The sequence below is a fragment of the Microtus pennsylvanicus genome, chromosome 9 (assembly GCF_037038515.1).
Source record: "Microtus pennsylvanicus isolate mMicPen1 chromosome 9, mMicPen1.hap1, whole genome shotgun sequence".
In the NCBI taxonomy this organism is placed as follows: Eukaryota; Metazoa; Chordata; class Mammalia; order Rodentia; family Cricetidae; genus Microtus; species Microtus pennsylvanicus.
The window spans coordinates 92,035,567-92,107,655 of record NC_134587.1 but is presented as its reverse complement, the minus strand read 5'-3'; the positions used below and the strand labels follow the sequence as shown (position 1 = coordinate 92,107,655).

General features: G+C 38.6%; 1 protein-coding gene across 1 annotated transcript; it reads right to left on the bottom strand.

Annotated features, from left to right (window-relative positions):
• Positions 1-33,915: 33,915 nt before the first annotated feature.
• Positions 33,916-71,194, bottom strand: LOC142856691 (ubiquitin carboxyl-terminal hydrolase CYLD-like). Its single transcript, XM_075984363.1, has 18 exons — positions 71,153-71,194; positions 70,487-70,619; positions 65,593-65,804; positions 64,250-64,474; positions 61,953-62,058; positions 52,887-52,979; positions 50,216-50,332; positions 48,490-48,869; positions 47,514-47,679; positions 46,552-46,693; positions 45,263-45,385; positions 43,335-43,426; positions 42,440-42,506; positions 37,729-37,861; positions 36,834-36,942; positions 35,974-36,092; positions 35,537-35,753; positions 33,916-34,207 (listed from the first exon to the last, which is right to left on the bottom strand). The coding sequence occupies exons 1-18, from the start codon at positions 71,192-71,194 to the stop codon at positions 34,023-34,025; spliced, it is 2,661 nt and encodes an 886-aa protein (XP_075840478.1). The 3' UTR covers positions 33,916-34,022.
• Between the last annotated feature and the right edge of the window lie 895 nt (positions 71,195-72,089).

The following is a 72,089-nucleotide window of genomic DNA, read 5'->3' as shown; positions in this document are numbered from 1 at the left end:
ACATCAAGAAAATACTTGACACTGCAGAACACTACAGAACACTGGTTCAAATGATGATAACATTGCAATTTATTAAGGAACATTTTATCATGATAAGACACATCTTACATGATTTGTCTAACATCTAATTCCAAGATGTAAAATGGAAAATTACTTTTATAAAAATGGCATTTAAACATAAATCAAATCTATTATCTATAAAGATTGATTAAAACATGTTAACATATTAATTAAAATCTCATTTTTATTCCTTTTAACATTTGCAATCATAAACTCACAAAAGTATTTCAAAACATTATTTTAATGATTTTAACATTTTATCCCATTTCTCATCTTATGTCGTATGCTAAATAAACATACTGTTATATTTAACTGTTATAGTTAAAGCTGTCTCTTTATATAAATGCATATATATATAAATTTATATCTAAGGCCTGGCGGTGGTGGCGCACGCCTTTAATCCCAGCACTTGGGAGGCAGAGGCAGGCGGATCTCTGTGAGTTCGAGACCAGCCTGGTCTACAGAGCTAGTTCCAGGACAGGCTCCAAAGCCACAGAGAAACCCTGTCTCGAAAAACCAAAAAAAAAAAAAAATTATATCTAAGTGCCCATGTATCCTCATCCACATATATTATTTGGAAAATATGCAAGTTTTCACCTATAAATTTATATATGGCTGGAAGTCACATAGAAATAAATATAATTAAATGTGAATGTTGATATTAATCAAGATAGTCTGACCTACGCTGCAGCAACAAATCATCCACGCGGTCAAGGTGCCTATTTAAACAAAATATTAACTTGAAGTCCACTTTCATTCAGATCAGCAACTACAGAGTTCTGTTCCTTTTGCCCTTTGCATCTCAACATGAGGCCTCTTTAGTGATTAACACTGAGGTCTACCTGTTTTAACAGATTGCTGCTGCCAAGGTACCTTAGGACAAAAAGTTTGTTTCCTCACAGTTCTGGAGAGCAGAAGCCCCAAATCTAGCTATTGTGTAAAGCCTCAAGGCTCTAGGAAACATCTTTCCCATGATTTTCAAGTCATGTCTCATGACTCTGATGGTCCATGGCTTATGGCTCTGTGATTCTAGTCTCTGCCTTCACGTCTCCTGGGGATTTTTCCTATAAACCCTTTGCTTCATGTGCTTATAAGGACATCAGTCATACTTTACAACTGCTCATCCAACCTTAATTATTTGCATCTTAGACCTTATTTTCATTGAGGTGACAAAAAGTAAGAACTTTTTGTCCTTTTGGAGTACACACCGTTATGTTTTGAATATGTAATCGCTCCCAAAACTCCTGTCTGAAGCTTGTTCCCCAGCCATCGAGCTATGTGGATCCTTTACAAGATAGTGCCCCATTGCAGAAGCTACCCTACTATGCGGTTCAACTCTTGAAGTTATATGAACCCTTCGCTTCCATCTGTACTCTCTGTTTCCCACCTGCCTATCTGCCATGAAAACAAGGTTTTGCATCTCTCTCTACCGTGGACAGAACCGAATTTACCTCTGAGTCCTCCAAGCCATGGCAAACTGAAATTATGAACCGAGCAGACCCTTCCTCTTGAAGTGGATTAGCTATGCATTTTAGCCACAGTGGTGTCGAAGGAATAATCCAGCTGACAACAAGCAAGACAGCAAGGTAGAAGGCCACTGTGTCTCCAGAGCGTGTTGGTAAGATATCACCTTGGTCCTATTCACAAAACAGGGTTTGAAACTGGCCACATGGGTCGTACTTACTACCAATGGACAGACGATTTCCTGACAAATTCGCAAGAGAAGCAGAAATCTGGCTACAGGAAAAGTCTGCATGCCTTTATGATATTCATTTAAGATTATATAAGGAAGAATATATAAACAGCCTAAATCTTTTAAATCTTGATATCTTTACATGTCCTGTTCCATGAGGTTCCTCAAGCCATAAATGCATAAACTGTGGTACAGATGTATCCATTGGCCTCCTAAGCATCGATTGATCTCTGCATTGTGTTCAGTTGTTTTCTTTGGTGATTTCCATTAGCAGGAAGAAGAAAAGGAGGAGGAGGAGGAGGAGGAGGAGAAGAAGAAGAAGAAGAAGAAGAAGAAGAAGAGGAAGAGGAAGAGGAAGAGGAAGAGGAAGAGGAAGAGGAAGAGGAAGAGGAAGAGGAAGAGGAAGAGGAAGAAGAAGAAGAAGAAGAAGAAGAAGAAGAAGAAGAAGAAGAAGAAGAAGAAGAAGAAGAAGAAGAAGAAGAAGAAGAAGAAGAAGAAGAAGAAGAAGAAGAAGAAGAAACTACTTCAATGATGGGCATGGTAGCTACACTCACCTGTGTGTGTAAAGATAAGATTCAGAATGAAGTAAGAAATGCATGTGTAGCAAGATGCTAATAGTAGGCTCTTTTCTATGGTCCAACTTTACTAGATGCCAGATTTCCAGTACTAGGTCAGATTTTACTGCTGTTGAGTGAGCCCTAAAGCCAATTAGACAGGCAGTTGGTTGCCAGTGACACATGAATGCCAATTATTGCATCTCTATGCTTACCTTGCCATGCTGCGTGTTGTCGTGGTTCATAAGCGTTGCTGCTGGGTAGACTATTTATTTTCTCCTCTCCCTTGTCAGATTGCATACCATTTCCTGGAAATAATAACTACAAGAATTTGTTGACAACTAGGAGAAGAAGAATTAGCTTCTCTCGGGGATGAGCTCCATTATTGGCTGTCCAATGCAGAGTGGTCAGCCTTAACAGCATACATGTGCAAAAATAAAAATATATTCAACAGATTGAATCTATATATTTTTACACACACACACATATACATATATATGTTTATAAAGGCACGTGTTTATGAATACATGTCTGTATATATGTATGTAGCAAATACGATCAAAGTGAAACAGAAAAAAATACTTGAGAGGAAGTGGAGTGAGAAGTGTCTCAGCGAGGGCAGTGGGTTGGTGTTGATGTAACTCTATCCCAGTTAAAAACATTTTTAAAACTTTTAGTTTTGATATTTATTCGGAAAAAAGAACTACAAATAAATTGTTCAGGGTGCATTTCTTGTGCTATATGCATTACCAGATATTCTGAATGAAATGTATATGGGGCAAAAGTATTGCTTTCTTCTTCTACTGGGGATCCCTTTAACCTTTCATTGTAACTGAGAAAATTTGTTCTTTTGAGACAGAGACTCTGGAGTGGTCCATTCTGGACTCATGATTTGCTGGATTAAGTAGTGATGAGATTACATGTGTGGGCTGCTTTGCGTGGTCCTAGGAGAACTATTAAAACATTTACACCGTGTTCTGTACCTATGTTGTATTATTATAAACCAGTGTTGAATATTATAGCTCTTCCTGGTTTGGGGGCATGATTATTTTTCTTGAATTATTTATAATGCATGCTATGTAACAAGGTGAATGTGGAAACAAAAAAGCAAATTTAGAAAAGACTGGGAAAGAACATGCCAATTGCATTGGACCAGTTAGTTTTTCATACATATTCATTTAAAAATCAGAACCAGTGTCTATTTAAAGTGAATATCAGAGACCATGGATGCACAGATGTAGTTTTATGTATAAAGATTCCCATGCTCTTCTTCAACAGGGGCCTCTTCATTACTGAAATTTATGGCATGCTTGTGATACACATGTGGAAACGGTCCCGCGCAGTCAAGTCGAGTCTTTGATGTTGTGCACATCCCACGCCCCTTCTGTCATATGGATCACTTTAAAAATATTATGAAAATTTATTTTAGAGAAAGTTTTTCCCCCTCTGGGACCATCTCCTGTTCTAATTCTGATTCAATTTATTTTAACATATATTTTATCCATAGGCTTCTCTGATTCAACTTATTGTGAAAGGTATTAATTTATTTATATGATAATATCTATATGTGCAATTCAATATATTGTTTGGGAAAGTTTCTTATGGGAAACAATATAATATAGAATTTAAAGTCATGTGAATATCACTGAAATTGTCTTTATTCTGAGGGCTATAAATAGACACAAGCTGCCTAGCCAGAAGAAATGACTGACTATAGGTTCTTCCCTCTGCCTTTCACACCCAGTATCAGGTGTTGAAGGCGTAAGTCATAAACAATGCCACACCAGTTTGGAATTATGATTAATAGGGTGGTATTTATTTAAAGGGGAAAAAACTTACAGATCACAGTCAGCCCTCTGCGCAACCAGGAAGGGAGTCTAGTTGCCGGCGGAGCAGGAAGTGAAGAGAGAGAGGAGAGGGAAGTGGCCGCGTTTTTAAAGAGAGAGAGACCACGCCCCAATAGGCTGGTATCTCAGCAGCTATAGGCTGGAGGAACGGGAGAACCTCCTGCAACAGGTGTGATGTAAATTACAAAGATGGGTAGTCTGCCATTTTAGAAAACTAATAATGGATTGAGATATGAATGGATATTCATTGGCATATCTATAATATACTAGTTAGGAAAAATAAAGCTCATGAAATATTACATAGCATGTCATATCTTTTTGAAAAATCTGCAGCAATAGTGTATCTCAACATTAATAGTGGTTATCCCTTGATATAATCAAATTGAATTTATGATTCTCCTCTTGTGTTCACTTTTCTACTAAATATTTCATAAGGATTATCCTTATAATCTAGCTTGAAATGAAAACACAGTAAGGAGATCACACAAGAAGATCAAGGTCATTGAAAGTACAAGGAAGAACAGCACTGGGAAAAGAAGAGAGAAATTCAGAACACAATTCTCTCTAATTTCCCAGAATCCAGGTAGTGTAAACCTATGCTTTGAAACTTAAGGTAAGATTTTGATATGACATTCATGAAGACATTATAAATATATAGACATTATATATTTATACAGATAGAAAATATAATGAGAATCATATACCTTTACTGTATTTTAATGCTGCTTAGTTGAAAATATAAAAAAGAGAGAAGATAATGATAAAAATGATAAATATATGTACATTTATACAGTTAATACATATGCAAATAAATGAATATGTATAGTTCTTTGCCTTTTATTTACTAGAACAAAAGCTATTTGAAAATGAATTTGAACTCACACGAGAATCAAACTAGCTATTTAGAAGGCAACAAGAAATGTAATATAATAAGTGGAACTACATTTATAGAAAAATAAAGCGTATGTTCCTTATAAATCTTATGATGTAATTTTATTTAGAAAGGAACTGGCTTCTGCATACTAGACCTTCATTTCCTAAAGGCTTCACAGTAGAAACTCACTTCCAGAACTAGTCAAATTATATGTACTTTAAAAAATTATTTCATTTTTTGAGATTATGATAAAATTGCACCATTTCTCCTTCTTTTTGTCCCTTCTGAGCCCTCTCATATACCCCTTCTTGTTCTCTTTCAAATTCATAAAGTCTTTTTTTATTAACTGCTGCTACGTGCATATTTGTACATGCATATAAAAATACATAAATACAACCTGTTCAGTCTGTGTAATGCTACTTCAATGTAAGTTTTCATGGCTGGCTATTTGGTAATGGATAGACAATAGGTGTTTTCTTCCATGGGAAAGATTGTTTTTCTCAGTCTCTATATTTCTTAGCTGGAAGATTGCTACGAGTCAAGAGTCACGGAGTTTGTTGTGAGATTGTGTCTCTTAGAACTGTCAGAAACTACACCAATAAAGTCTTGCCGAAATGGCCGTTTCAAAATGAACTGAAGACAAACTAACATGAACAGGGGTAAGCCAAGGAGGCCTCAACCCTAAACCGAGTACAATAGATCCACAGTTACTTTTTAATAGACAAGTCCTTTGATTTGTTGGTGGTGTCATGATGGGCTTATGGCTCTCAGCTGAGAAGTGTAACGCAGCATTGAGTACTTTATCTGGAAGTGCTCTGACCAGCACATCAAAGGAATAAACATAACCTTGATTTACCTATCAGCAGCTAGTTTTAAATTGATCATAGTAAGTGTGACCCCTTGAATTTTTGAATAAGACCTTCACAGGTTTTTAGTCATTAGTCTTGTAAACCATAGTCACCTCCAAAAATCTTAGGAAGATGTTGTCTAATTATAGAATGACATCTTCAAGTTCTCTGCCGTGCATTTCCAAAAGCCCTTCAGTTTTTTCCCCCCTCTTTCTAAAGTTTATGGATAGAAAACAGTTCTGTGTTTCCAAATGTCTGGAGTAGCTGCACCGACCTGCTGTCAAGGCCAGCTCTCTAGTTGGTTCTGTCTATTGGCTTTGTAGGAATTTTTGATACTCGCTGCCTTTCAATCATTTTATGAGAGGAATGTGGGTTTTTTCCCTCTTTTGTTTTTATGGATACAATGTACTCAAGCAAGACATGTTTTTCTAAGATGTTTCCCCTTGTATTAGAGAAAAGAGAAAATAAAAACACAAACCCAGAAACATCTGTTTATCTTCAAGTTTCTGAGACTTTCCATGTCCGTTCCTTAGTTTTTATCACCAGTTAATTGTAAAGTAGGTGATTTTTCTAGGTTGATCTTAAAAAGGAATTGGAATAAATAAGCTTTGGAATGCTGTTTTCTGAGCTCATAAGATAAGCCTTTCGGATGGGCAAGCAGTTCTCAGTGTTTACCAAACACAACTGTGACCTGGATTAACTTGTTCTTAGAATCTGATTTTTGCTAGTGTCCTTCCATCACGCTGTCTCCATGCATCTGATGGGAGAAATGTTTGAACACGGATGTGACCCTCGAGGCAGCATTAAGACCCATCAATTTGTGTAAAACTTAGACATGTCTGCAATAGAAAGCTAGTGTTCTAAAATCTTCATGGTCTTGACATTAACTTATGGAAGAGATCCTTGAATTGTTTTCAAAATGTTCAGTGAAATGAATTCTTAGAAGTAGTTAGATAAGCCATTTACTTTATAAATTAATAGAAAGAAATATGATGAATTCTAGACGCTAAATCCAAAATAATGCTATAACTAAATGAGCAGACATTTCAGAACAGACAAGCATTACATTTAAATCAAATTTTCCATATATTTCTTTTTTCATAACTATACTAATATTGACTGGCATAGCCCAACTTTGCAACTGTTGGTGCACTGATGATTCATTTTAAGTATACATCTAGTCATGGTTTATGTTTGTGCCTTTATGTAGTGTTTCAGATATGAAAGTCGATGCACAGTGAACACATATTTTAAAAGACATGTATGAAAGAAAATGCACGAGTACCTGGTGATGGGGTTGAAATAAAATCTCATACTTTGCTTATAGTCAGTGTACCATTGTATAGAAGATGGGCCATCAGAGACAAGGGATTCCTGTTGAGAGTCCCCCATATACAAAGAACACTAAATACATTGAGATTTAGCTACTTATATGGTTCTAGTAGAACCAAAAGGAATTTGCATTGCATCCTCTCTTCTGTTTAGTTTGATGTAGTTAGAAATGGAACTCAAATCAGTCTCCTCCCCCTTCCCTCTCTCTCCTCACACACCCTCACTCAGATAGAATCTTGATAATTGACTAGTTTGCCCTGATATTCACTAGGTAGTTCAGATTAATATCAAACTCGACAAGCCTCCCACCTCAGAATCTCAAGTGCTGGGATCATAGGTATGTCCTACCATCACACAGATACAAAATCCTTTTCTGACTCTAAAACTCAGAGTTAATAGACTATTTTCAGGGGCTAAACACTGAAATTGCCCTCTCCCTGGAAAAAATGAAAGTAAATTAGAGGATTAAAACAAAGTGTTAATAGTGTGTTCCTAGTGATAAAAATGAGCAAGACATATTGCATTGTAAGATGGTTCCATGACCTTCCACCAGTAATGTTTATTATGTTACAAGACAGCAAGGAGTCTGCAAATGTTAGGATTAATAATCAGTTTTGGTCAACAAAAAGAGGTTATTAGCTATGTGGGCCTAACTGTATTGCAGGAGCCTTGCAAAACTGTCTTCAACTTGTTGCAGAAGAGGAACTCAGACTTTCTGAGCCGGCAAAGAATTCCACACCAGGAAAGTTGATGACTGGTCAGAAGTAGGTCCCTCGGGTAAGACCTGAGAGTGGCCTCTGGTTGCTGTAAGTGACCCGTGGCCAAGAAGCAGCCAGAAAGCAGGCAATTTGTTTTACTTCCGTCAGGAACAGTAAGTCTGCCAACTGTGGGAATAAGCTTTGGAAGCAGATTCTCCTTTGGGAACTTCCAGCGTGTCTGTGACATAAGACACAGAAGGACCAACATTCTAATCTGGAGGAATATCAGCTAATAAACAAGTGCAGTTGAATATGTTAAATTTCTATAATTTATTATGCAGCTCTCAAGAGCAGACACATACAGCTTATGGTCAAATGAACCTTGCACACAGTTACAGGTGAAACTTTATTCCTATAGTTGCTTGCTGACTCATATACCTGAATACTGTTCTTATTGTTCTTATCCTGAGGCTTTGTCTTCACCTGGATGGCCTTTATTAAAACATCCTCATCCATGCCAAAATAGGAATAGGGAATCAATTGTCTCCTTGTAATTTCTAAGGCATTATTTCTCTTAAAAGAGAATTGAAGGTCATCTAAACTATATTTCCTATATGCAGAAACATTGTCATGTGCTGTGTGGATATGTGTGTGTTTCACGCACATGTGTCTGTTGTGAGTGGTAACATATGCCTGCATATGCACATGGAATCCAGAGTAGTGGATTTCATCCTGTTATTCTAGTTCCTATTCTCTTGAAACACGGGTTTCTCACTGAACTTAACTAGACTGGTGGCCGGCAAGCGCCAGTGATTGATTGCCCTGCCTTTGCTTCCTCCAGTGCTGAAATTACAGACACATATAACACATCCAGATTTCTTTTTAATAACATGGGTGCTGAGGATCTGAATGCAGATCCTCTGACCGGTACAGCCAGATATATTGGCCAGTGAATCATCTCTCAACCCCAAGACCAGCGGTTCTCATTCTATGGGTTGCAACTGTCCCAGGGGTCACATATCAGATATCCTGCATATCAGATACTTGCATTATAATTCATAACACTAGCAAATTATAGCTATGAAGTAGCATTGTAAATAATTTTATGGTTGGGGGTCACCAGAATATGAGGAACTGTATTAAAGGGTCGCAGCATTATGAAGATTGAGAACCTCTATCTTAGACTGTGTTCTTAATAAAAGATATAAATTACCTGATAGCAATATGCCATCTGCAAAATGTCATTTGTGATGAAAATAGGTCGCCACACAAGAGTATCTTGTGCACTGTTAGGAATTAAAAATGCTTTCAATGTTCTGGAGTGTCTGGCAACTTTGTTTAAAAGTCTTGTTTTCATTAGAATGGCGTGGGCTGAACCTTTCTTTGATAGTTTAAAATTCCTTTCCACTCTCCCTCCTCCTTCCTGCCTCCAGTCTCCATGCTTAAAACATCACTGGTATTTTGGCAAATGAGGAAAGATTAAAAACAAAGTGCTTGCTGAGATTTCTTCAAGCATCTGCCTAACAATAACACAGAATGTGTCGATGGCCATACTGCCTTTTTCCTGCTCCTGTGCATGAATTTTATTCTCCTTTATTCCTCAAGAGCTGCTTATATTGCACATTGCTCTAGCTGGTCTCACTGTCCCTTTCCTGGAGCTTTATGTCCGGTGAATAATCTAACTGTTGAGATGCCCTAGACAGTCAACATCAGCACCTGTAGCACCCTGCCTCCACTTCTCCACAATTTCCTTATTCAGTTCCTGCATCACTGTGGTACGCTTTCATCTCTCCTTGCTGGCTACTGATGCTGCATAATAAAGCTCCCCACACTTAGTGCTATAGAGCTGCAGCAACTGTGACCCATGCCACACATGGGTCAGGAATTTGGACAGTGCAGAGCAGGGATGGTTTATGTCTGATCCATAATGCCTCGGGCCTCAAGTGAGGGTGACTCAGATATCTGAGGCCTGAATCATTTGTAGGTTTCAAATTTCTGGTGAGCCAGTATGACTCAAAGGCTGGGTATGGCTGGGGCTATTTCCTGGAGAACCTACTCAGTTTCTGCCTTTGAGGCTTAGGATATTCCCCACAGAATCCCCATGCCTTTTAAGAGCACATACCAAAAGAATGTCCAAAGAGGTATTTCAAATGACCATCACATTGGTACTTATGACCATAAGAAACATAAAATTAAACATCCATAGCAGCATATCTGCTATGCAGTGTCCAGTCATAGGTCCACTAGGATCATCAGTTACTGTTCTTGGTGGGAGAGTAGCAAGACACATTTTAGAAAAATACTTCACATAATCTTATCTGCCCTCTGCCCACAGTTTACAACACTGCTGAATTGTCATTAACAGCACCCTACCCTGCCTCAAAGTCTCACGCCGTTGTGAATTTCAGACTCAAAGCCAAGATTTTGTCCAATAAAGCTGATGTGTTGGAGAGACTCTCTGAGGACAATGCCTCTAGTCTGATTTCTCTCATTATGACTTGTGAATAATAAGAAACTATTTGTTCCCCAAACATTAACTGTACAAATAACAACACAAATGCAAAATAACAATTCCAATTTTAAAAATGGGATAATGGTCATAATAATTAAGAAATCCAGCAGAAAACATGTTTTAATTTCTTTGATTCAGTTATATCTGCAACCTATGAGATTAACTGTGTGACTGTTGGGGTCATCGCAGATTCTTTGAGATATTCTCTTCATGGTCTTTCTTGACTTAAGTAATAGTTTAGTCTACAACTGAACAAAAATTCCCATTTGTTAGCTTCTTTTAACAACTTAATTGTGCATGATCCTGGGTTTTATAAAACTCTTCCAAATACATTATGTACATCGGCCATATTCATCCTTCCATGTCATTCATTTATAATCTATACCCACAAAGAAGAGCAAACATGTGTTTCTGAGTCTGGCTTTTTCTACTTAATATGATGATCACCAGACTCAACTATTTTCCAGCAAACGACATAATTTGATTCTTCTCTGTGGCTGAATAAAATTTCTTTGCGGGCATGAATGTGCATGGCTGCACGAGCAAATGCTTACACACACACACACACACACACACACACACACACACACAGGTGCATATGCATACATTTATATACATGTCCCATTATCTTTATTTTATCATCTTTGATAGACACCTTAGCTGGTTCCATAGCAAGGCTATTTGAATTGTATTGGAATGAATATACATATAGAGATATCTATAAATACTCATATGCGAGTATCTAAATGATATGACTTAGAGTCTTCTGAGGATATACTCATGAGGGTTATAGCTGGATAGTACAGTAATTCTATTGTTCAGTTTTTGAGGAATCTCCCTATTAATTTTCAGGTTGACCACACCTCACAATCCACTGTTAGTTTCTCATTAGCATGTTTTTCTTTGTTTTCTTTATGACAGTCATTCTGACCAGGATGCCTGGAATCTCAGCATAGTTTCAATTTGTATTTCCTTGATTGATAATAATGGTAAAGAACATTTTAATGTCTATTGGCCTGTCTTACTTCATGTCTGGAGAGCAGTGTGTTAATTTCATTGCCCTATTATTGATCACGTTGTTTAGAGTTTTTAGTAGTTAGGGTTTTTTTTCAAAAATATTTATATATTTTAAAAAGTAATCTTTTGTGTAATATTTAGCTGCAAAAGTTTTTCTACAACTGATGATTGAAATGATCATATGATATATGCCTTTGAGTCTACCAATGTATTATACTTTATTTATTAATTTGCTTATTCTGAACTATCCCTATACCCCTGGAATGAAGTTCACTTTTAATGGTGAATGCTCATTGGTGTTGGAAGTCCTTCTGTCTATGTGTTGCTTTCTTTGGTAAATAAAGGAACTGTTTGGGGCCTATAGCAGAGCTGTAGGGGAACCAAGCTAGGCAGGGAAAACTAAAAAGAATGCTTGGAGAAGGAAGGCAGACAGAGACGCCGCCATGGAGCCACTGGAGACAGATGCTGGGAATTTTACCTGGTAAGCCACTGCCATGTGGCGATACACAGATTACTAAAACTGGTTTAAATTAATATAAGAGTTAGCTAATAAGAAGCTAGAGCTAATGGGACAAGCAGTGATTTAATTAATACAGTTTCTGTGTGATTATTTCAGTTCTGGCAGCCAGGACTAACAAGCAGCCTCCTCCTACAGCTCATGATTTAAAACAAATTCAGTTTTTAAGAATTTAATTGAGATCTTCTGTATGCATGTTCAACTGGAAGATAGTCCATTTGTGTGTGTTTTTGTATCTATATTCATCCTATGAGTTAAGTAGCATAAATCCCTTCTCTATTTTATGCCCCAGTTGTGAGTGTTGTTTCATTTTAGTCTTTGGCTTTTTGGGGAAGCCTACCACCAAACTCCTAAATAAAACACACAGAGTCTTATTATTATTTATTATTATAAATATCCAGTTTTAGCTTGCCTTATTTGTATTCAGTTTTCCTTATCTTAAACTACCCAATCTAATTTTGCCTCTGGGTTTTTTCCTTTTCTTACTTCTGTATATCTTGCATTGTCTCTTATTCTGTGGCTGGCTGTGTGGCTGGTTGACTGCCCTCTCTTTTTGTTCTCTTGTTCCTTCCTCTTTGATCCTCCTTTTTTCCTTCTATTCATTCGTTCTGCTTTCCAGTCCCGCCTATATTTTCTCCTGCCTTGCTATTGGCTGTTCAGTTCTTCATTAGACCAATCAGGTTTTTTAAAGAGGTAAAGTAACACGTAACAAAACTTCATAGATTAAGACAAATGCAATATAAATGAATGCAGCACATCTTTGCATCATGAAACAAATATTTCACAACATAACCAAATGTGACCCATCTTAAAATCCTACAAAACACAATGGTCCCATGAATTTCATTTATGTCTGTTTTAATGCGTCATTTTCATCTAATTTTATAACGTTGAGTCTGTCCCTCCTCTCTGCTTAGTTTAAGAGTTTGTCTGCATTGCTTATCTTTTTAAAGAATCAACACTTTGGCCCTTGTATTGTCCCCTATTTTTTGTTTCCATTTCATTTATTCCTGCATTGATTTTTCTTTTATTGATGTGGGCCTTCCTCCATTTATTCTTATTTTTCTAAAATTTTAGTTGCATCACTAACGTAGTCATTTGTGGGTTCTCTGATTTTTAAATGTAGACATTTGTTGCTACCAAACTTTCTCTTAGAATTGCTTGCTTTTTACTCTATCTCTCATGGTTCTAGTACATTCTGTTTTAGGATTTTTTTTAAAAAAAATCCTTCCTTTTATCTTTGATGAGCCACTCATCACTTTACTAAGTATTTACTAATTACTATGTATTATTCTGCCTTCCCCAATTTTATGGATTCTGAAGTTTCTCTTGCTCTTAATTTGTAATTTTTTCTGTTATGCTCAAATAGAATAAAAACCTAATTTGTATCACAAAATGTTGTCATTTTAGAGAAGGGTGGGTCACTGAGATGAATGGATAGTTTGCAGTGTTTGGAAGGAGTTATCTGTAGATGTCTAGTGAGACTATTTGATCTATCATTGCACTTGTTAACACCAAAACACACTCGGTATCCTTATATCCTCTGGTCTTTGGTATATGAAACTGGGTGTGGCAATGTAGAGTAGATATGAGCTGAGAATGATAACATTTCCTTCCTAGGTGATACTCTTAATAAATATGGAGTTGCCTTCTTTATCTACCCTGACTTTCTCATTTGGTTTTTATTTTATTCGATATAGTTAGATACACACCTGCTTGTTTTCTAGTTCTCTTTGTTTGCAATATCTTTTCTCCCCTTTCTCACTGAGGCTCTGTTTATCTTGGTTAGTTAAACATCTTTTCTTCTGTCAATACATGGATCTGCTTTTTTAATCCATCCCTCTAGCCTATGTCTTTTGCTTGAAGAAGTGGGATTGTTAACTTTCTAAATTATTACTTAATGTCTACATCTACTCCTGTCATTTTGTTCTTTTATTGGTGTTTAATGCTTTTTTGGAACTCATTTGCTTGCTCACTGCTCTAGTATAGTTTATTCTTCCCCCTGGCTTCATGGTTACGTTCCTCTTTCTCTTCAACCATCTTCTGAAGTGCTGAGAATGAACATGTGCTATTTAGTTTGTATTTATCATGTAAACCTTTTATTATCTTAATTTTGAAGTAGAGCTTTGTTGAATATATAGCTTTGGTTGAATTAGTGTCTTCCTAGTTTTTAATACATAGTACTTCCATGGCTTCCTGGCATTTAGAGTTTTTCTTGAAAAAAAAAATATCCCATTATTCTTCTGGCTTTGTCTTTATATATGAGCTGTTGGTTCTCTGGTTATTTTCTATATTATCTCTTTGTTTTGTGTGCTTAATGTTGTTATACTAGTATGATGAAAAGAGTTTCTTTTCTTTTCTTTTTGCTTGTTGTTTATCATTCTAAGTACCTTATGTTTCTGAATGGCCATCTCCTACCGTAAATATGCCTATTTTTATTTTCTGTGATTTTATTCTACACATTTTCTTTGTTTTTATTGTCTTCTCCCTTTTCTATATCCATGATTCATAAATTTGATCTTTTAATAGTATCCCATAGATTGTGTAAGTTCTGTCCATATATTTTGTACTTATTATGGTCTAAATACCAAGTCTTCAACCCTGATATACTTACTCTCTTTACTTGATCTATTCTATTGGTGAAGCTTTCCACTGATATTTTTTAAATTTAACTTATTTAGCTGTCAATTTCAGAACTTTGTATTCATTTTATAAGCATTTTTATCTTTTTGTTGAAGTTTTTTATACTTTGTACTTACCTCTTTATTTAGGAGTTGCCTGGATCAGATGGGTGCTTGTGTACAACTTCAGGAATTGTCTTGATTATTAATTGATGGAAGTGGGCCCACTCCACTATGGAAGATAACATTCCCTTGGAGGTGGTTCTAGGACATATAAGCAAACTAGCTGAGGAGGAGTCCAAGCAAGCAGGACAGCACGCCAGAGAGTAAGCCAGAAGATGACATTTCTCCATGGAATCTGCTTCATGTCTCTGTTTGGTTTCCTGCCCTAATTTCATTCCTGATAAATTGTGACCTAGAACTGGAAGCCAAGTAAACCCCCTTTCTTCTGCAAGTTTCTTACTGTCAGTGTTTACCACTGCGACATGTACCTAACTAGAACAATTGCTGACTAGTTTTTTAAAAATCACATGTATCATTTAGGATTGTCTGGAGAGCTCCTACACCACTATCTTTCTTGATGTGAGAGTCTGCTCAGCTGTCAAAAGATGGGACCTATACTTAAATTTCATGTTATTATTCCTCTCAGTGTGTGTGTGTGTGTGTGTGTGTGTGTGTGTGTATACTCATGGTGCACATGTGGATTTCAGAGGACAACTTACATGACTTGATATTCCACTTCTAACATGGGAGTCCCGGGGATTGAACTTACATTGCTAGGCTGGGTCTCTTAAAGAGGAAACAGTAAAGCATCCCACACTGCAGAAGGTTAGATAAGCAGTACATTTCCTTTTTAAAAGGTGGGCCGTCCCCAGCTCCCTTTTCTTCCTTTCTCTCTTTCTCTCTCTGCTTCTCTGCCTCTCTTCTGTGTCTCTCCCTCCCATGAACTCTCTCACATGACATCTTTCTCTCCTGTGCTGCTCTTTAAAATTAAAACATTGGCTCCCTGACTGGGAAAGGCTCTCCTTTTTGCTTCTTTCTGCCCACTGCAGTCTGAGGCCCACCAGGACCCTGGAACTCAATCCACATACAACAGCTTCACTTCTCTAACTAACAGATCTCTGGATCTCTCCACCTCACACTGCAGGACTGGGGAGCCCCTTTTATCTGAGCATTTCCCATGAGTAAGGCCTTGTTTCTTCTCTCAGACATAAGCAGCCTTCTTGCCTAGCTCCTCAGTGCCCCCCCCCCCCCCCCCTTACAAGGGCAGCTTGTGCCTTTCTTGTCTCATAGACTCAAGCACCCTTTGGGCTCAGACTTTAAGACTCCTGTCTCCACAAGGCAGCTTGCTCCTTTCTTATCTAAGACCTAAGCCTAAGTGTTTCTCAGGCTCAGCCATTTGGCCTTTGTGCCTTCTCATCTTGCAGACTCACACCCTTCTTTTGGGCTTTGTGCCAGCTTGAGCCATTATCGTTCTATCCTTGCTTGATAAACGCTATTGAATCTCATCCTACCTTACTCGTGGGAATTGCAAGGTGGCTGCTTACCAGTACTCCACGTCTCAATATTTCATAGGACCCTGCTTCCTTAAGTTCAGAGGACACAAAGATTAACCGCCTTGTCTCCAAGGCAGTCTCATTCAGAAGAATGAGGCCTCTTGCTGGATTGGGAACCCTATATGCTTTCCTTGCTGATCCCTCTCCCTCCCTTCCTGGCTGCTCTGTGTTTTGCTGTTTTGTACTAATCACACCCTGCTTCATCAATTCTCTCTCTTTGCATCCCCAATAACATGTTGAAAACCTCTAATCAGACCAATCAGCTGTTGTTGTAGGACTACCAGCCATGGGCTATAGAGCTGGAGGTGCAAGACTACTAAACATGTCTTGGTGGTGAGAACCAGCAGCAACCAAGGGGTACTACAATGGCTGCTCTCAATACTTAACTGGCTGAGTTTCCTAGTGGATTGGATGGAAAGAGAGTTTCCAGGTAATGCTGAGTTCCTGGGGTTGGGGGAGGAGAAGAGAGAGAGAACGAGAAAGTGGAAGCAACAGGATGTGGGCAAGGCACATCTTTTGGTCCGTGGACTTCCCACAGGGCAGGGAACCCTGATTGCTCTTCTGGCTGATGAGGGAGGGGGACTTGATTGGGGGAGAGGGAGGGATATGGGAGGCAGTGGCGGGGAGGAGGAAGAAATCTTTAATAAATAAATAAATATAAATAAAAAATAAAAGGGATTGCAGGGAACGTGCACATTGCACAGAAGGTGCTCTTAGTGGCTGCAGCTGAGGATATATCCTATCAGGCCGTCCAAAGCAGACTAGTTAATATGCCTGAATACTTATATTCCTCTCTTTTTATTTATTATGAAAAGGTAAGGAATCAGAAAGGGGTGTGAGGCAGGGATAAGGACACCATGTTCTTAAGACTACTTCCTACTGACCTGGGAGGGGAGTGTTGTTCATTTTTGCGGACCTGGGAAAACTGGACTGCTGGCCATGTCCTGAAGTATCTGGCTATTTCACGTCACTGTCCAGGCTCTACAGAACCATCAGGCACCACCTGGACATGGCAAAATGCTGTTTGAGTTGGATGTAAGTCAACTGCCTTCGGCTTAAAGCACCCGATCCTTTCCCATCACCAGAGCCTCACCCGGACACACTCCTTCCATCCAATCCACCAGGAAACTCAGGTGGTTGATTACTGAGAGAAGCACCTTTGGGGTGCTGCTAATTCTCGCCACTGGGACATGTTTGGAAGTCTTGCACCTCCTGCTCTATAGCCCATGGCTGGCAGTCCTACAACAACAGCTGATTGGTTTGATTAGAGGTTTTAAACATGTTACTCGGGATACATAGAGAGGGAACTGATGAAGCAGGGTGTGATTAGTGAAAACAGAAGAAAAAATAACGTGAAGCAACCTGGAAGGGAGGAAGAGGGGTCAGGAAAGAAAGCGTGTGGGGTTTCCAATCCAACAATTAATCTCTGTGTCCTCTGAAATTTAAGGAAATAGGGTCCTGTGAAATATTGGGAAATGTAGTATTGATAAGTGGCCACCTTGCAGTTCCCACGAGTAAGGTAGACATGAGATCCGATAGCTTTTATCAAACAAGGAGAGAGCAATAATGGCTCAAGCCATTTAATTGCTCATCAGCAAAAAACGGGGTCCAGGGCACAAAGCCCAAAGGAAGGGCATGAGTGCTAAAGATGAGAAGGCACAAAGATGGAAGGGCTGAGCCATCGCAGGGGTGGGACTTGGGGTAGGTTTAAGGTCTGAGCCTGAAGTATACTTGTGTCAGACAGACAAGAAAGGAGGCATTACTCATGGAAAATGGGCAGAGAAAAGGGACTCACCAATCTTGCTGATGTTAGATGGACAGGTCCAGAGATTTATTGGTTGGAGAAGAGAGATTTTTGTATGTGGACTGAATTCCTGGCTGGCAGGAGGATGCGCCAGGAGAGCCTTTCCCGGTTACGGAACCAATATTATAATTTTCAAATGCAGCGTGATAGAGAAAGACACCATGTGACAAAGCTCATGTGGAGAGGTTTTTTACTGGGGGAAAGTAAATGGGAAAAGAGGGGAGGGAAGAGGAGAGACCAACATCTGGGGACAGGAGTAACAGAAGAGAAGAGAGAGGGAGAGAGACAGAGAGAGATGGAGAGACAGAGAGATAGGCAGAGAAGCAGAGAGAGGAGAGAGGGGAAAGGAGAGAGAGAGAAACAGGAGATAGGCAATGCCCACCTTTTAAAAAAGAATGTAGTAGATGTGTACACCTGAGGGCATATTCTGTCAGGAACCCCAAGGCCAGGCCAGTACAGATGCCTGAATAGAAACAAGAAACATGCCGCAGACTACAGTCTCATTTCAATGTATGTATATACACTAAGTGTATGCTTTCCTTATTTATTTACTCATGCTTCAAAGCCTTTAAAGTACATGGTCTTTCTCTAGGATAAAAGACAAGGAAACTGATAAGATTCCCCACCCAGAGCAAGTGAATTTCTATAGAAAACCTATCTTTTCTATAGTAAACTTATCTTTAAATAGCTGGAAAGACACAATGTGTAGTGTTTACACCATATATTCAGAAAGATAAAGGGAAGAACTCTGACCCAGTAGTACCGCTCTGTTCTATTACCCCACATAGAATTTGGTATCTGTGTAATTTAGGATTTTTTAAAGCTTTTTTGAGCTTTAAATTCCTTACTTGTAAAGTGGAAAAAATACTATCTACCTCCTATGATATAATAAAAACCAAAGCAAAAGCCACATGTAAATAACAAAAGCAATAAAAATATCAAGTAATTAATATGTAATTTATATAACATGTCTACTTTTCAGCCCACTTTTTCTACTACATAGCTAACATACACACACTTACATGCATACATGTGTCCACAGCTACCCTGATGCTCCTACCCTCATACCACCTCATTGTATGAAGCATAAAGCTTTGGTATTAACATGAGTATCTGAGGGCTTAGAGCTGTTTGAAGAATTATTTGATACAAAATGTTAACTTCACTGAGGAGAATTAACATTTTAATCCCCACATTCCATATTTTTGTCTTGACAGTTGTCAAAAGTTGGATGTTAGGAACTTATAAATAATTTCTCAAGAAGTTAGGAAAAAATTTTCCTCTATCATTTATTTTGAGTCTATTGTGTTTTCATGTTGATCCATAGAATCGATCTTAGCAGCATTTTTTAACAATTATATTAAAGATACATTTATGATGTGCTAAATATCTTCTCAGTTTATGCCTATAGAAAATATGTTGAGAAAGAGAAGAGTGGATTTTTTTTTCTTGAGTAGATGACAGTTATTTTCTGATCTGACTTGTTTTAGCTGCATATGTTTTTATGTACTCAAAGAACAACTACTTTAAGAACTTTATAACCATTTTGAAAATGATGATGATATGATTTTAACAGAAACAAGAGAAAGAATGAAGAGCCAGAAGTATTGGAACGATAAGTTGCAGAATATCTAAATACAAGAGCCACCTCTGAGAAACTAGTCTGACGTGCTGATGAGATGCTTCAGTAGGTAAGCGTAGACACTATGTAGACCTAGTAGCCTGAGCTTGGTCCACGGAGCCCATGTAAAGAAAGAAGGAGAGGGAAATAACTCCATAATTGTACCCTAACCTCCATATATATGCTGAGGCATATACACACCCCACACATATCATGTATATTCGTACACAGTAATAATAAAAAAGAATTTTGACCTTTTTATCAGAGGTTACACTTAAACTTTTGTGAGTGTAGTTTTGAAACTACTGAGCCTGGATAAGTAATTTCTATTTTTTATTCATGACTTTTGACCTGAAGCAGCCTACCTTTTCTGATACTCTGGCTGGCATCTCTTCATTTGTATATTAGTGTCATCTACAGCCTTTCATGGATGAGTAATTCTCCTTTCGCCATCTATTCTCTGTCACTGGTTTTAGTAATGGGAGGATTCCCCCCTTTGGAAGTCTCCTGATAACCCCCAGACACCAACTGGTCTCCCTCTCCCCTGGTAAAAGTATGACTGACACAGAGGGAAATAGCTGAATTTTGCAGCCAGAAGTGATCTGGAGACTTTATCGTTCCTGTCCAGTGATGACCGGGCACATGTGCAGCAGAAGAAAGCCCTAAGCCTTCACAGCAGGTGCGGTGACTTTCCTAGGGAGGCTCTCTGCAGGCACTCACCTTTGTGTGTTCTTGATTTGTAGGGCATCTCTCTATAAACATCTTGGTTCTATTTTCCTTTGTTGACATGCATGAGCACTATTCTAGTCGGAATTTTATTTGATGGTACGTGACCTTTGAAGTGTTCTTTGTGTGTTTTGCAGCTCAAACTCTGTAGGGCTGAAACCAAGCATTGTTTCCTGTGATTTATAATGACGGGGGAAGACGATTAGATCTTTCACATAATTATTCAGGGTTTGGCAGATTCTTGAGCTGGATTTTAAGCGATTAGAAGAAAAAAGGCCCTTTGAGCAAAAAACTGCTTTATCATACTGATTTTAAAGAACTTTTGCATTCAGGGCAGCTATAAATATACACATGAGTATAACAATGTGCTCACACTTTCTGAGGTGCTAGGCCTTCGATTTATTTCTCATAAACTTCTAAAGAAGAGTGTTTTAGAGTTTGATGTGTGGCTCAACACCACCCTACTCTAATTCTGAACATACTCTTTACCTCTTCACAGCAATGTTTCCCTGAGTTCACACCTATTCTTTATGCCTTAATTTATTTTCTTTGGAGGCAACAAAAAATGTGCTCTCCAATAACATCCTCCCTTTTAATTCGGATAAATTTGATCTGTAAGTGTGCTAAGAACTGAACAGACACTTGTCAAAAGAAGAGATACAAATCATCACTAAATCTTTGAAAGAGAATTCAACAACCATATCCATGGGAAAAAACAAGTAAAAACTACATTAAGACTCTGTCTTATCCCAGTCAGAATGCAGATCATTGAGATAATATGTGACAAAAAATGTTATTAAGGACACAGAAAAAGATACACACACACATACTGAAATTTTATAGTCATGGAAAAGAGAAGGATGAAATTATGACGATTTTTTTAAAAATGAAAGCAAATGAATATATCAACATAATAAATAAAATAAGACAGACTTGGAATAATTAATGTGTTTTCTTCTAATTAATCTGGGTTCAAATATACATAAAAGCATATGCATATACACATATATACGTAGGCCATAAGTTAATGTAGAAAGGCACCTATGCGTGGGGATAAAGAAAACTAAAGTGTGGGCAAAAGCAACTAAGAATCTATGTGTGACATGAAAGCAGACCAATGAACAACTTGAGAGGAGAAAGAGGACCAACAAAAGGGAGGGATGGTGATGGAGGAGGGTAGTTCAGGATAAATATAGTTTTAAAAGTGTAAAGTTAATATGTATAAAAATTATAATTAAACTTATCATTCTGAATGCTAAACTTTGAAGAAATATTTATTTTATTTCAAGGAAAATATAATTACTTTCTTTCCACACTCCTTTATTCCTTTAAATTCTCTTATATACCACTCTTTTCTCTCTTTCAAAATCATGAATTTTTTTTTTAAAAAAACCTATTGTTGTATACACATACACACACACACAAACACACACATATACTTCCATACACACAGGATTATATTTCTAAATATAACTTGCTTGGTCTGCACAATGTACTTGTCAGTATGTTTTGGGGGCTGACCATTTGGAATTGGAAGACCTGTTGGTGAGCTTTTCCAGGGGAAGTTCATTTCTTTTTGGCATTCTTGGTGGCCAGTAGTTCTTTGTGTAGTGTTGAAGTGTCCTAGTCCTTTCCTTGTCCTCTTTACTATGTCTATTGTTCCTCTTTTTTGGAAGTCTGTCGTTTTGGTGAGACTTGGTGGGTATATATTTTAACACTAGGAGACACAGCAAACTCCCTGCTGTGGGTCAATGATCCTGTACTTTGTAAAGATTTATTAGTTGTATGGTTTTAATAAAACACTGATTGTCCAGTAGCCAGGCAGGAATTATAGGCAGGAAGTAGAGGTGGGACAATAAAAACAGAAGAATTCTGGGAAGAGGAAAAACTAATCTACAGTCATAACCCAGACACAGAGGAAGCAAAATGAGAATGCCTTGCGGATAAAAGGTACCAAGCAACATGGCTGACACAGACAACAATTATGGGTTAATATAGGATGTAAGCATTAATAAGACGCCTGAGCTAAGAGGCCAACCAGTTTTTAGTTAATGTAGACCTCTGTGTGTTTTTGTGGGACTAAAAAGCTGTGGGACTGGGCCGGACAAAAATCTTGGTCAACAACTCCCTGATGTGTTGGCTCTAGCAATCTTTCTGCCCCGTCTTATGATATGTTCCCTGAGTCTTATGTGCAGCATTTTTTTGAAGTTATATCCACAACGCTGCATTTTGACTAATTGTGGGGTTTTATTTTGTATTCTTTTTTTCTTTTGTTTTTTAGTGGTCTCTTTTGTTGAAAAGAGAAGGTTCTTTGATGAGGCAAAGAACTGCACTTATCTGTGTGTCTAAGGACAAATATCAAATATTTAGAATGTAGTTAGGGATTAGGCTAATTTAGTAAAGTTGTGGTTTTAGATTCTTATCCAAGATCCATCATTTCAACAAGTCCTGGGTAGTTAGCTAGGATATCAGCATAAGGCATGCTTTCCCTCTGGTAGAACCATTTCTAAGTCCACATAGAGAACTGTTGGTTACCACTAAAGTATACATATGTTGCACCCTCTGGTTTATCAATCCATGTGGTCATTTTTATACTCCATAGCCTGGTTGAAGCTTGGAGTGTGGAGGCAGATCTGGATGGGTGGACACACATTGGGCACGGGTTAATAGAGGCCTGTGAACTGGGAGGTAAGCATGCTGGGCATAGGCAGAAGCTTGGAGATCGGTTATAAAGTAGGCAGGGGTGTCTAGACCAGACCTAGGTGCAAGATGTAGGACCCAGGCTACATCTGGTAGATTAGGGAGCTCATGTGGACAGGACAATCAAGCAGACACACAGGACTAGACTCTACAGAAGGATATGGCGGAGATCTGGCTAGGTTGATGTGGGACGAGAGGGACTTCACTAGCTAAAATTTCTTTTTATTAAAAATTAGAAAAAATTAGCTGGGCAGTAGTGGCACATGCCTTTATTCCCAGCCCTGAAGAGGCAGAGGCAGAAGGATCTCTGAGTTCGAGGCTAACCTGTTGTACAGAGTGAGTTCCAGGACAAGATCCAAAGCTACAGAAAAACCCTAATAAATAAATAAATAAATAAATAAATATTATGGCTTATCATCCTTCATTACTTCGGGTGGGTTTGGTTTTTCACTTTAAAATTTACCAAAAGCTCAGTGAGACACAAAATTAGTGCTTCCACCTTACTTTTCACAAAACCTAGACTCCAGGTTAAATAACCAATATTTTTCAAGTTTTCAGATGCAGAAAATTATGAAAAAATTGCTGTAAATGCCTAGCATAATTTCTTTTCTTCTTTTTTTCTTTTGTTGGATTTTCGAGACAGGGTTTCTCTGTAGCTTTTTTGGTTCCTGTCCTGGAACTAGCTCTTGTAGACCAGGCTGGCCTTGAACTCACAGAGATCCGCCTGCCTCTGCATCCCGATTGCTGGGATTAAAGGCGTGCACCACCACCCGGCCCTAGCATAATTTCTAAGCTATCAAGAGAACTTAATTTTAAAAAATCTCAAAGGAAAGCTAATAGAGATAAAATCTCCCTGAACTGTGTAGATACATACTAGGTTAAATGAATTTTCCTGATATGTTGGCCTTTGAAAAGCCAACAACATTTTGGTTTGATTCTTAACTTTAAGTTATTTTTAGCAGCAATAATAGCCCATTATTTTCTATACTTCTCTTTTATGCTACCAAGAAACCAATTTTTTTTTTTACTGAACTTATTTTGCTATAATGACAGCTTTCTACTTTCAAGACAGAATACTTGATAGACAAAGCTATTTTTATTTTTGCTAAAAGTTGGCTGAGTATTTTTTTTCTTTAAAATTTGTAAAAATGGTAATTGGATCACTTCTTTCTGCCTCCATCTGTTGTTAATGTTTTTTACTCTGCAGGGATAAAAGATATCATTTTGCACATTAAATAGAGTAAAAGAGAGTTTGGATTTTTGGAGGCCTACTTTTCAAGGTGAGGTGTTATTATATGCTGGTTACACAAGACGCTAAATTGGTTGGTTGTGTAGCTTAGTGATAAATCATTTACTGAACCATCCTGGGTTCCTGGGTTTGATCTCTCGCATCCTTGAGAAAAAAGCAAGGGAGGGAGGGAGGGAGGGTGGAGAAGACATAACAGTACCATCTGAGTTCAGTACAAATATTGAAAAAGATCTTTTGAGAAAGGCCTGGCTTTCTAAAATGTGGAGGCACCTGTTAGGATGCCCATGTCCAACTTGTATTATTGATCTACCTCTCAAATCTGGAAAGGTTCCCATGTGCAGAATGAATTCTCTCTTACCTGGGAAGATTCAGTTCCTACAAGTATTTCCACTGGAGAAGATAACTTTATATATGTCAGCAATGACTCATGGGAATTCAAACACACATAACTTTCCAATTAAACAATTAGGAAATAACTCCAGAAGAATCACTCCTTGGAAACTTAAATAATATGAACTATTAAGGAGAAACGTAGCTCAAGTGCCCTGAGGACAAATTGTGGGAAGGCTAAAAATCATAAGAACCAGCTGGGTGGTCATGGCAAAGGCCTTTAATCCCAGCTCGGGAGGCAGAGGTGGGCAAATCTCTGAGTTAGAGGCCAGCCTGTCTACAAGTTAGTTCCAGGAGTACTAGAGCTAAAATAGAAAAACACTGATTCAAAATACAAAAATAAATCATAAGAGAAAGACAACAAATTTAGTATAATGTATTTAAGAAAGCAAATGTCACAAATAGAATTCTAGAAGAAGTGTAAACAATGACAGATGTAATAAATATGGCATTATAGAAATAGAAAATATATCTATTTTTCTATTACAAATTACTCTAAAACTAAAAGTGTTAAGACAGTGCACTGTTATTATTTTATGGTCACCATGGGTCAGAAAGCCTGGTTCTCACTGGTTCTCCCATGAAATTGCAGCCAGAATGCTGCAGGAGGCTTTGGTCATTCACTATTGGTGAAGCACCATGTTCAAGACAAATCTTTGAAGCTTTTGACAAGAAGCTTCAGTTTCTTACCTGATATTCTCCACTGAAGTAAGTATATACAGCATAGCCTTCCCTTGAGCAAGTATTCTAAGAGGGAAAAATGAAATTGTGCATTATCAAGACAGAATCCAGTGATTCATAATCCAATATCAAGAGAGACTTCTGGTTTTGTCTTGTTTTTTTGTTATTATTTTTTGTTTGTTTGTTTGTTTGTTTTCCCAATGCTTTCTCTGTACGTTATATAATCTCAAAAATAAAGGCAGTAATAAAAATTGTTGTCTTAAAGAAGGCGAAACAGTGTCTCAACGCTAATGAAATTAAAGGATACCATGTGAAGAATTCTATATCAAGGTGATAGCATAAACATAAATAATGAATAAGAACTCTATAAAAATAATTGAGAAAAGATATTAGCCAATTATGTAAACTGGTACTCAGGAATTTATCAGGAAATATAAGAAATGGACACTGGCAGAATTATACTATATATATTTATGAGAATACACAATTCAAATGATAATAATTTTTCTTTCCATTTTTTTAATTAAATCACTGCTTGACCTGCTAGGTCTAGCTTCTTATTACCCAACTCTTATATTAAGTTATCCATTTCTATTAATCTATGTATCAACAAGTGGCAGTGTCTTACCAGCAAAGTCTCGGCATGTCTGACTCTGGTGGTGGCTCTATGGTGGTTCCCTGACTCAACCATTCTTTCTCCCAGGATTCAAATCTGTCTTCCCTGACTATCTAAGTTCTACCCTGCTAAAGGTTCAAAGCACGTTTTTATTTTATTCATTAATGATAGTCAAGCATACAGGAAAAAATCCAAAATCAGTTTGGAGAGATAAGGGATACAAGGAACAAATCTGAACATAATAAAAGCAATATACAGAAAGCTGACGGTCGACATCAAGTTAAATGGAGAGAAAAATTAAAGTGATTACACTAATGTCAGAAACAAGAGAACACTATCCTGAGTGAGGTAACCCAGACCCAAAAAGATGAACATGGGATGTACTCACTCATAATTGGTTTCTAGCCATAAATAAAGGGCATTGAGCCTATAATTCATGATCCTAGAGAAGCTAAATCAGAAGGTGAACCCGAAGAAAAACATATAGTTATCCTCCTGGATATTGGAAGTAGACAAGATTGCTGGGCAAAAATTGGGAACTGGGGGGTGGAGTGGGATGGGGGAAATGGGAGATGGGGAGAGAAAAGTGAGAAGGGGAGGATGGGGAGAGCTTGGGGGAATGGGATGGTTGGGATAAAGGAAGGGTGAATATGGGAGCAGGGAAGTATATATCTTAATAATTTTTCTTTAAAAGAGAAAGATACTTGTTGAAAACCAGCTTCAACAAAACTTGTATGTTCCAGTATAGGAGCATGAGGATTAGAAGTATTAGATAAAAGGAACAGAGATTTAAACACAAGACAGCATGGGGAAGGAAATTCACTGAATACCGAATTTGCCTCATTTATTCTTCCACATGTTTATTACATATTTTACTCCAAAAGAGGAGGTGGAGGCAACAGTCTTCATTAGCATGAGACAAGGGATAGACTTGAATTCTCTGACCTTTGGTCCAAGTGGAGCAGATCTATTTCGACACTCAAAATACTAATTAACCACATTCTAGGCTAGAATCTCTCGCTTGTAGCCACACCTGTTGTTAACAATTTGAGAGAACAAGATAAGCTCAAACTCTCTAACTTTCAGACAAGGTGGAACGGGCTCACATATGTGTGTGCTCCAGCAGGACAGATACTACAGAAAGGAAAAGATGGGACTTGATTTTTTTTGAACAAACAGCCCCAAACCAAAGTGTATGTGGTGTTCTGTAATAAAAACTTCCTTCTCACTTTTCATAGTAATCTTCTTTACTTTTGGCAACTCTCCCTTATAGATGACTTTCACAAAGCCTCTTCAACTTGAAGTTAGTTAAATCTGTGACTCGCCCATTTTAAGACAATAACTTCTTGGAGTGCCCTCTTAGAAATGAAGAGAAAGACTGTATCACTGTACACAGGCTTTTTCCCACTGCCTCACCCTGGAAATCACCCACCTGACTTCCATTTACAAGGCAGTTTCTGTGATCCATTACCTGCTTCCAACTGAATGCTGGAGAGCTCTGGAGTAAAATGTAGAAAATAAAAGAGAATTCGACTAGATAAAAAGTAGGCCTTTTATATTGAAAACACAGAATCCAGCAAAGGGGAAATCATAGAGACTATTTCCTTTCTGGATTAACTTATGTATTACCCTAATTGACTGAAGCGTTCATCAACTTATGAGTCCTTCATTAAGATGTATGCTACCTGTGGGTACAAAATGATGTTGTTGGGACCCTATCCCTTAGGAGATGCTCTGATTCGGAGCACTCAACTATTTCTGCATGATGTCTTTCATCTTGGTAGATGGTCCTGGGTGCAATATTTTCAATGCAGAAGAGATCATCATCTACAATAAAGATTTAAATAGATATAACGAAGGATGATACATTCAACAAATTTCTCAATGAATAAATTTATAACTATAACCAACTTGCTAATTTTTCTGTTGTTTATATGTGCTTTCTGATCATTTATTAGTCCAAGGACAAAAGTCCCATAAATCATGGCAAAATGGAACCTTCTAGTTTTTTCCCCTCTTCTTTTATTTTTTATTTTATTTGTTTGTTTATTTATTTATATTTTTAAATTTTTTTCCATTGTACTGAGCCAGACGATTGATGGAGGAAGGTCATTGTTTAAATAAAAAGAAACTGCTTGGTCCTCATTGGTTAGAAGATAGGTGGGAGGAGTAAACAGAACAGAATGCTAGAAGGAAGAGGAAGTGAGCTCAGACTCGACAGCTCTGCTCTCTGGAGCAGAGGTGCCATGCTTCGCTCTCCCGGGCAGACACACACAATGAAGCAAGCCGCCAGGTCAGACATGCTGAATCTTTCCCGGTAAGACCGGAGCTACACAGTTTATTAGAGATGGGTTGATCGGGATATCAGAATTAGCAAGTGAGGGCTAGAGCTAATGGTCCAAACAGTGTTTAAATGAATACAGTTTGTGTGTTGTTATTTCGGGCATAAGCTAGCCAGGCAGCCGGGTTGCTGGGGACGCAGCCCCACTGCCGCCCTTATCACTACAAATGGTGCCCACGTGGACAACTGCTTCCACGTGAAAGCCTGAGACAGCTTGGGAAGTAATTCTAGAACAAAATGACAGCTTTGTGCATGGTTTCTTGGTAGCAGCACTCTCTCGGGTCTACTCTGCTTGCTAGAGGCAAGCAAGCACTCTCATCTAAGAAAGGCTTCCTGACTCAGCTTTAGCTGCAAAACCATACAGCTCATTAAGAGGTCCTGCCACGAAACACTTAAACGGTGTTGACGAAAAGCTGAAGGCATGCTTTTCGGTTTTCAGCCATAGCAGGAAAAATGCTGTGCTGTTTAAAAATGCCGGCTTTCTGGGCCATCCTGCCAGGGCAAACTCTGACTGTTTGAGGCAGGAGGGCCGGCTACCAAGAGAGGACTTGAGTGTTGTCTGTTGTAGCTCGCTTGCTGGCAGGGACCTTGAAATGCCATAGAGTTGTGTCAGTAAACATGGCTACAGCCAGTACCTCAGCCATGAGGCTGTAAAGCTAAGGAATGGAGTGGATCTAGCTGGCAAAGCCACGGCTTTAGTCCTACTGATATTGCTTGGTAAATTGAAGGCTCGTGTGGTCAAAAAAAAAAAAAAAAGAGAGATATACAGTAAAGAGAGATTCAAAGACAGAGAAAATTTCTAAATGGTTTAAAGTGTGTTAAAAATATATGCAGACTAAAAGTTGAAGTTCTTAAAGTAAAAAACAAAACAAAAAAAGCAAGAGAGTTGTTGTGTGTGGTAGTACACACCTTTAATCTCAACACTTGGAAGGCAGAGGGAAATTGACCTCTGTGACTTCAAGGCATGGTAGCACATGCCTTTAATCCCAGTGCCTAAAAGGCAGAGACAAACAGATCTCTGTGAGTTCAAGGTGTAGTAGCAAACACCTTTAATCCCAATGCCTGGGAGGCAGAGACAGGCAGATCTCTGAGAGTTCAAAGACAGCCTGGTCTACAGAGTTATTCCAGGTCAAAGATATGTGCTCAAAAAGCAAAAAGTTAACCTAGGAATGTCACAGCTTAGATTCTTAAGCGCCTAGTGATTTAAAGGTGCAAATCAAAAGTGCTCCTGGATAGTAAAAAATTGCAGATTCACAATAGAACAGATTCAGACCACTAAATGAGTCACACTGTTGGATGAATGTACGTAGGCTTGGGAGAGAGAAGAAAAAGAATATAGAAAATAAAGTTAATGTTAAAAAAAAAGGTAAAGTCTTTAAAGAGACAGAATAAAGTAAAGTGATAGAGTAAAAATAAGCCACGTAAAATTGGAAAATTCACAGAGAGTCTGGATTATGTACATTGTGTTTTCTTTAAAACTTTTGACTGTGAAGGAGCTAAGTACAGAGAGACATTTCATTATATGGGCTGCCAAGTGGAACCAGTACGGATATCATGAGGGTATGATTTCAGAATTTGGATCTAAGGATATGATACTTTGGAAAAGAGATTCTTCTTTTGTTTTCACAGAGGATCAGACCTTGTTGATTGCATTTATTCCGATATGGTATGATAGACCATGACCTCCCGAAAGGTTCCTGTGAAAACCCTCAAAAAATTACTTCACTCAACTGCCAACTGAGATAAACTTGGCACACAGGTTACACCCTAAATGATCTGATTAACGATGCCCCCATTTAGCAGGAAGCAGTTTGGAGAGAAAAAACTGCGCCCATGTTCCCAAATAGAGCTTATAAATGTTCTTTTACATTTAAAGGGGGATATGATATAGATATAAATAATTTGCATTAGTATAGATTTTGCTTTATTTATAGAGATTTAAGGTCAATTTTGTTATATGTATAAGTGTTTCTGATTTTGATTAAGGTATTGTGATTGTGTAGTTCATTTAAATATGTACTGTATAATTAAGAAATATAGGTTGTTAATGGATAATCATCGATAATAGTAAAGCTTGTAGTCATGTTAGTTAGATTTTCTAGATATATAGAGATATATTTTAGATAGACATCCTTCATGTCTTTCAAAGATTACAGAATAGGACATTTAATGTCTTAAAAACTGAGGACTTTTCATGACAATGAGACACTCTGCTCCTGGCAGCACCAATCTACTTCAAGAGGAAGATGGGCATCGAAGAGGCTCATTATGGAGTTTGATAGCCATTTGGGCAAGAAACTGCTCTTGCCTGGACTATTGCATAAACTGGACACAGAGAACCCACAGAGAGAGGACTACTGAACTTGCCTAAGGTGAGATGATCTTTCGGGGTTCCTGATTTATGAAAGAGTCTGCGAGACATTCTGCAGGACACAACAGATAGTGACTGAACTGACTTTGAATTTTCCTGCTATATGGAAATGTCTGCTGGATACCATGGGCCTGAAGGCTGAAGATGGATGCCCCAACGGTACAGAGGAACTTTGGGTGACTGTCCAGGCAGCGAGATGTCTATGTCATTTCTAGAGTTTTAAAAGTTGCTTTTTTCTTGTTTGCTTATGTAGTATTGTATCTTTCTGGAGTCTTTGATGGAGTTAAGAATAGTTAGTTATAGTTATAGTTTTCCTTAGTTATGATAAAGATTATTGTAACTTTTACTTGATAACTGTTTTGTTATATGTAATTTTGCTATGTTAAAGTTAAAGCTTTTTTTTTTGTTTAAACCAAAAAAGGGGAAATGATGGAGGAAGGTCATTGGTTAAATAAAAAGAAACTGCTTGTTCCTCATTGGTTAGAAGATAGGTGGGAGGAGTAAACAGAACGGAGTGTTGGGAGGAAGAGGAAGTGAGCTCAGACTCCACAGCTCTCCTCTCCGGAGCAGACGCCTCAGAAAGACACCATGCCTCACTCCCGGGCAGACACATGCGATGAAGCAAGCCACCAGGTTAGACATGCTGAATCTTTCCCGGTAAGACCGGTGCTCACAGATTATTAGAGATGGGTTGATTGGGATGTGAGAATTAGCCTGTAAGGGCTAGAGCTAAAGGGCCAAGCAGTGTTTAAATGAATACAGTTTGTGTATTGTTATTTCGGGCATAAGCTAGCCAGGCGGCTGGGGTGTTGGGGACGCAGCCCCGCTGCTCCTATTACTACATAATCTGTGTTGAAAATATTATTTATTATCTCCTCATTTTTGAACAAAGCAACAAGAGAGAGAGCCTTCATCTGGGACAGGGAAGCGTGGTCAAGGGACAACCTCAGCCCACTCTCTATGTTTCTCTTGCCTGCCCTGTGGCCCTGCGCCTTCTCCATCACATTATCAGACTCTGGTTCTTTCTTTGTTCGGTTTTTGAGCCTTTGGAAACTTGTTGGGTCTTCATCTGTGTGTGGGCATTCTTACATGTCAGCCGACCTGCCTTCTTGCTTTCCTCCTTACCTCTTATTTGTTATTTTAGATCTTTATTTTCTCTTCCAATATTTTGCTTGTTTAATTTCGGTGGTGTTATAACTCTTTAATTGAATTTTATTTTTCTCTATATTCTTTAAAAAATAAAGCATTTAAGGCTCTGAGTTCCCAATAGGGATAATTTAAGGCTATGAATTTCTAATAAGGATAAAGCATCGCATATGTTTTGTATGGAGTTTCCTCCATTATTGCTTTCTGTGAGGTTGGTAATTTTAGGTTCATTTAAATTTTAGTAAAAGACTGCTTTGTATCATTCCTTGTAATTTCCAAATAATTGAATGGAGTCTCTTTTTACTGTTTGTTTCTCCCATCCCCCCTTCTTCTATCATAAGCTGCGATCAGGAAATATGCCCTAGAAAATTTCCACTTTTATAAATTGTCCTAGAATGTCCTTTGAAAACACAGACTGGATTAATTTTTTGAATATGTTCTACTAAAAAGCAAAAGAAATCTAGAACTTGGGGCAAATGTAATCACAGCACCAGGAAGACTAAAAAGCAGGCAGTTTCTTCAAGTTCAAGGCTAGCCTGGGCTACATAGACCTGTCTCAGGGAAGGAAAGGCGGGCAGTATAAGATGGACTATTCCATGTATGTTTTAGATCAAATTTGTAAATTTCATGTGTATTTCTTCTCTATTTCTATCTATACATTTTATCTGTTGGGTTTTCTAAGTGTAAGCAATGTGTACATCCTATTATAACTGTATTTTTACTTCCTCCTCCTCCTAGATTCTGCTTTGTACAGCTAGGTCCTTCTGAAAACGATGCACACGACCAGTGTCTGTTGTACCCACATTTCCCCCTTCTCCTTCTGACATAATAGTTTTCACCCTGTTTTGGGAGCTCACCAAGGCCAGCTGGACTGTGACTGAAAAAGCATGGGATAAAACCGGACTCTCTGAATATGGCGGATAATGAGGGCTGCTGAGAAGCCAAGGACAATGGCACTGGGTTTTGATCCTACTTCATGTTCTGGCTTTGTGAGAGCCTAGCCAGTTTGGATGTTCACCTTCTTAGACCAGGATGGAGGGGGGAGGACTTTGGACTTTCCACAGGGCAGGGAACCCTGACTGCTCTTTGGACTGGAGAGGGAGGGGGAGAGGAATGGGAGGAGGGGTAGGGAAATGGGAGGCTGGGAGGAGGCGGAAATTTTTTTTCAAAGAGAAAGAACCATAAAAACTGCGTTTTATTGATACAGAAATAGTACATGCTACATTTATTTCCATAGCAGCACTTCAATCGTCTCTAACAAAATTAAGGCTACATTGGAGCATTCTGACAGAAAAGGACTGTTTTATACAATGTTATTCATGTTTTCATAAACAAAACAATATTCTTCAGGCAAAAATTTTTTAACAAGATACCAGTAAAGGAAATGGAATACAAAATGTGTTCCTTTGGGTCAGCCTGATAATAGCCACACACCCCCTAGGGAGTATCAGGGGATTTTTTTTAATGAATACTTTGAGTATGAGGGCGACTCTCCAGAGTTAACATCCCACAATACAAGGCTATTTCATAATATAAAAGCAAAGACAGTTGCATCTCCTGCATAATCCCTTTAGAATGAAGAACTAGTGAACATCAGCAGTATTTAAAAGCACAAGAGAACTGTGCAGAGGCCTACGGTGCCTGGAAGAACCATCCCTACATCCACAGCCCTTCTCCCTCAAATCCGTGGGGAAGAAAATGAGAACTCAAATCTGACGACACTAAACTGTCAGCACTGCCAGGAGAGTGGCCAGGACCCTGCGTACTCCTGAGGATAAAGTAATGCCATTTAAGGCCACCCACCAGCAGACTCAGTAAAACCATATTATTTCTTCCTCAAGGCACTCAAAAAAGAAAAACGATTTAATATCCTTGGGCCATAAGAAGAAATATTTACTTACATCCTCAATGGACTAAAAGATTTTAGACGTCACAATTAAAATTGTATCTTTCCAAAAATATTATATTATCAATGCAATAAACTCAATAAACTTAAAGAAAACAAAACTTAACTTCATTTAAACTAAACTTCATTTAAACTTTCAAAAAACCAACAAAACATACTTCCTAGAGTGCAAAATGCTTATTAAATACTACAAGAACACAAAAGAAATTTGTTTAAAAACACAAGAATCCTTTGCTAAAGGGCCATCAACACAAAAGACACCCATTGCCCGCAATGGGTGCCAGTTGGAAGAAACATGGTGTTAAGCTTTGTGCTTGGCCTCTGCCCCTTTCAGATGACATGTTATTTGTACAAGCTCATGGTTGGACTCTGGTACATGCACATGTACGCATCACAAAGAAGTCTGCGTGCACAGCCTTGAATCCTTCTGGAATCCAAGGAGTGCAGCTCCTCCAGAGACATCTTCAGGTACTCTCCCACTTCAGGGCAGGGTGTCACTTGTGGAATGTTGAAGCCATTCTGACCCCCTAGGGAGAGAGAGAGAGCTCTCATTAGAGCAGCAAACTTCTAAGTCCTCTTGGCAGCCTGTCCCACCAGAACAATTTTACTATCCTAGAATTTAGTGAAGACTGACTCCCAGAATCAAAAACAAAACAAAACAAACAACAAAACTTTGACTTTCAGTTTCTAGAATTACGGTCTCATTTTATTGTCTTCTGAGAGGGTTCAAGCAGAGAAAAGTGAAAAAAAAAACCTGGTAAAAGGACATGCACTTAGGAAAAGCTGCAGTCCCGATTTGCAGGCTGCTACTCTAGGCCCCTCAGACTTTTCTGTCCTTCCCAGACACTAGCAGCCTGACACTTTTCCACAAGAAGCCAATTGTGAGCGCTACTGTTTAAGAACATACTTGCATACCTCTAGCACGGCTGATTTAGATACTAATAATCAGAACGCGCATGTGCTCTGATGATCAGATTTGCTCTCCCAGGTGTGTTCCCAAAAGTTATGCTGCTAATGCTGAGTGAAGCACACACAGGGGTGGGCTGTGCCCTCAGGCATCAGAGCTATGCAGAAATGAAGAACTGTTGGTCTACAGCTTGGGCCTCTGGTCAAGAAGCCGTCACTCGGTGCCTCTGGTTATTAAAGTGTCACACCTGAAGACCTAGGGAACTAGGGCTTGGAAGAAGAGCTGTAGAGTAAATGGGGTATGGACAGGTACTGTGACAAGTACCTTACTACCAAGACCCCTGTCACTCAAGTGTGTACTAAGTAATGACTAAGTTTCCTAAAAACATCTCAATGAGTAAAGGTTTCTTCCTGAAATAAAATGCATGAGATCAGGAAGACTGAGGTAAATACAAACCATGCAACCTTCACCACCTTTAATGTTAGCTTAGACAATAGAAAAACAGGCATGATTTCCATGACCAAAGTATTCCCACAGAGTTTGGCATTTATGTCCTCAATAAATGGCTACTCTACTGTATATAAAAATGCAAGGAAGAAGACGGTAAAATCAGCTCTAAATAAATTTTAGGATCTTTTTTTTTTCTTTTGAGGTGGGACAAATTGAAACAGGTTCTCACTATGCAATACAAACTGACCTCTGATTCACAATCCTCTACTTCCCAAGTCTGGGATTATGGCTAGGATTCTTTAACAAATCCACGTAAGGACCAAGATGGCACAACATTATTGCTCCTTAGTTTGAGGATCAGAATTAGTAATACCCTTTGAAGATTGAAGTCCGTCACACTGTGGTATCCTTTCAAGAATCTGCTCACAAAATACCCTATTACCACAAACACATGCTCTCACTAGAAAGCATCTCCCTCCAAAAGACAAGTTTTAAATACCATCTCGATCAGCCATGCTGTCAAAGAAGAGCCAGGCTGAATCATCCTTCCCATACTTCACAAAAGCAACATAGTGGCTCGTTTCTATGCAGAGAACAGCAAATAACTCCATCTTCTGGCAGGGGATGCAGCCGTGTCTCCAGTCCCAGTCAGGCAAGTCTTTGGGAAGTGATACTGGGTGATAGGTATGATTCATTCTCTTAGGATGAAGGTGAACCTAAAATGGACCATGAAGAAAATACCACAAGTGAGCTAAATGCCATGTTTCAAGGGCAGACTCTAATCACTTTCATTGACCACCACAGCCAAGTTCTACACACACACACACACACACACACACACACACACACACCGGCTGAAGAGACATGAGCAATAACATTTACTGTGAATGTTTAAAATGCCCTTTGACTCTGACTGGTGCAGTGAGTGTGGATTACCTGAGTGCAGCAGGTCTTACAGAACTGCTTGATCTTCCCTGCTGTGATGTCGGGGTCTTCATAGCAGTCTCTACACTCGAATATTGCCAGTCCTCCACAGATGCGACACTCCCTGGGAGCTAAGCAAAGAGGGAAGGAAGAAGCCTTTTTAAAAAAGACATTCTGTCATTAAAAATAAAAGCTATACTTTGAAAACAAGAATGCTTGGGAGTTGGGGAGAAGAAAGGCCTAGTCCTCTCTGACCCTCTTAAAATTTTATTTGGATTTTTTTTTTGTATCTGTAGTATTTTTAAGGACTTTTTTTTCATATAACCATTTTTGTTAACCTATTTTAGAATTGATCTTCTGGTCATGAAATGTTCAAATATATAAAGTAAGTATTGAAGACTAATAGCACATATGATCTTAAGTCAGTAAGTAACAATCACTACCATTATGAACTTTCTGTAACAATTTTACGTCTGAATATTTATATAAGTATGTGCACCCAGGTACACATGTGTCTCAAGCTTCTCTCATCTAGCCTCTCGATGCTTTCCCTTCCACTATAACTACCACACACTGTTTTCACATAGGTCTATTGTTTAGACATATAATCCAGTTAACCACTTCCCTCTTATTAACATTTCTTGTCTCTAATTTCTTGTCAGATAGTAAGTAAATTTGCATTTAAATTATTTATTTTTACCTCTTTTTTTAAGAATAAATTCTAGCAGTCAAATTAATGAGTTAGTATGTCTAAGCTCTTCAAATACTGAATTACCTGTCAGAAGTACTATACCCATAACTAATGAAAAGTCCAGGCCAACTATTTCTAAAACAAAACAAAACAAAAAACAAAGAAAGGACTATATACTTACTGTCTTCAACCAAATCTGTTATATTTAATTCTAGAGAAGGGAAAATTTTTTTGAACATTTTGAAGTCTTTTCCAAACCGAGGCATCTGAATAATCAAGCATGATGGTGCCTAAAAAAAGACACATAGTTTTAGAAACCAAAGTCCTTAGGAGCTGGGGACTTACTCAATATAGCGCTTACTTAGCATGTCCAAAGCCTTGAGTCCTAACCTCTGTACTAACGAGTTTCCCTATGAAACTGAAATAGTCATAGCTGTCAAACCCAGTAGTGCTTTCAGCAGGGCTGTTGGCCCATGAAGCAGAGCCCACTTGTGAATGTGCAATGTGGATGCAGAGCAGCAATAAGCTACAGATTTTCCAGACTTCCCCAGACACGAACATGATAAAACAGACCATGGCATGCACTGCAGAGATCACACATTCTGACAGTCAAAGAGACATTTCTATTGCATTCATTAGCAAACCCATACACAATAATTTACTGGTATTTTATTTCTTAACAGAGGGAGAAAAAATAACATTACCTTTGACATGTTTAGATACTATACATGGGAAAATGACAACTAAAAACATAAACATGTATGCACACATATCTTTGCATTAAGCTACTTTAAACTTAAAAATTAGCTTTTGTTCCCTTTGCAACCCAAATCCAAAACATTCCAACTTAAGCGGCTATCTTTAAAAAGAACAAAGTTAGAATACCTTTTTTTTAAAAAAAAAAGTGTCTTCTTCACTATTTCTTCAAACTATTCTTGGTTAAAGCACAGTGATAGCTAGGTGTGGTTCAGTGGGGCATCACTTGGGGTAGTGTGTACAAAAGGCCTGAGTTTAATATCTAGCATTGATAAGAAACAAAATAAAGTAGCAGTACAAGTCCAGTTAGAATCACTAACCTCTGCAAATTTCAGGTTGCTGCTGATAAAAGACCATTCTAGTAACTGTTGAATTGTAGGAACTCCAACTTTCTCATTTTTTTCCACAAAGATCTGATAGAAGTTGCAGTCTTGGACTTTCTGACCTGCTGATCTGGGAGCACACAGGAAGAAATGCTTATAAGCCATCTACCAAATGCCTGAATCGAGTATGAAGCATCTGACAGACCTGAGGACACAGCATCATAATGCTCGTGTCCAGCTTTGGATTGTCCACACACCAGGTGAAAAACAATGATTCGGACAAGATAGTTAAATGTGCTTATGCAGAAGATCTCATAAATTATTTCTTCTGCCTTCTTTATAAATTATTTGAAAGTTCTCTTGCCATCACAAGAAAAATGTAGAATAATATTCCAGACAAGAAACACTATATGAACAATAATCAGTTCTTCTCCCTCCAAATCTAGAAAGTAGCAGCTACTTTTTTAAAAAAAATTAATTTTTATTTTATGTACACTGGTGTTTTAGCACGAATGTCAGGTCACCAGGAACTGAAGTTACAGACAGTTGTGAGCACTGCTTTTACTGACTAGAACAAATGCTCAATGCCTCAGTGACGGACTCTTAGACATTCTAAATCAAACTTCTTTACTTCCTAAAATAAAAGACCTGGGAGGGAGGAGGGAGGAAGAGAGGGAGGGAGGGAGGGAGGGATACTTTCCTAGCAAGTCAAAGCAGGGCAAGGTGTGACTCCCAGGAACCCTAACAACTATCCTCTAGGCTTTCAGCTACCAGCAGCTCTTTAGATGCTCACCTACCAACTTGACAAACACCAGGTAAATGGTCACGGTGAAACATGAGGGTCCAACATCTCCCTTCCCTTACTAGCTTACTAGTAACCATTAAAACTAACTCTACTGAGAAAATTGTTTTTCATCTTTCAGCTTACCGCTTATCTTTTTTAGCCAAGTGTCTGGGTTTAGAATCAGATTATTTAAATGTATGTCTAGATTTCAAGAGTTTTAGAAAAAAAAACTATCAGCAGTTTTTAATCACAAAACTTCTGTAATTCAGGGAGCAGCCTATTGTGATCTTCAGCTGCCCCAAGCAAATTATGTCCTGAATTTACAAAGCATAAAATCTGGTAACTAGCTACAGCACTCTTGAGAAATCAAAGCTAATAAGAACTGATTATAATTCAAGAAACTAGCAGTTATTCTAGAATAACATTTTAATTGGTTGTTGATGACTACAAAAAATCATAGAAAAAGTCATAGTTAAAAATAGCATAGAAGAGAAAACAAAAATAATAGAGGTAAAAAAATCACACCCAGAAAAATCAAGGATGGCCAGGAGGAGGCACGGCAGCTAGTTAATGGAGGAAGAGATGCATAGTGTCCTAACACTGTAGCAGAAAACTGGGAGGAACAACAGCCACTCAAAATTCACTTCCAGGGCCAGGCATGGTGGTGCACACTTTTAATCCCAGCACTCAGGAGACAGAGACAGGTGGATCTCTGTAAGTTCGAGGCCAGCCTGGTCTACAAAGCAAGTTTCAGGACAGTTAGGGCTATATAGAGAAACCTGTCTCAAAAAATCAAACCAAACCTAAAACAAAACAACAAAAATCACTCCTCAAATCATACGCACAGGGGAGTCCTTTTAACCATAAAGAACAAAGTCTGTCAGTCATAAAAAATGGATACAACTGGAAATAAACATACTAAACAAATTAAAGCAGTCCCATAAAGAGAAACAATGTATGTTTTCTCTCATTTATGGTTCCTCGATCTTCTACAGAGAGACAAAAAGCATTAATTTGTATATGACATGAAAGTAGACGTGATGCTGCCTAAGGAACAAAGGAACTAGGAGGAGGGAGACATGGAAAGGGACAGAGGGATGGAGGTACAGGGGAAACATACTCAATATACAATATGGGGTTTATGAAAATTTTAGAAAATGATAAAAATAAATAAACCCACGGCTAGTGTTTTAGAAGTTTGGAAGCCTACAGAATCATAATCAAGTTGTGAAACTGTACCAAGCCATGCTAGTTGGGTTGTATTTTCCACCAGGGACAATCCAAGGGCACAAGAATACAAATTTGGTAAATTTTAAAAAGTGGATATTGACATTTTACAAACATGAATATAAAAACATTCATGGATTGGTGTGGTTTGGACCATAATAGGTGAGTCCCGAGATCCTATACTCATTCCAAAATCCTGCAGCTCCATGATGAGTGTGTGAAGCTTGTGACGTCACTGCCCAGCCACAAGGAGCCTGGGTCGCCCTGCCTTGATGCTCTTGTTACTCTTGCTTTGGTCTGACCTTTCTTTGCTTGCTCTGCCCCCAACTCCTTTCTTTTGGGATGAGAACCAACCCTGTGCCACTGTAAGCTGGAATTACAAAACTTGTTTATTGGTTTTTCAGGAACTCATGGTTAAAAAGACTATTTTTGAACAGTGTTGGAACATACTGGTTTTGGGGGAGCTTAGGCAGTTTGGATGCTCACCTTACGAGACCTGGATAGAGGTGGGCGGTCCTTGGGCTTCCCACAGGTCAGGGAACCCTGATTGCTCTTCGAGCAGATGAGGGAGGAGGACTTGATCGGGGGAGGGGGAGGGAAATGGGAGGCGGTTGCGGGGAGGAGGCAGAAATCCTTAATAAATAAATAAATTAAAAAAAAAGAATTATGGAAACTTCTGAAGTTAGAATGAATGTATTCTGCATTAAAGATGACCAAGAACCTATCGGGACAAAGAGTAGAAAGTAATAGCTTTAAAATCATATGTTTAAGTCGGGTGTGGTGAAGCATGCACTTAATTTGAGCACTCAGGAGACAGAGGCAAGCAGATCTCTGTGAGTTTGAGGTCAGTCTGGTCTACAAAGTGAATTCCAGGACAGCTAGTAGCCAAGACTGTTACACAAAGAAATCCTGTCTCAAAAAACTTGGGGCCTAAGAGAGAGAGAGAGAGTTCAGCCATTAAAAAAAATAAAAACTAAGGCTCATAACCAAAAGTGGTAGGAAATGTCTCAGCTATCAAGAGGTTAAGACAGCACACTGCCCTTACAGAGGACCATAGCTCAGTCCCCAGAACCCACAACAGGTAGTTCGCAACTGCCTGTAACTCCAGCTTAAGGAAATCTGACATCCTCTTCTGGCCTCTGTTGGCACTGAACTCATACACACAATTAAAAATAAAATTAAATGTATTTTTAAGTGATATATTTGGGTATCACGTTGACAATAAGTGGTCTTGTGATGTTAATATTGTTAACTTGACAGGACCTGGAATCATCTATGAGATAAACCTCTAAATATAACTGTAAAAAAGTTTTCTGATTGGGTTGAGGTGAGAAGATCCACCCTAAATGTGGGCAGCACAATTTCACAAGTTTGGGCCCCAGAATGAGAAGGAGAAAGTGAGCTGAGCACCTGCATTCATCTCCATCTGCTTCCCTTGCAGAAGCAGGGACACCGGCTGAGGTACAGTCCCACTACCACTGTACCAAGATGGACTGCACCTCACACTCTGAGCCTCATATTTGCTTTATATCCATGTTTGCTCTATATCCATGGGAGGCCTGCCCTCTTCTGAATAGAAATGAAGGAGGAGAGGATGAGGGAGAGGGAGAAGGTGGGAGGGAAGGACTAGGAAGAGAAGAAGGAGGGGAAACTGTAGTTGGAATGTAAAATCATTAAAAGAATAAAACAAACCAAAAAATTAACATATTTAATTATTTACTCTTTCTCACTAATTAATCAAATCTGCCTTGTAGCTCAGTGTAAATCTTTTTTTAACTCTATCTTTGAAAACAATGATTGCTTATTTTTCTTTCCTAAAACATAAAATATTCCTTTTTCTATATGCTTGAAGGAATAAAATAATGTTGTTGATTTTCCATGATTAATTTTTACATGGCTAGACTATAATAAATTCTTTTCTTAAATCTTTGTAGATAATTCTCTAGGATTTTCTAGGTACATAGAAAGCGATTACCAACTTGGACTTGCTAATAAGTATGTACACCCCATGCTTATGCATCATGCCAGTTCACTAGTTAGAGATTTCTGAAGAGAACCAAACTTTAACTGTGATACTTTCCTTGCTCCCACAATCACTTTAACCCTGGTTCAAACTGCATTGCTTAGACACAAGAGGAAAGAGAACTCATCAGTGTGGGTTCTTAAGGAAGTAGGCAGCACACTCCTAAGATTTTCACCAGAGAAACCAAGACTGAAATCAAGAGGGGCCCACCATTCAAATGACCTGGGAAGCGCAGACATTTCAAACATCTCACTAAGAACTGTATCGCAGTAAACTCAGGTATTCTTTCAACATGGGGAGAAGGAAGATCTAAACTGAGAACGAAAGAGCTAACTTAAGGCTAACTATAAGTTATGGGAAGCCAAAAACAATGCTCTCCCTGTTTTTTTTCTTTTTTTAAATTCAGTTAGAATAAGATTCCTTTTAAAAGTTCACTAACTGAACTTTCAAAAATATTAACATGCAATTTCATAAGTAATTACATTGTGGGCACATCTGTCATTAGGGCTAATTAAAAGGACAGGTTCACTTGTGCCCTGGAAGTTAAGTGTAGCTCAGAGAGAGGACAGCAGCTAGTGAAACCCACATCTATGCTAGCAACATTTAGCTACTGGGCAATGGCAGTGTAAAAGAAGGTCTACTTCTGAAATGCTTCTAGACAGCTTGAGACCTACCTTATTTTTAACAATGGCTGAACCCTTAAAATATCATGAAACAAGATATTTAGAAATTCCTCAGGATCTAGGAGAAGAAAAAAAAAAACCTAAGTGAATCACAGAGAAAATTTAAAAACCATTCTATTCTTTAAGAGAGACATATTAATTAAAAGTTTAGTTATTTCAGGTTCTCCTGACAAGGGAAAACTTATAATAAAACATTACTTTTTCATTTGTTGTCATGATGCCCTATTTAACAGAATATACTTATTCACACACAGTGAAATCATTTTTATGTCTTTTGGGAGGTTCAGTAGAATATACCTGGTATATGCCCTATTTTTTCTTCTATTTTAGTAATAGCCATGTGTATAAATGCCACAGCTGGTTATAGTATACTGTTAACAAATTAATTCAGGAGTTGAATCTGAGCAAATTCTTCAGTTGTGAGCAGACAGAAGTGCTTGCCAACTGCTCCACAGCCCCTTTCAACAGGGAGCACAGTGAGAAACTGAGTTCTGGGGACGCTCCCTATCACAGGAAGAGAAGCAGCTCTGAACAGCCCTGCTGGGGACAAGGACAGCTCTTTACTTGGTCATCTTCTGTAGAGCCAGCCTGCTGGCCTCTTAAAGACTTCTTCCACATCACATCACTTCAGAAGAATCACAAAATCAGGAGAAATATGCATGTCACATAGAAAAGAAACTTTTCATATTTTTGCAGTGTTGGGAATCAAACCCAAGGCCTCTTAAATACTCCACCACTGAGTATACTCCTAGCCCTCTCAAATAATTCTAACTTAAATTTAATCCTCTAAACTAAATAGGTATATTTCAGGAAATAATTTAGCATATTACTAGATGATAAACTTTCAAGTTACTTTCAATGCATATATTATAAATTAAAAGGTCACCTTTTTCCTCAGACGTAAATCCTGATGCAGCGTCAACTTTATCAAGTATTTTCCTCAGTTTCATAGTTTTTGTGGCACACACATATCCATATCTGTTGATAAAAATGAATTAACTGACACTGGCACAGTGAGTCATATGACACATCTTAATAATCAAGTACTTTTCATACAATTCTGACATGTTACAAAAAACAATAGACAAGGCATTTATTTTTAAGAAACAACTGTAGGCTTCTTACAGAAGTTTGAAAAGTGAAAGTCTGAGAATCAGAATTGTTTCCAGATACTATTAAACACCTTAAAAATAACTACCATGTACTAATACAATTCTCAACTTTTTATGAAGCCTGGGTGAAACAATTTTTAAATGGCATTTGCTTATTATATTAAAACACTTATTTTATAAAATAGGATATCCAAATTTGAGAAAGCCCTTCTTATACACAGGATAAGAGACATGGAAAAGGGAACTGATGAGATACTAAAAATCTAAAGTCTGAAATCAAACAGTCAACATAATTATGACATTCTCTTTGTTTGACTATAGGAGACCATGGGCTTACAAGAACAAGTCAGAGCCAGCTAATCATACTGTGTACCCACTTTTTAGAGCGACTATCCACTTACTTGGTAGCTCTTTGCAATCAGCAAACACTAAACACCTACCACTTGTGTAATGCTATATGTAGGGCACCAAAAATACAAAAGGAGATTAAAGAAACCTAACAACAACAACAAAAAAAAAACAAATAAACAAAACAGGATCTCTCCCTGTGGGGCTTCCAATACAGAAAGCAAAACCTCTGTCCAAACAACAGATATGACATTTGCAGACACAAGAAATATATCTCAAATTTCTGAGCTACTGATCTTGCCTTAGCCTCTTGAGCTATCAAGTGCTGGGATTACAGGTATATCCCACCATGCCTGACAAGATGCACCTTGGTCTCATAGCCCATGCAGCAAGTGTTTCCTATAGACTGGTGACAAAATTAGAATAACTATGATTCTGGACTAGTTGGGCAATCGTATGCAAAAAACGTTTACTGATGGATTGACAGTATTTTAAAAAGAAGGAAGGTTGTGATAATGTGCCTTGTAGATAAGATTTGACCTGTGCTGTTCTAGTGTCATTTACATAGGGAAAGAAAAATCTGAGAGCTTAAAATTTGTGTAAGACAAAATAATTAATATTAAAATCAAAGCACATAATTAAAGGATAAGATGATTAGAAAAGTAAGGCAAACAAGTATCTAGAGAAATTTGTTTCACTTTTAATTTACTTTCTTAGCTATGTGACACAGTATGTCGTTTGGAATACTCCTTATAGTTTCATATTTTGTTATTTTTAAATATATTACATTAATTTTATTTTCACTGTAAAGAAAAGTGTACCACAAAGTTTAAATTGATCACAGTTGGACTTTAAATTGCATAGTTTGTTCTCTATGTCCCTGAGCTATCTGTTTCCTGATCACTGGCTAACCTAACTCTTCATCACATAAACGCCTTCATCACACATCACCATCATGCATCAAAGTCTTCTGACATGGTCTTCTGCACATTTACAACTACCTTAGGAAAGGAGGAAAAGAAGACCTAAAGAAATTCTTTTAAACAAACAAAACACCATGTCACTTTAATATACCTCACTTGTTTCTAGTGCAATGTCATGTACTAGACAAAGAGGCAAAGGGATAAATTTGTAGTGCATGACTCCAAATGAGTCCCATCATTTTACAGAATGCACTGCCCAGACTAAAACACACGTAAACAGAGGACGAAAAACAAAGGTTTTAAGAAGTCAGTATTTCATGAGAACTAACTTCTTTTTTTTACTACATGAGTCCAGAGCACAAATTAATTACTATACAAGAAAACAGTAAACAGAACACCAACTAAAGACAAAACACATGTCTTCTACTTACATTCTCAGAGGATTAACTATTGCTGTCCTCAGTAGCTCCTGGGTCTCACTATAATACTCCACATCATTCTTTTCCTTGGGTCTGAGCAACACAGTATCCAGGACAGAACTAAAAGCAAATAAGCTGCAAAATAAAAGAATATTTTCCTCATGTTATAAAAACAATAATATTTGAGAAAGATTCTTAAAGGAGTAGGAAGAGGCAAAGGGATAAAGTGTAGGGAACCACTGGTCTAAGAACTCATGGACAGACCACACAGGCCCTGTGCTCAGTACCCGGAGACCCTGCAGATCCGGACCAGAAACACCATGACTGCACCATACACGTGAAGGTTGAAAACACGCCAGAGAACATTATGAAAGAAGCTTGTTTACATAAACCAAGAGAGGCCTAGAAATCGGTCACACACACACACACACACACACACACACACACACACACACACACACACACACTGACAGACAACATAGGGAGAAAGTCAGAGACTTGTCAAGACCAGATCAGACTAGTCAGGACAAATTCATTTCATTATCATAAGATAGGCATTTCCTTATAATAACTTGTGAGTGATTAGCAATAAAAATTTGCTGGTATCAAAGAAAATAAATTTAGTTAAAATAAATTTTTATCAGCAAATCTAAGGAATGTTATAGTAATGCTTGCTTATTTGTTTAATCAAAAGTATTCCACCAACGAAAAGACCCACCTTTATTCTGCTCTCTCCTTTAAAATCCTAACTTCCATACTAACGTCCTAACTCTTGTGGCACAGCCTACGGAGTGGCAGATCCACTTAACTGGCAGTGCACAACCCTTACGGCTACAGATTCAATCTTCATAGCCTAATGATCCTTGCTGTTCAACTTGATCCACTTTAGGGAAAACTACACAAAGGAGGGCAACAGTGATCCCATGGAAAGTAACTTTAAATATTAAGAATTTTTATGATCATCTCGATATTCCAGAACACACGCAGCACGCAATGATAAAAAGCTTGCTGCAGGTTACTTGGCACACGTGCCATCATCTATACTGGAGGCAGATGTCCTCAGAGTATCTGTTCACTCATTATTCACTGCAGTATTTTTACATTAGTGCTTTGGATCTAGGAATAGGATATGAAATTCTTTAGTCACTAAGGACCAAATCTCACGATCTTTCCTAACTCTGTCAGTTTCTCTACTCAAAGGCATCTGGCACCTTCTTTCATACACACACACACACACACACCTGTCTCCCCTGTCCCCCACACAGCACTATTTACACTTACTGCAGAAAATAGGAACTTACCAGAATAAAGTTGAGTCCAAGTAACAAGAATTGTAATGGCCCTGAATGCCTTTCTTCTTTCCAATCATTATCTTTAAACCTTCTTTTTCCATCTTTGGTGGAGTATTTTTTGCTACTACTTTACTTAAGTAGCCTACAAATGCTGAAAAGATAAAAAAATAAAAATAATTCTTTTAAATCATGACAGTATATATTCATATGCATGCACACATATATCATTTAAAATATATTTTGGCATCCTCTGCATTTTTTACTTTAGTTAACTGACATTTATCTGGACTTATAAAAATGCGATTATTCACTTTCAACATCATTCTTGTCATATAGAGTTTAGAAAATTAAGTCAATTAAGCACCTGTCAAAGAATATTTTGTTACTCGTCCAAAATGTTTTATTTTCAAGTATAAAAAGAAAACAAGTTTCCAAAATACTCTTCAACATTAAGAAAAATGTTTTTCATAAAGATGTTTTCCCTATTTCCCCCTGCTTGACTCTCACTATTGTTAAGGGAAAGGCCAGCATCAGCAAGCTAGTGACAATGAGAAGAACTGTCCTCCATCTGTCAAGCCAACTGCATCCCCAGACTATTTCAGATTTCTTCATAAGGACATCCAAAATGAGGTACTTAAAGAGATGCGGAGGGGGAAGTTATTGCTAAAGGGACCACATTTTCATTTCTACCACCCAAACTGCCAAAAATTTAATGTCTATAATCAATAAAAGAGAAGAAAAAACACTGCCTTTCAGTCTTTAGACCCTAAACACTTTTCCTAACTCTTCTTTCAACATATCTCCTCTTAGAACAACTCTCTTATGCACCAAGTAAGAATCTTTACCAACTTTGAAACTTGATGAACACTGGCAAGTAAATAAAACATTTAAACACTGTCACCCTCAGATGCTAAAAAGTAGCAAGAAACAGTCATTCCAGATGGGTAAATAAATTAAAAGTATCCAATTACCTAAAGAATTACACCTTTCAATCTGATTAGTAACAGGTTGCAGGGGCGCAAACCTAGAGTCGGGTTTACAGCTCTTCAGTTTCACGAACAGGGCCTTCTTCACGTCGCAGGTGAAATAGCGCGTGCCCATGAACGTGCCATCTGTACAGCCCGCACATTCATACTCCTGAAAAAGAAAGGTTTTGGTATGTGTTACACCGGGAAGAGCTATGGAGTTTTCACTTTTTCTGAATTTCTTTTTCAAATCTTTTCCGAACAGATAAGCAAGAAGGAAAAGGGACTGACTAACTGGTGCTTTGGCCCTCAGCTGGTGGTTTAAGAAAATAATTCATTAGCCCTCCAGGAAGTATTTGATGCATTTCCCTTCAGAATACATGCTTAGAACTTCCTTGATTTACTGAGTTTCCCTGAGCCATTTCAAAAGTATTAAAATCAAGGGGCAGGAGTAGATAAATTACCTAGTTCCTCAACAGCAAGAAGACAAGTGAAAAAAGTTAAAAACTATATTTAGGTAATAGCTAAATTTATTCAAGTTCTCCCTCCTGGTTATGAAATATCACACGATATACTTTTTTTAGACCCAAAAATAAAACCTTCCCCTCTCCCAAAGACTCCAAACATGATTAATTTTAAAGTCAGTCACATCCCTGAACTGACTGCAATGGGAGGAGGCTAAAGAATAAAAAGGAAAACTGGTCACTGAACTGCTTTCTTTGCTGCATTCTGTTTGTATGTGGAGACTACATGTTCTAGCCTAAAAATCAATCTATTCCTTGATCACAAACAAACATGAGGAATAAGTGGGTGAGAAGCCTTAGCAATGGCAAAAAGTGAAGGTAAGCAATACTATATTTCCTCTACTACTGGATTTTTTTTTTGAGAAAAAAATAACTTCCCAAGAAATTATCTAATAGAGGAAAACCTAGTTTTAAAACCCATGAAGAAAAGTTGTAGATTTCAAGCCAAAATAAATTACCAGTTCCAGCCCAGCTATCACGTGATGGAGCCCAGGCGGCTGGCCAATCCAACGGATAACCCCATAGAACGGGGGATTCTTTTTCACTTCAGCCAGTGAGCCCACCTCTAGGCCGTATGCATTAGCAGAAGAGATGGGCACAGGTGGACTCTCCTGGACAGGCGTGCTGCTCAGCTCGCCCGTCACAGACTGCACTGACAGTGACAGTGGGCTGTGAGCAATGCTGCCGTTAGTATTGGGCATCTTGGTCAGGCTGGACGGTAGAGAGTGGAATCTGTCCTCGCTGGATAAGGAGTTCATGGAAGGAGGTTGTGGTGGAGGTGATGAGTGTCCAGAGTCTGGAGACAGCTCTGTAAGTGACTTTGCAGGGTCTTCTGCAACTATGAAACATTGTCCTTAATTAGAAAAGGCTGTTCAAGAACATTAAATATGACTGCATCTTCTAAAAACAATACAAAGTTCTAGTCTAACTGATCACATGATCCTTTTGCAAGCCTGCTTGAAAGCACTGTAAACTCATTGGCTCTGAATAATGTTCTTGCTCCTCTTCTCGACCTCCAGTTTCCTGTCTCAGTAATCTGGCATTGGTCATCTAAGTCTAGTCAGTATCACATGGATTATATTCTTTCCCATAATATGATTAAGTTAGAAATTAGTATGAAAAGATATAAAAATTAAATAATAATTCTAAATAACCTCTGGAAGAACAGTCAGTGCTCTTAATCTCTGAGCCATCTCTCCGGCCCAGGATGAATGAATTCTTGAGAGAGGCAGGCCATGCTGCCTATGCTCACAAAACCCCACTCAGGGCGAGAATCAGATGTGGCAAATACCCACTCAGGTCACTTTCTGTGTAAGTATGTATGTAACCTAGAGTATGCAACTGTAGATTGTACTGTGTGTTTTAGCTTATAACTGAATCCATGTCATAAGCAGTCATCATAGAGACTTAGAACACTATATTTTCATTTAGTTTACTGAATCTACTGAATACAAAGCAGTGTAGAAGCACTAGGAACTTATAGAAAATACAGGCAAATAACCAAAACCACTTCAGGGACACTTAACCTAACCTAAGAGAGTGAGTGAGTACAGCGGGAGGAAAGGTTTCAGTTTAAGAGGTGAAGAGCAGTCAGCCAGACCACTGAACTGGAGGAACTAGAAGGATTTCCAAGTAATTAACCTGCACAGATGAAGGAAATAAATCCATGAAAGGAGAATGATATCTAGGAAACAAGGAAAGGTAGTGTGTTTTAAAGAAAGTAAGATAGGCAAGTCTTTAAATGAGTCACTTCATTTCTAGGAACAGTTGATCCTAAGCAGATGTATTAAGAGATAAGAAAAAACTGCTGGGCATAGTGGTGTACACTTTTAATCTCAACACTCAGGAACCAGAAGCAGGTGAGTCTCTGTGAGTTCGAGGCCAGTCTGGTCAACAAAGCAAGTTCTAGGACAGCAAGGACTTTTTATACAGAGAAACCCTGTCTCGGGGAAAAAAAAAACAAAGCAAAACAAAACCCAGACTACTAACATATTTCAAATGTATCCTCAACCCTAATAACAGTGTAGTTCAAACTATGTTTAATATTTTAGTTCAGCAATATTGTCATATTAGCTATGATCTATTCACTGTTTCCAAAATTAACAAATATTGATGAAAAAGTCATTTCCCCTTACATATTAAACAGAGGGTACCATTATAAAGAGGACTAAAATTATAGATTACCTTCATCAATATAGCATGAATTTTTGGATTTGGTTTGTTGTTGTGAGTCAACAGAGGACCCATTTAAGGTATAAAATAATTCAGATCTGCTTCTACTTCCAGGGTCTGAGGTGGATCCTATGGAACAAGAAAAGTTCCTTTTTAAAAAAGCCAATATGTTACAAAAAGAAATTTTATAAATAAATTAACATGCGTATGGTATAACAACTGCTCACACAACTAATATACATATACATAGTATTGTATTGTCTTCGGCTTTAAAAGTTTGGTAATTAGTCAACACAGAAGAGAGTAGGAGTTATAAAATTAATATAAAAGTTAGCCATTTATATTAAAGCTCTAAGAAACCATTCTGGTGGTCAGTGGTGACACGAGCCTTTAATCCCAGCACTTAGTAGAGGCAGGCATATCTGAGTTTGAGGCCATCCTGGTCTATTGAGCAAGTTCCAGGACACTACAGACTATCTAAAGAAATCTGGACAAAAAAAATCATCCCATGTAGTCTATTTTTCAATGTCACCTCTACTTTGATGAAATTACTGGCTCACAAATTTCACCTCTATCATTCATACCATATAACAGTGGTTTTCCACCTTCCTAATTCTGCCACCCTTTAGTACACAATACCTCAAACTGTGGCAAACCCCAACCAGAAAATTATTTTCGTTGTTACTTGATAACTGCAATTTTGCCACTGTTATGAATTGTAATATAAATATCTTTGTTTTCCAATGGTCTTAAACGACCCCAATAAAAGGGTCATTCAAACCCCGAAGGGGTCACGATCCACAGGATGAAACCCCATTGCAGTCAGCAAAAGAACATCCAGCAGTGTTATAGAGCCTAGACATACACAAAGTTCTTTCACCAAGGTTTGTGAGGTGCATTCTATGATGGTCACATGATGTGGGATTCCCCTCTGCATGCTGTGAATACCATTGGTTAATAAAGAAATTGGCTTGGCCTGATAGAGTAGAACAAAGCTAGGTGGGGAAAACTGAATGCTGGGAGAAAGAAGGGCAGAGTCAGAGAGAAGCCATATAGCCCCACAGGAGATGCCCGAACTTTACCCGGTAAGCCACAGATTAATGGAGATGGGTTAATTTAAGATGAGTTTACCAGAAATATGCTTAAGCTATTGGTGAAACAAATAATATGGTTTCTGTGTGATGTTTTTTGAGGCTGAGCAGCTGGGAACAAACAAGATTTCTCATAAAAAAGTCAAACAAAAAAACAAACTGTCAAATGATGCACTTCTCAGAACTCATCCCATTAATAAGTGGCTCATGATTATAATTTCCCTTCATAAACTTCAAATGTGATAATACAAGCTGATGAACAAATTAAGTTAAAAAACATTCAGGTTTTGGGTGGGTATATTGCTCAGGAGTAGAGTCCTATATTAGTTTATGTAAGATGCCAGATTTGATGCAAGCACCAAAAATAAAAAATAAAAAAGTAATCTTAGTGTCATGGAACAATACCTGAGTAAAAAAGTACTTACCTAGCTTATAAGGTTCTGTTGACTTTGATCCCCAACATTACAAAAGAAATAATTTATTTTTTTTAGATTTACAATATAAACATCTTAGAATTTTATTAACACAATTTCTTGTTCTTTGTAGTTTAGGAGGATGGACCTCTGAGGCTCCGTGCCCTTGTTAGGGATGTGGTGGAATATTCGGTCTGTGCCTGTCAGTGGCCTGAAAATGCAGCCCACGACCCATATGACCAGTGGTACTTTCCTCCTTTCAGGAGAAGGCCAGGATCAGCTCAAGCACCAAGACTAGGAAGCCTGATGATGACAAGAAGACATATGACTTGGAGTCTAGCATCTCTCATGCACTGCTTGGGCTGGAGATGAACTCAGATCTCAAGGCACAGCTTGGAAACTCAGTATCACCCACCATAGCAAAGGAAACTGCAGCTGGTGATCGTCAGAAAGCAATCTTTATTTTAGCACCAGTTTCTCAGCAGAAATCTTTCCAGAAAATCCAAGTCTGGCTGGTTCATGAATTAGAGAAAAAGTTTAGTGGCAAGCATGCAGTCTTCACTCCTCAAAGAAGATTCTGCCCAAGCCAACTCAGAAAAGCTGTACAAAAAAAATAAGCAAAAGCACACAAAAGCTGCACCATGGCAGCTGTACATGACACCATCCTTGGGGACTTGTTCTTCCCAAGTGAAACTGTGGATACTCCGTGTGAATGCATGGCAGTCAGCTCTTAAAGGTTCATTTAGACAAAGCTCAGCAGAACAAGCAGAACACAGGTCAAAACTTTTTCTGGTGTGTATTAGAAGCTCCCTCCTTCCCTCTCTCTCTCCCCCTAGGGTTTTTTGCTGGAACTTGCTCTGTCAACCAGGCTGGCCTCGAACACAGAGATCCTCCTGCCTTTGATTCCTGAGAGCTGGGATTGAAGGTGTGTAACACCGCCAGCTGTTCTCTCTCTTATCCAAATAAAAATCTCCCTCCACAACTCATAGGCTGGCCATTCTGGTGGTTTCTTTACTACATCCTCACTTAAAATCATGTACATAAAATTTTAGTTTACATAAAGTGTAGGAATAAATTATATGTATACATATATATATACACACACACAATAACATATAGCTTATTTAACATATTGGAGAATCATATTATCATGTAAACTACCAAGAATGGCCTTTATACCTGTAACCTTTGGTTTATTATGATGAACCTTTGTCACCAACGCTCTTGACATAAAGGCAAGTTTGGGTGGCCTCGTTTCCGGTGTCATGCTCTCTGAAATAGTAAACATACTTTTTAAATATATATGGAAGAAACATAGTTTAGCATAAAAAACAAAGAAATCCTTTCCAACAAAAAAAGCACAATCTTTATAGTCTTACAGATTCTCTTTAAAGACTCCATAGTACTGAAAAGTAATTTCTCAGGTGAAAAAAAAATCAACACTGTACTTAAAAATATAATTTCTGTAAGAAAATATAATCATCAGTTATCAAAATGCTTTAATTTTTGAAAAGTTAGTCAGATGCAATCAATTTTATTTGAAGTTTTAAAAAGCTTTAAAGAAAACCTTATTCATAATTTTTGTTACATTTTCCAGATCAGCATGCCCAGCACAACCCTACACATTACAGTGTTTTACACTCAAGCATTTATGGAGGGTGCCAAGATAAACATGGACAATTTGTTTACTGTAAAAACCGGAGCCTTTACATGCCCACGTGCCTGGAGAACCTCTAACCAATGTGATGTACTAAACTGACTTGATAAAACTTTCTCAGCCACCCAAGTGATGGAGGAAGGTCATTGGTTAAAATAAAAGAAGCTGCTTGGCTCTCATTGGTTAGGAGATAGGTGGGAGGAGTAAACAGAACAGAATGCGGGGAGGAAGAGGAAGTGAGGGCAGACTCCACAGCTCTGCTCTCCGGAGCAGACACAGGAGAGACGCCATGCTACCTGCTCCAGGGAAGACGCACGCTATGAAGCTCCGACCCAGGATGGACTTAGGCTAGAATCTTCCCGGTAAGCGCACCTAGGGGCGCTACACAGATGATAGAAATGGGCTAAATTAATATGTGAGAGTTAGCCTAGAAGAGGCTAGGTAGAAATGGGCCAGAGCAGTGTTTAAATGAATACAGAGTCTGTGTAATTATTTCGGGGCATAAGCTAGCCGGGCCGGCGGCTGGGGTTTTGGGGACGCAGCCCCGCCGCCGCCCATATTACTACAAATGACGCCAAGACGTGTGGTTAACTGAGTCCACTGAAAACTTGAGAAAGCTTGGGAAAGAGTAAAGCATGTTTTCTTGATCGTGACAATTTCTCTGGTCTACTCTGCTTGCCAGAGGCAAGCAAGCGCCTCATCTAAGAGAGGCTTCCTGACTCAGCTTTAGCTGCAAAGCCTGCAGCTCATTAAGAGGTCCTGCCACAAAACACTTAAACAGTGTTGACGAAAAGCTGAACACATGCTTTTCGGTTTTCAGCCGTAGCAGGAAAAAAGCTGCGCCGTTTAAAAATGCCAGCTTTCTGGGCCATCCTGCCAGGGCAAACTCTGACTGTTTGAGACAGGAGGGCCGGCTACCAAGAGAGGACTTGAGTGTTGTCTGTTGTAGCTCGCTGGCTGGCAGGGACCTTGAAACGCCATGAGGCTGGAAAGTTAAGGAATGGACTGGATCTAGCTGGCAAAGCCATGCCTTCAGTCCTACTGATATTGCTTGGTAAATTAAAGGCTCTTGTGGTCAGAAAAAGAGAGATACACAGTAAAGAGAGATTCAAAGACAAAGAAAAATTTTAAATGATTTACAGTGTTAAAAATATATGCAGACTAAAAGTTAAAAAACTTAAAGTAAACCTCTGTGACTTCAAGGTGTGGACTTAGGCTAGAATCTTTCCAGTAAGCGCACCTAGGGGCGCTACACAGATGATTAGAAATGGGCTAAATTAATATGTGAGAGTTAGCCTAGAAGAGGCTAGGTAGAAATGGGCCAGAGCAGTGTTTAAATGAATACAGAGTCTGTGTAATTATTTCGGGTAATGCTAGCCGGGCAGGGCAGGCGGCTTGGGGTGTTGGGGACGCAGCCCCGCCGCCGCTCTCATATTACAACACCCAAGTATGCTGGATCAGTGTATTTCACAGAACACAGCTTGATAAAAACCTGGGTCGGAGACAAATCAGAGTTAGGAATGCGCGCGCGCGCGCACACACACACACACACACACACACACACACACACTTCTCTTGCTGTTTGTCTGTATCTCTGCACTCCTGTCTCTCATCCCTGGCATGTGATCTGGTCATGCTGGGATTCTCCCTGCCACGGATCTGTTCCCCCTGCCCTACTACTCTGACTTGCATAGGTGTTCTGTCCTATGTTGGGTTTCTGTTCTCCCTTACAGCATCTGCTGATATAGCCCTCAACGGGACCACCTGTGTGCTCGCCTGGCTCCTGCAGCCTACTCCAGGATTTTTAAGTTGGTCAGCTGACACAGTTTCCTGGAAAAATTTTGTTTATCTATTAATAAATACATGTAAATAATGTGGTCACAGAATGCTTGCTTTATGCCTGTGTGTGTTTGTGTGCATGTTTTAAAATCTGTAAAACTTGTAACTCCAGATTACAACTGCTCTGAGAAAGTACAAACGCAGAGATAACCACCATTTTGGTTAAGTTCAAAACCTCAGTCCCATCCTTATTAAGGGTACCCACATGCGCTGGTCCCATCAAGGAAATATTCCTCTCCCATATGCTTTGACTTACAATGTATTTCTGTATAATTCCTGTCCTGTTCATAAAAAAACAAGGTTTATAACAACACAGATTTACTGAGATATTAAGGCTGCACCTCTACATTCATGTACAAGAACACATGTTGCTAGCTGTCAGATTTTTTATTTTTATTTTTTTTAAAGATTTATTTATTTATTTATTATGTATAGTGCTCTATCTGTCTGTATGTTTGTTGGCCAGAAGAGGGCACCAGATATTACAGATGGTTGTGAGCCACCATGTGGATGCCGGGAATTGAACTCAGGACTTCTGGAAGAGCAGTCAGTGCTCTTAACCTCTAAGCCATCTCTCCAGCCACTGGCAGTGAGATTTTTTTAACTTAAGAGTAAACCCCTTGATATTGATTTAAAACACTAAATTGTTTACAATGTTAAAACTTGGTTCTGCCTTCTACAGATTAGGATTATACTCTCTGTCTGAGAACCACAGCTAAAAATCCTAGATATTCCTTCTACTTTTCTTGCCTCTACTAACATTGGTAAGCTGTAACTGTTTGGATAAACTATATGTCCAAATTTAACTTATATATGTCTAATTTAGATATCCCTGACAGGTAAAGGTACCCTGATCCTCAGGTGCCTTTACAGATCTGAGAATATGCTGCTTAGGATGTGGAAAAACTGGGTCATTCATATATTTCCAGTGGTTATATGACACCATACAATCATGCTGTAAAACAGTGTAGCTGTTTCTCTAAAATCTTACTGTAAATAGTGGTACCCTGTGTGGGTAGATCAAGTTCCTTTCAGAAGCCACAGTCTCAGCTGGTGGTGGGGTTTCATATCTACTCCCCACTCCCTACAGCCTGGGATTTTGTCTGGACTGAAGCTGCACAGCTCGTGAACACATCATCACAATTCCTGTAAGATTATATATACAACTGCCCTGCTGCATCCAGAAAATTCTGTTTTCTTGAAGTTGACCTCTACCTCTGGCTCTTAAGAACTTTCTGCCCTCTCTTCTGCAAAGTCCCTGAGCCTTGGTGGGAGGAGTGCAAATGTACGTGCCCACTTAAGGCTGCAGACTCCACAGTCTCTTATGCTTTGCACCTGAACCAGTTGAAGGTCTCTGTGTTGACATCTTCTGCAGGAAGAAGCTTTTCTTAGGGTTGAGATGTACTGGTCTATGGCTATATTATCAATTATATCAATTATATTGCTACAAAACTGTTACCTTATTTAAAGGTTATAAACTATGAAGACATGCAACACAAAGAGAAAAGTGATCGGGAAGGATACAAAAAGAAATTATGAGTTCGGGATCAGCCTCAGGAGGAAAGGGTCCCACTAAATGACTTCCTTTTCAAATTTCTGTGAATGTGCACATACTGTGTAGTCTGAGTTGTTGTTGATAGTTGCATTATACTCTTAAGCTTCACAACGACAGACACAGCTCAATGCATTACTTTAAATGCATGACTCAAAGAAATGCATACTTTGGGAGTGTCACAAATTGGCATACTTCATCGCAACTTTACAAACCTGGATGTGCTGTCCCAGCAGCTTTAATGCTTTGGACCATCAGAAACAGTAGGGCAAAGAGGGACACTTTTACAGCAGGTGAAGCAAAGGTTTCCAGATACCAACAGGAAGAAATATTTCACTGGGGAGAATTCTTCCCAAATCTCACCAACTGTTCAGCTGCTCCAAAAACAATCTTTCCTACATGCTAGAAATGTTAATATTGTCCCACAAATGGATGTAATTGGGCAAGAAAAAAATAAATACACTAAGGAACTAAAGGAGACACTGTCACGTTTTTTCCCCTCAAGAAAAGAATATAGATGAAGGCTTATTCAAATATACCAAATTAATTTTCATTTAAATAATTTTACTTTTTAAAAGTCTGTTTGCAAGCTTAATTTTGTTGGCAAATACGTGTAATTCATGTGTATAAAAGCAGTATCATTCTTAATTATCTACTATTCAAGGTTTATGAATATCAATAGCCATGAAAGAGAAAAAGCATTCTCTTCCTTTCTTACCACTGCTCTAAACCAGCAATAACATCAATGACAAGCAGGAATCTTGAAGATCTTGACAAGGGACTCCCAAGTCATAAAACTCATGTTTTGTTTTTTGTTATTTTAATTCTATACCAGTGTTGAAATAGAAAATAATTAAGATATTTATAAGGTGGGTACTGCTAAAAAAATTTCCTTGTAAGATTACAGTCCAATTCCAAAACAGTTTTACTTTTCTTTTTTCTATTTATTATGTGCTACTGCAGAATCTAAGACAATTTAAAGTTCAAACAAATTTAGAGTTGGAACATAAACATATATTAGTCACATAAATACATATATAAAGAAAGAAAGCTGGGAACACATCAATCTTTAATTTACAGAAGACTGAAAACACACAACCAACTCTGCATCCCTGAGCTTCACAGCTCAGTAATCTTCTTCCTTCTTTTTTTAAATATTTTATTTATTTATTATGTATACAATATTCAGTCTGTGTGTCTGCCTGCAGGCCAGAAGAGAGCATCAGATCTCATTTCAGATGGTTGTGAGCCACCATGTGGTTGTTGGGAATTGAAATCAGGACCTTTAGAAGAGTAGGCAGTGCTCTTAACCACTGAGCCATCTCTCCAGCCCCTCTTCTTCCTTCTTGAATGGTTATATTAACAATGATTTTCCCAATCCCACAACATACTTCATTCAGCTATAAAATGCAATACCCAAAACAATGCAATTAAGATATCTAAAAATTGACAATTACATTCACACAAAAATGTCGCAGGTTTTAAGGTTTCAAAAGCACCATTGGACAGTTCCCTGAAAAAAAATTCTTAAAAAAAATGCCCAAATATACTTGTTTGCTAACTAAAGTGGAATTGGTGGGCTATTGTGAAATCAGTGAGATATGACTATAGAGAAGCGGTATTACCCTGAATTGGCTCCTGTGAAAAAAATCTCATAAATAAAAGAAAGAATTACAAGGGCTTCTTCCCAGCCATTCAGCAAGTTAGCATTATAAGATCAGCATAACTCTCCAACTTTTTGAAAAGGCCTTCTTAATTCAGCTCCCAAATAATTTCTTGTGTGTGTGCTGCTCAAATGTCTCCTGCAGAGGTCTGTGGGAGCACATGAATGTGACAGGGCAGCCCCCCATCTTCTTTACCCCTTGTTTGACCATTCTCCAGCTTCATCACCATCTTACTGGCCACAGATTCTGTTCATTTACTATATATCTCAACTTATTAAATGAAAGTTCTACATAGGAATTACTTTACTTTAACATTTTTTAGTTAATTTATCACCTTGTGTGTGTGTCCGCACACGCACCCATGTGCCATAGCATGCATGCATAGATCAGATGACATTCTGCAGGAGTCATTCTCTCCTCCTACCACGTGAGTTCCAGGAATCAGTCTTGAGGGCAAGTGCCCTTACCCACTGAGCCATCTTGCTAGCCCTAATCATCACTTTTGTTCAGTGCTGAGACTGGAACTTACAGCTTCACTCTAGTACTCTAACCATGGAGCAACAGTCTCAACCCCAAGAATGCTTATGTGCTTTGCCTCCTAAATATCCACATCTAAAGAAGTCTACGTGAGGGCTTTCTACTATCTGAATTAATGGTGCTTTTACACTGCTGTTTTTTAAACAATAAGCACTTATTGTAACATTAAAAAAAGCATTTTAGTTCACAAACATCCCAAACTGTGCTGTCTATAAAGCATGGATGAAAAGTAAACACAACTAAATAAAATAAGGACACATATGTTTTCCCTGAATATAAACCATTTGTTTCCAAAAAGTAAGAAAGGGAATTAGGAGTGGGAGACCCAGGAGGAGTTGGGGAGTATTATAATCAAAATACATTATATGCATGTATGAAAATTCTCAATAACAAATATATCTTAAAAGAAATCAAAAGTAAAGTGTGTCAGACTTTTTCAGAGCAGAACTGAAGTAAAGCTGTCATATGAACCTCATGCCTCCTGCTACAAAACTAAAAGCTGCGTGGGAAGCATGTTCAAACTGTAGAACAGTTTATGACTTGACATCAACAGGCAGACAGGAAGGGTAGAATGCAGTTAGGAGCCTTCAGTTTCCGTTTCTATTAAATAAGGAATTCAGGGCCTAAAATAAGCTATAGAAATAAATTCAAAAGCATTTTGTTGTCAACCTTACCAATAATGGGAAAACACTAGAAGAAAAAATACAGTGTGTTGCTCACTTATAATTCTTGTTACAGTAAAATCATCTTTTATAGAACCAGAAATGAAATACATCTCCATCTCCATGGAAATAATATTCCCCAGTATGTGACACTAAGAAATAGAGGTTTATGCAGATGTTCACAATGCAAGAGTACTCGTAGGATATTGGATTTGTTGGGGACTAAAGAGAACACAGGTTCATAATCAGATGAGTTTTGGACTTTGGTTCTGCCACCCACTTTCATCATAGATAATTTAAGTCTGATTTGAGCCCCAGGTTTTTATTTTGTTTTGCTTTTATTGCTTTTGTTGTTTATTCTGCTTTATATGTGTTTAATATTTATTTATTTATTTTATGTATATGAGTGTTCTATATGCATGTATGACTTTATGCCAAAAGAGGGCATCAGATCCCACTACAGATGGCTGTAAGTTACCATGAGAATTGGACTTAGGACCTCTGGAAAAGCAGTCAGTGTCATAACTACTGAGCAATCTCTCCAACCTCCCTGTTTTGTATTTTTAATCAGATATATATATATATATATATATATATATATATATATATATATATACATATATATATAACCTATCTTATAAATCTGTTCAGGACATAGAGATAGCATAAACCATCTAATTCCAGGCCTGGCACATCCCTGGTTATGGCTTGTGAACATCCCTATTTCTGAATGCCTCTATTGACTTCAATGCACTAACCTATCACTGGGAATTCTAACAGCAGTGGTTGGTGTTACTACCATTGTCAATCACCTCATAGCAGCCAAAGAAGATACTTATTTGAGGCAAAACAAAAGGTTCTTAAGTTTTTTTTTTGGGGGGGGTGTTTTTTGTTTTTTATTTTTGGGTGGTGTTTTTATTTTCATTTGTTTTTTAAGTTCATGGGCTGTGCTGTAGCTAATGGTAAAGTGTTTTACCACTGTACCAATTATACCAATGGAAAACACTCTGTGTTACATACCCAGCAGTGTGTGTGTGTGTGTGTGTGTGTGTGTGTGTGTGTTTGTGTGTGTGTAAGTGCCTTTACCCACTGAGCCATCTTGTTGGCCCTAATTATTATTTTGTAATAAATAATATATGTAGTAAAATACTAAGAATAATAGATATAATAAAACTATGTAATAGTTCCTGACTACAGTTATGAAGCATGATCTACCATAATACCATCTTAAAACAAAAAGAACTTGGAGGGGGAGAATGATGAAAGAGTTGTCTCGATGAGGGTGCACTTCGGGGTCAGGAAGAAACCTCATGTCAGGGAAATTCAAGGAATTCACAAGGATGGTCCCAGCGAAGACTCCTAGCAATAGTAGAGAGGGTCCCTGAACTGGACATCTTTTATATTCAGATTGATGACTACCTTAATTGTCATTAGAGCGTCTTCATCCAGTAACTGATGGAAACAGATGCAGAGAACCATACCCAAGCACTGGACCAAACTCCAAGTATCCTGTTGAAGAAAGGGAGGAACCCACAGAAACAACTAACCTGGGCTCATAGGAGCTCACAGACTCTGGACCAATAGTGAAGATTCCTGCATGGACTGACCTAAGCCCTCTTCATATGTTTGACAGTTGTGTAGCTTAATCTACTTGTGGGACTCCTAACAGTGGGATCCTTAACTCTTAAGCTAAGTTTTGGGAACCTATTCATCATATTGGGTTGCCTTGCCCAGTCTTAATAGAAAGGGAGGAGCTTAGTCCTACCTCAACTTGATATGCCATACTCTAACACCCATGGGAGGCCTGCCCCTCTCTGAACAGAAACAAAGGGGAGGCAACCAGGGCCAGGGGCAGGGGGGAGCAAGAGGAGAGGAGGGAGGGGAAACTGAGATCAGGATGTAAAATAAATGACAAAATAATTAAAAACAACAAAAAAAGGAACTTCAGCCATCATTTAATAAGAATCCTGAATCCTCTGTGGAGTTTAAATGAGATAAACAATTTTTTAAAAAGCTTCTAGCTTCATCTCTTACTCCAAGAGACAGCATTTTTTTGTATTTTTGAACCTTCCAATTACAAGACAGGATTTCTTTCTCTATTAGAATGTCTAGGAGAAGACAATGTAAGAGATAATGTATAAACTTCACTATACTTACATACTTTTAGAAATAACCTTTATTGCCTTGTTTCAGGAGAAAAGAAAGGTTAGTCTATATAACGACAATTCTACAATATAAAGCCAACTTCAAAAGATCCATCTTTAGTATATATTTGCATTCTCATAACAAAATACATGTTAGAAACTATCTTCTGAATACATAAAGGAGACATACCTGGAATGATATCATTGATGTGCAGAAGAATTGTACTTTCAATACTTGCAAGGCTACAAAGTTGTACTCCATCAAACCTTCCATCCCAGTTACCAATAGGGTTATCCTTGAAATGCCAAAAAAAGTAAACCTTTATATACCTTTGTCAATCAATATAAATGTGAACACCAACATTTCTTTCAAAAGTATTATCTAAGATATCTTTCATAGAAAAATGTTAACTATTTTGCCCAAAAGAAAGGCTGTATTAGAAATATCTGCTAAAGTAACAACGTTTTACAATAAAAATAATAACAATCAACTTACAGCAAACACACAAAATAATGAATCAAAAGTCTTTTTCATACTTTAGTCTGCAGTAATAACACCAGCTGAGGTTTAAAGAGACATTGTCTGCAAAAGAAAATTTACTAGGATTGCATTATTTTACCCAGAAACCTCCCCTTTAAGTTAATCACACATCTGCATCCCCTGGGCACTTTGCTCACTGTATTACTGTGTGTCTTTTTATAAACAGAAGAGCAGTTACTTCAGAATTCTCTTGTTATCTGTGGGTATACAAGACTTTCCTCAAAAAATGGGGAAAGTCTTGATTTTCTAAGTTATTCTCTACTGTGTCACCAGCCACAAGAGTTATTCGTGAGGCACAGCAGATGGCAATGAAACAACTGCCCTGAGAACCAGTGTGGAATGCTAGCGTGTCCCTGGAAACAGACAGCCATGAGTAAAGTTGGGATCGACGAACTTTCTTATCAAGAAGTCTAACGGGAAAAAAAAAAAGAAGAAGAAGTCTAACGGGACTGTTTGGAACTGATGCTCGCATAAATCAAACAATGGACAGAACTTGTGTGGAGCTGGCAGGCAAGTCTCAAAACAGCCTGCCTGGGCTAAATAAGATGACCTCCTAGGTGACCATTAAGAAGGGAGAAGACCCAAATAGTTCCTGTAACATCTAAAGCCTGGCCCAAGAAACCTATAGCAAGGGGAGTCTAAGTCCAAAAAAGAATGGCCTTCTTTCTCCAACATTCTCTCTACCCAGTCTACAACTCCTCTGAAATACTAAACTCTCATTTGGAGAATTCTTATTCTTAATTATTAACAATTCTGAGAGACCCACGGGTCTTACTCTGGCTCTAATTTCACATAGCGAGAGTCTGGCAAATTCTGATTTTGTACCTAACTAATGAGCCATCTTACACAATTTCTAAGTACAAGGCAACAGAAACACACTGGGACATTCATACCCAACCATCTCTGTAGAGCATTTATGAATAAATAAAAATGATTATTAAAAATATTCACTGTGTGAGTCTGCTGCTCATAATCCTCTCCCAACACACCCTGGTAAGAACAATTATGAAGGAATCTCCTTTATCCATAATGAACTTTTGCCTATACTTTCAGTCTATGATAAAAACGTTCTAAACTTCTCTCTCCTCAACTCTTAGGGCCACGTTAATTCACTATGTGCACTGGAAGGCATCCATTGTTAGCAAGTATGGTTATTCAGTAATAAATTGAGTGACACAAACAAAAGGAGTCATATTATACCATGACCTCACTCCTGAGGTACCTACAGCAGGCAAACACCCAGTCTGTAGTTACCAGGCATGGGCACACTGGGCAGAATTTATTTAATAGACACAGAGCACACATCACAGGATGATGAAAAAGTTCTGTAGACAGACAGTGGAGAGGCCATGATGAGAATATGCCAAATGATTTGAACTGTTAGTGTAACCATGGTTACACTGGAACCTTTCTTATACACAGTTTGCCGCAATAAGAAACCAGTTTTTAGACAGTGAAAATCCTGTGGGAATACTCTGTCAACTCAAAAAGCAGTAAGGTTCTTTTCCGGAGTATTTTCTATTAATAACTTTCTATATTCATTATTATGAGAAAATTAATTAAACTTTAGCAAATATACAAAAATGTATCAAAAGTATTTTTAAATTAAAGGAAAATACAGTATCATACAATATATTTGGATTTAGTCAGAGAAATGTCAGTTTGTTTTATTGTTTTGGTTTGGTTTTTGTTTTTGTCTACTGGTCAGTTAAAATAAGGAGAATTTAAAGACTGAGAGTATTATCCCAGTTTATTAAATGTGGGAAACGTATTGTTTCTGCTCACATTCCTACTGTAATGTTCCTGTACCAAAGACAAACTGGAATAAGTTCTTTAAAATACTGTAAATTAGTCCATTTTAAGAATACAAAGTGTTCAATTTATTCCTAAATTGATAATAAAATTAATATATACATTTACAATAATAAAACTCAAAAAATCCTTACCATGTCCACACCAACAAAATATCCTAGACTCTCTTTTTCTGGCAAAACATCACAGAATATTATGGTTCCAGATTCTACACTTTCTCCGACCTTCAGGGATACTCTGGAGTTTATTTCCAGAGGGGGAGGTTCAGCTTGCATTGTATCCCCCGGGGCTGCAAAATCACTTTTCAATCCATTGTCATCGTCGTCTAAGGGCTCCAGCTTGTCCCCACGAGGTTCTTCCTAGTTTTTAAAAGTATTTTTAAAAAGAGATATGAAAAGGTTATCCATTAAAGGGATTTCAGGAAATTACTTTGGAAAAACTCTAAATTATATCCATAATATGAAATATGACTAGCAGCTGCTGTTGGGTTTAGGGTGTTTAAAGAATAAAGAAGCTGTATCTGATGATGAAACTAACTCATAATTTCAGATCATAATTCTTTTGAGAAAGAGTGAGGATTAAATTTACAACATAGTTCTACCACGACTTTTGTCACGAACAGTCATTCAACTTTAACCAAACAGCAGCATCAACTCCATTTACTGAGAACAAACTGTAACCATCTACAGCCATCCACCGTACAACTACTCTAAGTCATGTGTGCTCTAAGCACGTCACAGATGAGGAACAGGTCAGGAGAACTTGATGTAGGTTAAGTAGCTGGCAACCCTGCTAGTACATACCATAACTGGCAGTCACAGCCTAATTATTTCACTGCTTGAAAAGCCAAATCAAGAAGCAAGTAAAGCTCGACCTCTCTCTACTCCTGAGAGTGTCCAAATGTGAACCAATAGTCAGTTTGGAATATAGAATTCTTAGATATGTTGCCAAGGCACATAAGTTCCAAGGCAGTGTACACATTCCGGGGATAAGCATGAGCAAACTGAAATTGCTGCAACACACTTCAAAAATTTTACCTCTAAACTGTTATGCTTAGTAGCATACACTAAGAACTTGGAATCCTGTGGGTACTATCACAAGAGAGTTCACAATTTTTTAAGTGTTTATAATTACACTTGGCAGTGTTAACTTTTAATATAGGTAACTTAAAAGCTTCTAAGATATGAAGTCCAGAATAATGACTTGTAAGTTTCTACCATAAGATGTAATTTTTTAAGGTTTTCAAGAATTGTCTTTATATCCTCTCAATTTATCATTAAATAAATTTGGGGGCTGAACTATAGCTCAGAGGCAGAGGGTCCTGAGGTCAATCCTGAGAACTGTACTAAAAACAAACAAACAGAAAACACAAATCTTATAAAGGGGAAAATATGTGCTCATGGCCTCTCGCTCACGCGCACACTTTCTCATATGCTCTCTCTCTCTCCTTCTCTCTCAAATGTCCTATCAAACTTACCAGCAATTCTACTCCAAAGAAAATCCCCGAAACTGTCCTGTCCGCTAATAACGGTCCTCTGAAGCACACAACTCCTGGAAATTTCTCTTCCCCAGATTGCAGCTGTACTTTCACAGGGCTGCCCACATCTACCTGGAGGCCTTTAGTTAGTCGAATTCTGTTTCTAAATAGGCTGAGCCTCTCCTCACAGTTGGTAATTGCCAACAGTAACTCTGTACATTTCTCAGTGATATGATTAGAGAAGGAAGGGAGTCAAACAAAAGAGACTTTGGAGCCTAAGAATGATTGTGTGTGGTTCCTGAGTCTTGGCTGTTTACCTGGCCCCGGGAGGAGTCCGGCCAAGCTGGAGTACCCGTGTAGAGGTGCAGGAGCAAGTGTTACAGAGATTGAATGCCATGTTCAGGAAAACAGATGGTTTGGGAATATGGTAAAAGACAGGCAATCTGAGCCCTTTAGGCCAGCTTCCATTTAAGATGTAATTAGATTGTCCATGGCTGCTCACATCAGGCTCGCTCATTCATAATGTACCCTCCATGTTCAGATCCAAAGTGTCTGGGTCAAGTGGAAATCAAACTAGTCTCTGAAAATTGAGATAGGACCTGTGTAATAGGCCAATCAATGCAATAAATTCTGCTCAAATCCAGACATCTTGGGTTTCAGAAGAACTCCTTCAAAGCTTGAGATTTCCCATTTGACATATCTTTACTCATTTTATCTAAAGCAAGCCAAACCAAACAAAACGAAGATACAGTCTAGTGCATAGAAGTGTTGGCATTGCCATTCTACCCTAAGCAACAAGCTTAGAGATGTGGAGTCACAGGCAAACCAGCACCCCAAGTTAGAGAAAGTGAGGAGAATGCCCAAGCTCTTATCTCTGCCGGAACCAGGACAGGGAAACCTGAGCTATAACTGGTAAACTGCCAGGAGTTCTATGTGAACAAATCAGAGAGCGAAAACTTAGGTCAGCACCACACAGGCCAGAGAAAAAGCCCCTCTGCTTCTGCAGGGCAAGGGAAAAATTATTCAAAACTAATCCCAAGTGCCACACTCTTTTTAGCAAGGCCTGCCTTGGGAGGAATGTCTGGTGAGAGCTCAGCCAGCTGGGGTTTTCTTACAGCCTTAGTAGCCTGGAAAAGGGAAACGCTAGCCATCTTGTTCTGCCCAAGGGTGAGGAGAGCTCAGAAGTAATCTCTGTGATGTGTTCACTGTGAAGTCCTCTGTCACAAGACTGGGTCGTATCACAGAACTGTTGAACCCTTCCCATCTGCTCACCACACTACCTCATGACCAGTGACTGACAGTAGTAGCTTTTACCCATACAGTGATTAAAAAAAACTTCCAAGAGCCGGGCGGTGGTGGCACATGCCTTTAATCCCAGCACTCGGGAGGCAGAGGCAGGTGGATCTCTGTGAGTTTGAGGCCAGCCTGGTCCACAAGAGCTAGTTCCAAGACAGGATAGGATCCAAAGCTACAGAGAAAACCTGCCTTGGAAAAACAAAACAAAAAACAAAACAAGAAAACAACTCTGGCCGGGCGGTGGTGGCTCATGCCTTTAATCCCAGCACTCGGGAGGCAGAGGCAGGCGGATCTCTGGGAGTTCGAGACCAGCCTGGTCTACAAGAGCTAGTTCCAGGACAGGCTCCAAAACCACAGAGAAACCCTGTCTCGAAAAACCAAAAAAAAAAATAAATAAATAAAGAAAACAACTCTCTTCAAGAGGACAAAACAACAGCCTACAGAATGGGAAAAGATCTTTACCAACCCCATATCAGACAGAGGTCTGATCTACAAAATATATAAAGAACTCCAGAAATTAGACATCAAAATTCTAAATAACCCAATTAAAAAATGGGTTACAAAACTAAACAGAGAATTCTCAACAGAAGAATCTAAATGGCTGAAAGACACTTAAGGAAATGATCAACATCCTCAGTCATAAGAGAAATGTAAATCCAAACAACTCTGAGATTCCATCTTACACCTGTAAGAATGGCCAAGATCAAAAACACTGAAGACAACTTATGCTGGAGAGGTTGTGGGGAAAAGGGAATACTTCTGCATTGCTGGAGGGAATGCAAGCTGGTACAACCCCTTTGGATATCTGTATGGCGATTTCTCAGAAAATTAGGAAACAACCTTCTTCAAGACCCAGCAATAACACTTTGGAGTATATATATCCAAAGGATGCTCAACCATGCCACAAGGACATGTGCTCAACTATGTTCATAGCAGCATTGTTTGTCATAGCCAGAACCTGAAAACAGCCTAAATGCCCCTCGACTGAAGAATGGATAAGGAAAATGTGGTACATTTACACAATGGAGTACTACACAGCAGAAAAAATAAAGACATCTTGAAATTTGCAGGCAAATGGATGGAGCTAGAAAACAATATATTGAGTCATGTAACCCAGACCCAGAAAGACAATTATCACATGTACTTACTCATAAGTGGTTTTTAAACATAAAGCAAAGAAAATCAGCCCACAAATCACAATCCCAGAGAACCTAGACAACAATGAGGACACTAAGAGAGACATATATAGATCTAATCTACGTGGAAAGTAGAAAAAGACAAGATTGCCTGAGTAAATTGGGAGCATGGGGACCTTGGGAGAGGGTTGAAGGGGAGGGGGAGGATGGAAGGGAAGCAGAGAAAAATGTAGAGCTCTATAAAATCAATTAAAAATTCCAAGAAATATGAAATGGCAAAAGCACATTACGACCAAGCAAAGCAAGCATGAGTGAGAATCAGCTTCAAATAAGCATGAACAATAAAGTTCTCAGACTGAGAATTTAAAACAAACACAAATAAACTGCCTGTGATGGCCCCTAGCTTTAAGGCCAGAACTTGGCCGGCTGAGGCAGGGAAAGCACAGTGAGCTGGGCTAGCTTGGGCTACATAGTACCTTCAAGGCCAGCCTGGACTATAGAGTAAGACTCAAGAGAAAAGACAATAGTTACATAAATAAGCCATTTAACAATAGGCTAAGGAACATAATAGACAAAGTAGACTCTGGAAATCAATGGGCAATTTAGGCAGAGGTGAGACGCCTAAGAACCAAATAAGTACCAGAAATCAAAAACAGTGTAACATGCTAAGAATGCCTTTGATGGGTTCATTAGCAGACTGAAAATAGAAGGGAGAATCTCCGTGCTGGAGGGCATCTCAGTTGAAAGATCCCAAACTGAAGAGCAAATGAGGGAAGGGGAGTACGCCAGAGAAACCCAGAGCAGAACATCCAAGCGCAGATGGGATACTTCAAAGGCTGGGGCGCACATGAGCCAACAACACACGGAGACTCATGAAACGATCGGAGGGTGTAGGTGAGAAGTTACGACCGACCGAGGAATTCCCCCAAATTAGCATCACACACAAAACTACAGGTCTGGAAAGCTCAGCAAGCAGGAAGTGGCTAAACCAGGATAAGCAGAAAAACGACACCTGGGCATAGCATTTAGAGTTTAGAATCAATGAAATTATTACTCTTTAATTCTTCAAAATGCGGGAGAGGGAAAGCAACGTTCTATTTACAGAGGAGAAAAGACTAGAATTATACCTACGTCTCCTCAGAAATCATGAAATCAAGAAAAGAGTTGGGCAATAAAATGTTGAAGGTGTTGGTTGAAACAGTCTGAAGTACAGTTCTCTATGTGGTGAGCCACTCCAAAAGTAAAAGCGAAAGCTAGGCATGGTGGTGCTCACTTTTAATCCCAGGAGCTCAGGAGGTAGAGGTATGTAACATGAGGGCTTGCTTGTTGGGGTTTCCACAGCCAGTAAGCCCCCAAAGAAAATCACTCAGAGAGTCTACATTAGGTTATAAACTGATTGGCCCCTTAGCGCAGGCTTCTTATCTTATTAGCTCTTGTAGCTTATATTAACCCATTATTCTTATCTATGTTAGCCACATGGCTCAGTAGCTTTTTTAGCAGGGTATGTCACATTCTGCTTCTTCGGGGGTCTGGGCAGGACTGGTAGGAATGGGCTTCCTTCTTCCTAGACTTCTCCTGTTCTCATTAGAGGTAGGCAGAACTCTGTGAGTTTAAGGCAAGCCTGGTCTACATGGTGAGTTCCAGGACAGCTAGAACCACACAGTAAGATTTGGTCTCAGAAATTCAAAAATAAAATAAATAAATAAAATTTAAAAAATAAAATACATAAAATAAAAATAAAAAATCAGAGAGAAAGCTGGTGTGGAGATGCATGCCTGTGATCACAGGGCTTGGAGGATAAACTCATTCTTGAATACACAGTGAGCTGAAGGCCAACCTGGGCTACATAATGAATGTCAGGACAGTCAAGCTATAAAGTGAGACTCTCTAAAAAAACTCAAAAATGAATAAAATTAGAAAAATCAAAGAGAAAGTTGGTGTGGTGATGTGTGCCTGTGACCACAGCGCTTGAACAATAAGGTGAGGTCAAGGCCAGCATGGGCTACATGAGATCTAGCTTCAAATCTTTTGAAGAAATTCATTCATGGGCAGCACTGTTACTTTATAAGACGTGTCAAATAAGTTCTATACACACACACACACACACACACACACACACACACACACACCTATACATTGAAAGAAAGGGGTTAGAGAGAAGGCCCAGTGATTAAAAACACTTGCTGCTCTTTCAGAGATGCAGAGGACCTGGGTTCGATTCCTAGCACCCACAAAGATGGCTCACAACCATCTGTAACTCCAGTTCTAGGGGACTTAAAGACTCTAAGGCAGTAGAATCTCGTGACAGGCCAGAGTAAATTTTAGAGCTACTTCACAGTATCAGACAGGGTCCAGTACAGACTGCCTCAAAGCCCATGTGAGGAGAGTGCCTTATCTTACATCTGTCATCTTGTTTTTTTCTCACATTTGCTTAAAACATGAAGCCATGAGAAAAACTTTACCTTCATGATAGGCTCCATCTGCCATGACTAAATGCAGAATCTTGGCGTAGTGATGCTGATGCTCATTGCCCAAAATAGTCTCAACTATTGTTGAACAAATTTCAATATTTTCATCTTCATCCTCATAAATAGCCTATGCCAAATTACCAGATGTAAGTTAATACAGAAGCTGCTACAGAAGAGAAGCAATCAACGATAGCCTATGAACTATAACGGTGCCTAGCACAGCAAGCTCTCCCTAATGGACAATAGTGGCACTTACATCTCGGCGTCTTCACCAGAAGGGGGATCATGCCTGGTACTATAAGCCTAGCCACTCTATGCAGCTGGTGAGGTCAGTGATTTTAGAAGAAAACCCGCTACTGCTACTTTCCCAAACCAGTGTGGTTCCTAACTACATCATACCATTATATCTAACGTTAGGTGTAGATCTCTCCCTTCAACAAAGAATCTTATCTTTACAATAGCATGAGATCATCACAGAAAGCCAAAACTGGTTAAGATGCAGTGAACAAATTATCATGGGCAGCCTAGCTCTACATGATACATCTGTGTATACGCATATATAATAGCAATGGTTAAAGAACAGGCTGTGCATTTGGGAGGGGCTTACACAGGACAAGTAGGAGGGAGAGAGGGAGACACGATGTAATCAAATTGACATACCTTTACTTTTTCATACACCTCAAATAACTTCTCAACGCCCATTTCCTGCTCCAGGTGAAGTCTTAGCTCCTCTAAGTGGTTGAAGATGCTGTCATATTCACATTCACTAGCAGTCTCACCGTCACTGTTATCTACAAAAGACACTTTGTGATTAAAAGTCATTCTTACACTACCAGACTGTCATCAACGACAAGTGAATTATAGCTTCCTGTATTCTTCTACGTTCAACACAAGCAGTCTTCACTATGGCATCTGCCCATCAAAACACTTACAATGCTGTCTTACCCAAGAATGTTACTTTGAGAATTGTTTCTTTTAAAGATATAGATAGTAAATCAGATTACAAAGAAAGATTCCCAGAAACACCACTCTTTAAATGTTAGTTTGGAAACAAATGGAAAAAGCGTATTTCTATGTTCTGAACTGAAACAACCAAACCTATGTATAAAGGATAAACATGGACTATAACATGAAGAGACAGGCAGAACACAGATACTAAGTTATTGTCTTTCTTACTAGACAAACAAGTCAAGAAATGGAGAGCAAAAAGCAGAGTAAAAACGCTTCACAAGTCGCTGTGCAACAGGAAGAAATGAAGAACTGCTGTGCGCTGTGTGAAACACGGGCAGTCAACACACGACAGAAGACAGGAGCACACGCCAGCTTAAGCTGGCGATGGCCACACTGCACATCAGACAAAGACCCCTTACTTAAGATGTCTGAGCACAGAGAAAGAAGCAGGCCCACAGCCAAGACCATGCACCTGAGTGCCACTCCTCATTCAGGGCACTGTCGCTGCTGGGGTTGTCGTCCTCGTCGGCGGCGTCTGTCCCTCTTGCTGTCCGCTCCACTTCGCTGCTCTTTAAGGCCGACTCGTCCTCCTCGCTGTACTCATCACCGGGCTGCTCCCTGAGCAGCTGCTCCATTGAGGCCTGAA

Bases quoted from the DNA above. Each gene is read 5' to 3' on its own strand.
- LOC142856691 (XM_075984363.1), bottom strand. From the start codon at position 71,194: ATGGGCGTTGAGAAGTTATTTGAGGTGTATGAAAAAGTAAAG. The intron at 52,980-61,952 runs GTATGTCTCCTT...TTACTATTTCAG, and splicing joins CATCAATGATATCATTCCAG to AGAGCATGACACCGGAAACG. The intron at 37,862-42,439 runs GTAGGTCTCAAG...GTGTGCTCCCAG, and splicing joins CAGCCATTGTTAAAAATAAG to ATCAGCAGGTCAGAAAGTCC.